Source organism: Eumetopias jubatus, unplaced genomic scaffold (genome assembly GCF_037043125.1).
Source record: "Eumetopias jubatus isolate StellerSeaLion01/CBP00866 unplaced genomic scaffold, mEumJub1_p1.0 scaffold_7, whole genome shotgun sequence".
NCBI lineage: Eukaryota > Metazoa > Chordata > Mammalia > Carnivora > Otariidae > Eumetopias > Eumetopias jubatus.
In genome coordinates this window covers 73,718,718-73,783,842 of record NW_028274813.1, presented here as the reverse complement: position 1 = coordinate 73,783,842, position 65,125 = coordinate 73,718,718, and the positions used below count along the sequence as shown (strand labels likewise).

The 65,125-nt window shown below is 43.1% G+C and overlaps 3 protein-coding genes and 1 pseudogene across 13 annotated transcripts; 3 read left to right on the top strand and 1 right to left on the bottom strand.

Annotated features, from left to right (window-relative positions):
• The first annotated feature begins 6,747 nt into the window (after positions 1-6,747).
• On the top strand, positions 6,748-24,539 carry LOC148163923 (epididymal secretory protein E3-beta-like). 10 transcript variants are annotated; one of them, XR_015768536.1, is made up of 8 exons: positions 6,750-6,837; positions 9,479-9,581; positions 13,697-13,811; positions 13,994-14,142; positions 16,699-16,776; positions 19,462-19,868; positions 22,097-24,325; positions 24,410-24,539. XR_015768536.1 is itself a non-coding variant. In XM_088024690.1 (7 exons), exons 6-7 carry the CDS (start codon positions 19,480-19,482, stop codon positions 24,483-24,485), a joined length of 465 nt encoding a protein of 154 aa, XP_087880816.1. In that variant the 5' UTR covers positions 6,748-6,837; positions 9,509-9,581; positions 13,697-13,811; positions 13,994-14,142; positions 16,699-16,776; positions 19,462-19,479; the 3' UTR covers positions 24,486-24,539. The 10 variants fall into 10 exon arrangements, 8 of the variants coding, with proteins under 8 accessions (XP_087880816.1, XP_087880818.1, XP_087880817.1 ...); XR_015768535.1 differs by having other exon boundaries at positions 21,760-24,325; XM_088024690.1 differs by lacking the exon at positions 22,097-24,325 and having other exon boundaries at positions 6,748-6,837; positions 9,509-9,581.
• On the top strand, positions 6,754-9,472 carry LOC148163924 (ribonuclease K3-like; annotated as a pseudogene). The gene is made up of 2 exons (XR_015768537.1): positions 6,754-6,837; positions 7,221-9,472. The product of XR_015768537.1 is annotated as a ribonuclease K3-like (transcript).
• Positions 24,332-25,705, top strand: LOC148163922 (ribonuclease K3-like). The gene is made up of 2 exons (XM_088024695.1): positions 24,332-24,539; positions 24,920-25,705. The coding sequence occupies exon 2, from the start codon at positions 24,925-24,927 to the stop codon at positions 25,378-25,380; it is 456 nt and encodes a 151-aa protein (XP_087880821.1). The 5' UTR covers positions 24,332-24,539; positions 24,920-24,924; the 3' UTR covers positions 25,381-25,705.
• Positions 25,706-39,625: 13,920 nt separating this feature from the next.
• Positions 39,626-41,505, bottom strand: RNASE1 (ribonuclease A family member 1, pancreatic). The gene is made up of 2 exons (XM_028095158.1): positions 41,425-41,505; positions 39,626-40,334 (listed from the first exon to the last, which is right to left on the bottom strand). Exon 2 carries the CDS (start codon positions 40,307-40,309, stop codon positions 39,854-39,856), a length of 456 nt encoding a protein of 151 aa, XP_027950959.1. The 5' UTR covers positions 40,310-40,334; positions 41,425-41,505; the 3' UTR covers positions 39,626-39,853.
• Between the last annotated feature and the right edge of the window lie 23,620 nt (positions 41,506-65,125).

Below are 65,125 nucleotides of genomic sequence, written 5' to 3'. Positions count from 1 at the left end.
ATTACTCCAAGATTCCTTCAAAACATCTCTACTCCATTCCTACCACCGTTTAAAAAATATTCCCCCTAGGGTACCTCAAATAGTGGTAGCTCAATTTGTGATGCTTGCAACGAAAAACATCTTTTTTTTTTGAAAGATTTTTATTTACTTATTAGAGATAGAGCGAGAGAGAGAGAGAGAGAGAGCACAAGCAGGGGGAGGAGCAGAGGGAGAGGAAGAAGCAAACTCCCCACTGAGCAGGGAGCCCGATATAGGACTCCATCCCAGGACCCTGGGATCATGATCTGAGCTGAAGGTGGACACTTAACCGACTGAGCCACCCAGGCACCCTCCCATCAGATTCTTATAATCAGTGTCCAAACAAGGGGTAGAGTGAACAAGGCAAAGTTAATGATTAATCATGCACAGGGCTAGAGAGGTACATAAAACATAATTAAGCAGGGACCAAAACAGAATGTGAAGGTAAGTTCATAATATAACCAATTTAAGTATAGTGCTGCTTATGCTTTCAAAACAGTCCAGGAACCAAGTGTCCTGCCTCACCATCAAAATTCAAAATTAAACAACAAAATTCAACTGAGCAAATTTCAAGATCTAATTCGCTTTATTCAATGATTCATGAGTGGGGCAGCATCCCACCTAACAGACTCTATCTTGAGCTTCTGGTGCTCTTTGTCACATTCCTAAGTTTCCATTCCAGACACAGGAGGCACACATTCTTATTTCCCCCAGTAGTCTGATTATAGGAAAGCTGTAAGTCCAAGGCTGGAGGTCAATTTGCCTAATGGAGGAATTCTAACCCAATTAGAAGGAAGGAGGGAATGCCACTGTGTGAATGTGTGGTTAGTAACATCCATACTGCCTCAAGGAGATGCAGTAAAGAACAGAGCAGCAAGACAGCGGATCTGAAGTTTTTGGGTTTGTATTTTTTTTTAAAGATTTATTTTATTTATTTTAGAGAGAGAGGATGAGCCGGAGATGCAGAAGGAAAGGGAGGGAGAATTCCAAGCAGACTCCACACTGAGCCCAGAGCCCCACTCAGGACTCCATCTCACAACCCTCAGATCAAGGCTTGAGCTGAAACCAAGAGTTAGTTGGTCATTTAACTGACTGTGCCACCCAGGCGTTCCAGATCTGAAGTTTTCTAACTGAATTTACCCTTCAATTATATTTCGGTATAATTATAATTTAAGAATTATAATAGAATGCAGTGGGTGCTAGTAAGTTCTGGAAAAATGAAGGCTGAAACAGTAGTTCTGTGCCATAGAGGGGAAAGCTCAGAGGAGTGGATATCTGAGCACAGCCTGGAAAGATGGCTAAATAACCAAGGAGATGAGGTTAGAAAGACTATTCCGGGCAAAGGAACCAACACCCGTGAAAGTGTGAAGTGTTAAGCTATATTTTTTTCTAAAAGGAAAAACATGGCTATCATGAAAGTTTATAAAATAAACCCATGTAAATGAATAAACTTATAAATAAATCCCTTTTATTTAGCTCATTAACTAGTAAGGAAATTGGGAACATGGTAAAAACAATTCAAATGTGATCTTGGTTTATAGAAATTTCAATTCTCTGCTGGACAAAATTCATTTGCACTGTAATGAAGAGGAAACATCCACGTTATCAGCAGTTTTGGACAATTTCATTTGTATTCTGCAAGTCAAACCAAGGTATACATGTGTGTCTGTTCATCCTCCGTGGATCTGCTGAATAACCCCTGCCAACCCAATGAAAGGACACACTGTAATCTCTTTGGTCCATTTCCAAGTCTTGGACAGTTTTCCCCTCAGCAGATATGGAAAACTTACTACTTATACAGAAAAATATATAGAGTTCCTTATGACTGGTGCAGAAAAAAGAAGGAAGTCATAAGATATAGTCTGACCTAGCAACTGGACAAAAAGAAAAAGGCATTACATGCCTGAATTAAGCAATGGGCTAAGAGTTGGGGGCCATTTTGACAGCCAGGCCTGTAGCTCTGCAGAAACAATAAAACTAAACCCCCCCAAAGGAATGTGGAGCTTATCAGGTAGCATCAGTCTCTGACTCACTGTTCTGACCACTCACATGTCAGATGCCTGACACAGAAAGACCTCAGCAACCATGGAAGAGAGAGTGCTCTAAGGAGTCTGAATATGGTTGATAGTTGTTGTCATAACTCTTGTTTGGGTAAAGATACTAATGTTTTGGGGGGGGGGATGGGTTTGCCCGGTGATGGGTATTAAGGAGGGCACGTACTGCATGGAGCACTGGGTGTTATACGAAAACAATGAATCATAGATCACTACATCAAAAACTAATGATGTATTGTATGGTGACTAACATAACATAGTAAAATAAAATAAAATTTTCAAAAGAAGATACTAATGTTCTGTTATTTCGGTGACATAACTTGGTACTACTCCTTTTGCAATCAGCAAGCACATAAAAGTCTAGAGAAAAGAACAGCCCAAATAGCAGGTCTTTGACCTAATCTGCTTCCAGCCAGGAAGGAGTGTGCAGAAGACACAGGCGTGTTTAAACAGAGACCCCACAATGGACACATCAAATGGCCTGAACTTGCTGTAAGATTGTGGGGCTGGAACAAGGGCCAAGCCAACCACGAGGGTCCATTACCAGCACAGGGAGCTTCTGACAGAGTTCAGGACATGCTACTCCAGAATATGGCAACCTGGCAAATTGAAACTTTTAAGTTGAAGAAATCTGAGAAAGGACAGGCTCAGGAAGGCCTTTCTGACCTTCTCCAGAAACAGGTCATAAAACTTTCTTGGGAAAGGGTTTCCTATACCCAGAGGAAAGGAGCAGCCTTATCTCCAAAGATGGAGAGACATCTGAACAAATGTCTTGCTAAGTTTCCCCCCATTTATTAAGTTAGCTCATACCCTTTGTTCTATCACATCTTTCCACCACTTCCCACCCTTCATCAATCCTAGCATACAAACACTCAAGTTTAATCACTTCTTTTGGGCTTCATATCCTAGGGAAGACTCCCATGTCACCTTAAACCTATATGAAATAAATGTGAATGCTTTTCTCCTGTTAATCTGTTCTTTTGTTATGGGGGCCCAGCTGAGAACTTAGAAGGGTAGAAGAAATGGATATTTTTCCTCCCCTACACTTGTAAGATTTGGGATAGTTTAAGAGAGGGAGGAGAGGTAGACTCTCCCAATTGTGTCCTCCCAGATCTGTCTTGCACTTTCCTTGGGGTAGCAAGACAGTCATTCACCTGCCTGAATTAAGACAAAGGGGAAACTGTTTCAGGAATCAGGCAGAAAACCAGTCTTGAGGGGTGCCTGGGGTTCAGTTGTTAAGCGTCTGCCTTCAGCTCAGGTCGTGGTCCCAGGGTCCTGGGATCAAGCCCCGCGTCAGTCTCCCTGCTTGTCAGGAAACCTGCTTCTCCCTCTCCCACTAGCCCTGGTTGTGTTCCCTCTCTTGCTGTGTCTCTCTCTGTCATATAAATAAATAAAATCTTTAAAAAAGAGAGAGAGAGAGAAGAAAAGAAAAGAAAACCAGTCTTGAGAACTTGGGCACTGGGTGAAAACCAGTGTCAGCCAAGAAAAATGGTTCTCCACCAGGAATGGGTATGAGAGTCACCGTGGAGCTCATCAAACACAGACATGCAACAGACCTGATTCCCAAAAATTCTATTTCAGGAGGCCTGGGATATTGGCATTCTTAAAAGTTTCTTAGGCACTTCTAATGTGAGGCAGGGTTGGGAACTCCAGATAGGCACAGGGGTAATCTGATACTGTTTTCCTCTGGTAGTGGGCTTGGAGTGTTATCAAGTTGTGGGACTGCAGAGAGAAGGGGGAGTGTCCTAACACGTGTGGCTGTAGAATAGGATAGATGAGTGCTAGGCAAACAGACAGCTTGATTGTTTTTTGTTTTTGTTTTTGTTTTAATTAGTAGGCTTATTTGTTCAGAGCAGTTTTAGGTTTACAGGAAAATTGAGTAGAAACCATAGGCAATTCTCAGGGTACCTGAGTGGCTCAGTTGGTTAAGCATATGCCTTCAGCTCTGGTCATGATCCCAGGGTCCTGGGATGGAGTCCTACATCGGGCTCCCTGCTCCACGGGGAGTTTGTTTCTCCTTCTCCCTCTCCTGCTCCCCCTTCTTGTGCTCCCCCTCTCTCAAATAAATAAATATCTTTTTTAAAAAAAGTATAGACAATTCTCATATGCTTCTCCCTTCCCCACTCTCCTACCACACAGCCCACAGTTTTCCTGTTATTAACATCTTGCATTAGTGTGGTACTTTTCCTATAATTGATGAACCAATATTGATTATTATTAACTTAAGTCCACAATTTAATTAGCATTAAATCGTCACATTATACAGTTCTAGGGGTTTTGAAAATGCATAATGTCATTGTAGGAGAGGAACACATTTTCCTCAGCTCTCTTATGGTCTCTGGCTGGTCTGAAAATTGAACTGACAGAGATAAGTAGAAGAAAAGCATACAAATTTGATTAAATTTTTACATGTACATGGGACCTTCGCAAGGGAATTAAGACCTGAAGAAGTGACCAGAGCGGGAAGCTTTTATTCCTTTTAGACAAAGAAACAATATATTTGTGAAGAATTGACAAGATAAAGGGTTTGGTCTATAGGTAGAAAGTAACTAGAAAGAAAAGGGTTAGTTTAACAATGTTTGTTTCCAGATTCCTCTGATGCCATCTCTGGCTGGTAAGAGATTGTCTCCAGGAAAAAAATTTATTTTCTGCTTTTAGGCAAAAAAGGGACAGACTTTTCTGCATTTACTGATTCTTCACTGCCTTTAGTGCAGACAAATTTTTGTCTCGAAGAGCCAATTTGAGGTGACATAGTCTGGTTTCCTTCAGCATGACAAGGAATATCTCCTCAGGTATTTAGAATTTCTTTGATTTCTTTCAGCAGAGTTTTGTAGTTTTCCTCATATTGACATTGTTCATTTTTTAGTAGACTCATATCTAAGTATTTCATTTTTCATTGGTGTTAATGTACTTTTTTCATATTTCAATTATTCATTGCTGGTATATAAGAAAGCATTTGATTTTTGTATGTTAACCTTGTATCTTGTAATTTTGCTCTAAAACGACATCATTTTTATCCTGTAGATAATTGAAGACCTTAAAAACAAGCCTTCCACTATTCTATTTATGCTCAAAGAGTATTTATCTGGAAGTGATATGTAGAACAGATTGGAAGGAAAAGAGGCTAGAGGCAGGGACCCTGTCCCTGTACGAGGCTTTTCAGTGAGCCCTCCAGGAGACAATAAGATTCCCAATAAGGGATTCCATCCAGCACTAATGGAAAAGTAAGAACAGATTGAAGAGGCAAATACGCTAACTTGGCCCTTCTTTTTCATGCCTATGAGTCTCTTTCTTACCAGACTCCAGCTTGTCCATGTACCCAATGTGCAGTAACTCAAATTCTGAGACACTGGATTTAAAGCAAGGAAAGCTTTATAGTCAAGAGGCAGCCCAAGGAGAAAGCAGGGGATCATTCCCAAAGCTGCCTTGCCCTGTTGATCTTAGGGACAACTTATATACATAAAAGGAAAGTAAGGGTTTTTTTTATCCTTGTTGGGAGTCCCTAAAACAATCTGGAGGTAAGCATTCTTGTGGACAATGAGGCATTATTTGGGACCTGGGATCAGACACATCAAAACAGATGTTACTGTCTGCTCCCGTTATGTTTCTACAATCAGTGGGTAAACAGGGAGTAGGAGTGAAAAGGCAAAGTTAATGATTGTGCATGAGGTTAAGAGGTAAGGAAAACAGGCACCTGGATGGCTCAGTCAGTTGAGCTCCCGATTCTTGGTTTCAGCTCAGGTCCTGATCTCTAGCTGTGGGATTGAGCCCTGCTCTTGGTGGGGAGCATGCTTGAGGATTCTCTCCCTTTGCCCCTCCACCCACTTATGAACTGTCTCTCTCTCAAATAAATAAATAAATAAATAAATAAATCTTTCAAAGAAAAAGAAGGAGTATATAAATAATTTAGTAGGGAACAAAACAATGAAGAGTAGCTTAATAATGCCACTAATACAACTGTTTTTGCTTATGTTTTCCAAGTGGGTCCAGGAGCCAAGGGTCCTGCCTTGTCTTCACACGCAGTTCCCTCTTTGGAATGACCTTACCATCCTCTTCACCTAACTTCTAATTAATCCTCAAAACTCAGTTCAAGGTGTTGTGGCCTTCTCTCTACAAGCTCCTCACAGCCCCCTGGTATGTCCTCCACCACAGCTGAAAGAGCTATTTACAGTTCTTAATATACAATGTATTTCTCTATTTATTTGACTGTACCTTTCATTAATGATCATGAGCTCCTAAATCCGAGTAGCCCAGTATCTGGCCCAAGAAAAGTACACATAAATGAATAATTCATCCAAGTCTGTTGTTGGAACTCAAAACATTACCAGATACATGGTCAACTATTATATCAAATTTACATGGTGTGTTTTCTCCTAAAGAACTGAAATCATAGAGCTTGAAACACTGAAGCTTCAGACTGTGAAGAAAGCACTCAACTGGTATCAGGAAGTCATCATTTCCTCACAGCTTCTTTGAGGAAGTTATCACTTCTCCTTTGTTCCTTTAAGTAGGTTTGCTCTTCCTGAACTGCAGTGATACTGGCTTTAAACAGTGAGTTGGAGAGTGTGGGTCTCATCCACACTGTGCACAAGAAGTGCATCTTCCAAGCCCTACATTCCCTTTCCTCTTTCCTAGGGCTCGGAACCCTCCCCTGCTGCACGCAGACCGCGCTGGCACACCTGGCAGAGGAACAGCTGGCAAAAGCCTCTGAGCCTGGGACTAACCACTGCCTCTGATCTCAGCGGGAGCCCCAGCACAGAGACTGGTAAGAGGAGAACCCCGGGGGCTGGGGAGAGTAGAGCCGTGAAGATGGCCAGAAGGTCCAGGTCACATAGATGGAGGAGAAACATTCCAGGAGGGAGGAGGGAAGAGACAAGGTTCTGGGCCAGTAAGTACAGGACAAAGAGAAGGATGGGATCTGCCAGTCAGAGGAAACGTCATCTTACTTCACATTCCTCCTCCCTGGTCTTCAGGTCCTTCATAGAATGTGAGACTCAAGTCAGAAGGAAGATGGTTTAAACAACAAGAAAAGGACCAATTAAATCTTAAAAGGCACACTAAAGATCTAAATGGTTGTGAATAATAATTTTGCTCTTATGGTTTCTACTACTGTCATTTTCTCACTTTCTTCCTCTTCCTACACGGAAGAGATGATGCTGGATCTTCTGGGACCCTTTCCTTTCCTCCTGTTGCTGCTGGGATCGTGCGGGCCAGTGCATCCACTGGATGACTGGGCTCAATCTTCCACCAGTGTTCAAACATTTGTACTTTGGCATCTAAGAGCAGGTTCTGTCCAATGCTACACAGAAATGCCTCGTGTCAATCATCTTGAACAGTACTGTAAGCCTGAGAACACTTTTTTTCCATGACTCCTTCCAGAATGTGTCAGATACCTGTCTTTTGCCAAACATGAACTGCAGTAGAGGCCAGAATAACTGCCACCAGAGTGCAAATTGTATTGGCATGACTTACTGCTGGACGGACATATCCTGACTGTAGATATAGCACTACACTCCAGAACCGGTTCTACATTGTTGCCATAACGACTCTCAGCCAGGCTACCCTCCCCATCTTCTGCTTCCTGTACACTTAGATTTTACCAACCCTCTGGTTCCTGTACACTTAGGTTAAGACCAAGGTTTCCATTACTTTCCCTCTCACTTGGTGCAAGTTCTTTATCGTCCCTTTTGTCTTCTGTTTCCTTTGTTGATTTCCATGATTCCTTTAGAAGAAAGAAAGCAGGGAGTGGGAGAATTACAGGGCCAAGATGCCAGACCAGACTTGTGGACAAAAACAAATAGAATTCTTTTCTGCTTTGGAGCTCTGTATGTCTTGATGGAAGGCAATAAGGAAAAGGGCCACGAAAGACCCAGGTCCCATATTTTTAAGCTTGGAACTTCTGCCAAGCTTTGGTGCATTGTGTTCACTGCAATTAAATCAATTTCTTTTGCACCCCAACTCCATGGACAGAGAAGCTCTTTTGCTAGGGACCCTTCCATACCTTACTCTAGCTATCTCTTTATCTGGCTATTCATCTCTTTCCTTATCATATCTTTTCATAAACTGGTAAAGCATAAGTGTTTCCTTAGGTTCTGTTAGTGGCTCTAGCAAATCAATCCAATAAACAAGGGGGTGGTGGGAAGCTCAGATTTATAGACAGGCAGTCAGAAGCACAGGAGACAAGTTGGACTTGGGATTGGCATTTGGACCGGGGGAGTCTTGTGAGACTGAGCCCTGATCCTGGGGGAGCTGATACTATCTCCAGGGAGGTAGTATCAGAATTGAGTTAAATCATAGAATATTCACCCAATGTCCCAGAGTGGCCTGGTGTAGGAAACTACCCCCCCAACACACACATGTGGTGTCAGAAGTGTTGTGAGTGTGTTATCAGTGTGACAGTAAAGGAGAGACACAGAAGTTGTCCCAACTGAATTCCTTTAAATGAAATTATGAACACTTAATAAACAACCAAATGAATTTGTGAGGATGGGGCCTGGGCTTGATGGAATGTTTTTTAAAGGTCCCGGCATGACTGTATTCAGGAACCACTGCCCATCTAGAGGTAGGAACACCTGGAAGGGGGGAGGGGAAGAGGAGGAGGGGAAGGGAAGAGAGAGACCACATGTAGCCCACAAAGGTGAAATAGTTACTGTCTGGTCCTGTATAGAAAAGGTCTGCTACTTCTGGTCAACGAAGGTATTCAAAAGATTTTGTCCTCTGGCTATGGCTGACCCAGGTGGCTAGAATTCAGTAGGAGGGAAGACACCCAACAGGCTGAGAATTTTTAACTGGTGCCTCAGGAAATTATGGACTCAGGACTGGAAAGATAGGGCCTCTTGGTATACCTCATCAATGTTCCTTTCTATGCATTCCCTCAGGCTGTCGGTAGCATATTCATTTCCTTGGCCCTTCTGTTTCACATGGCGAGCACATGTTCATCTCTCTTTCTATTTCATTGGTAAATATAATTTCCTGCTGAAGGATGTCTGATTGACCCACCTGCATCAGTCAGTCATATCTCTCAGACAGAGTTCAATTGCACAAATGTGCCTTCAGGAGGCTTCTTTTGTGGGCCATGCAGAATATAGGATTAGAGCTGGAACTGCCCTTACACGGAAAAGTGGAGTTTTGGGTCTGGCCCACAATTCAGGAATGCCCGCACACTTTGCAACACTTTTGAAGTCTCCCCTTTTAAGTTTTTATTTAACTTTTTTTTTTTAAGTAAACTACACTGAATGTGGGGATTGAACTCATGACCCTGAGATGAAATGTCTCATGCTGTACCGAATTTTTAAGATGCCCCCTAAAAGTCTGCCTGTAGTGGTGGGAATTGGCCAGAGCCAGCAGGGCCTGGACTGAGACCCACCTGAGCTCCCATTGCTCCCATCCTGTGTCTCCCCCTCCAGGTTATCCTGACCTTCTGCCTTTCCTCCCAGCACAGGGAGCTCTGAGGAGCTTCAGGATCCGTGGCTCCAGTGGCATCCCAAGGCCAGGCCTGGTTCCAAGACGGTGAGCCCTGGTTTAGAGATGCCTCAGTTCTCAGAGAAAATGAACTAAGGAGATAATGAAAACATGTCACCTACCCACGCTGTGTGGAAACAGAATTTGAGAATCAGATCAGATAACACTGTACTTTTAAGGAACAAAAGAAAATTTATATTGACTAGAAGATGTGGGGTCAGTAAAAACATGGTGCTGCTCTGACAGCTTGACCTACTGTCTTAGACGCCTTAGTTACTTCCATTGGAAAGGGTGGGGAGTAGACAATCTAAACCTGTTTCGATCGATTAATTTCCTAGTATGAATATTTTTTCTGTAAGTCATCTTTTCAACTTGTAAAGTTATTTTTGAAAATTCCAAACTATCTAGACAGTGCTAATAGAAACAGGGAAAGTGTTGTTTGTCTACATTTGAGACAAGTGTGCAGAGGACAGCCCAGTGTGAGGGTGGTAGAAGTGGAGCCGCAGAGTCTCACAGGAGAGGAGAAGCTAAACTCAGGGGCATGGGGATTCTTCTGGAGTTCCTCATACTTCTTGGTAGGTTTTATAAAGTCCTTCCCCTGCCCTCTCATGGGCTCATTTCATTTTTAAGGTGATTAAATGTAGATCAGTACAAGCTAATATATAGTACTCAACACTAATAAATATTGTTTTTCATTTGCTTAGAATTTTTTCAATAAAGAAAATATAAAAACCCTGGAGTCCCCTTTATTCCTCTCTCCATTCTCACTCCTCTTAACTCTTCTGAGATGAAAGCATAAATTTGGAGTGTATCCAGTCCTATTTTTACATTTATGCTTCATCTAGAACATATTCTGAAGTGGCATTAGCCTTTCAACTTTGCTCTTTTTAAAGTTGTTTTGGCTATTCTAGGGGTGCTAGCCTGGCTCAATGGGTAGAGCATTGGACTCTTGATCTTGGGGTTGTGATTATGAGTCCCACCTTGGATATAGAGATTACTTAAAAATAAAATCTTAAAACAAAAAATTCTGGGATGCCTGGGTGGCTCAGTCAGGTAAGCATCTGCCTTCGGCTCATGTCATGATCCCAGGGTCCTGGGGATCAAGTCCCGCATTGGGCTCCTTCCTCAGCGGGGAGTCTGTTGCTCCCCCAGCTTGTGTTTTCTCTCTCTTTCTCTCTAATAAATAAATACATTTTTTAAAAAGTTCTTTTGGCAGTTCTAGGTTGTTTGCCTTTCCATATGATTTTGGAATCAGCTTATCCTCCAGGGATTTTGATAAGAATTGAGTTGAATCTATAGATCAATTTGGGGAGAATCCACATCTTAATAATACTGAGTCTTTAGACCCATGCACATAGGATGGCTCTCTTCTTTTTTTTTTTTTTAAGATTTTATTTATTTATTTGAGAGAGAGAGAATGAGAGATAGAGAGCACGAGAGGGGGTAGGGTCAGAGGGAGAAGCAGACTCCCTGCTGAGCAGGGAGCCTGATGTGGGATTCGATCCCGGGACTCCAGGATCATGACCTGAGCCAAAGGCAGTCGCTTAACCAACTGAGCCACCCAGGCGCCCCAGGATGGCTCTCTTCTTTAAATTCTCTTGGTACATTTGTTGATTTTTAGTATTGAGGGAGTTCAGGATGTGCTATCCCAAACTATGGCACCTTGGCAGAATAAAAGTGAGCCTCCTTAATCTGTTCCCATTCCTGGGATGAAGAGGGAAAGCATGGAGCCTTCCCTTCTGCCCTCACTGACACCAAGCTCCAGGGCTCTAGTCCGGGATGTTGGATGGGATGAACTGTGTCATGGACCAAGGGATGTCACGGTGGCACACTGAGCACTGATCCAAGAAATAAAAGATGTAATTCAAGAGGACTGGAAGAATTGGTGACAGGGTGTATCAGTTTGCTAACACTGCTGTAACGATTACCACAGACCGAGTGGCTTAAGCAACAGAAATGTGTTTTCTCACAGTTCTGGAGGCCAGAAGTCCAAAATGACAGCTTTGGCAGGTTTGGTTTCTTCTGAGCCTCTTTCCATGGCCTGAAGAAGGCTCCTCTCCTGCAGTGTCCTTACAGGGTCTTTTCTCTGTGCATGTGCCCCTGAAACATCTCTGTGTGTTCTCATTTCCTCTTCTTATAAACACACCAGTCACATTGGATTCGAGCCCACCCTAAGGGCTTCATTTTAACTTAATCACTTCTTTAAGAGCCTGATCTTCAAATATAGTCACATTCTGAGATACACTCACATTTCTGAGAACCTGGGCTCCGACATATAAACTGTAGAAGAACACAATTCAGCACATTACACTGGGTATAAAGACATGGTTTATATGAACCCCAAGAAACCCAGCAATGGTATGAGGTATCCATCTATTTCAGTCTATAATGGTAGCTTGGCTACTTTTCTGAGGTAAGGATAACTTGAATACAGTTAACCTGTGCCCTCCTCTTATGTCAACTGTTTATTTGGTGCCTACCAAGGGTGTTGGGGATTTCACAGATAGCTCTATAAAGAAATGCATTGAGGGAGCAGCTGGGTGCCTTAGTTGGTTGAGCATCACTCTTGGTTTCAACTCAGGTCATGATCTCAGGGCTATATATATATAATATATTTTTATATATTTATTAAAATAAGTGAATATATCTTTTTTTTAAAAAGAAATGGCTTTCTTTAAAGATTTTATTTATTTATTTTACAGAGAGATACACAGCAAAAGAGGGAGAACAAGCAGGGGGAGTGGGAGAGGGAGAAGCAGGCATCCGACTGAGCAGGGAGCCCGATGCAGGGCTTGATCCCAGGACCCTGGGATCAGGGCCTGAGCTGAAGGCAGACGCTTAACAACTGAGCCACCCAGGCACCCCAGGAAATGACTTTAAAATAAATGGCAAAGAATTATGGTCAAGAGAATATTGGGAATAATTAGATATAGCCTCAGAGAGAATGAAACATATGTTACACACTTGTTGGCACATAAAAGACAACACAAAGGTCTCAAAATACAATAATGAGGTTGATGCATTGACGAGAAATATTAAGGCAATAAAAACAAAAGAAGGGTTGAAATTAAAATTAAAAAGGGATAAGGACAGATGGAGACACACATTGCCACTAATAATATTAAACAGAGAGGGATAGAAAATGGGAGGGACCTCAAGTACCACCATTGAAATGAAAAAAGCAGGGAAATCGATATCACAGAAATGAGGAACAACAGAAAGACTAATAACCCCACATACAATTATGGAAACACATAGAAAGGACATATAGGAACACATGCCTTAGATAAATGGTTCCCTGAAAGAAATCTTAAGGTCATTTGGCAGGAAATAAAAAGAGCATTCCAAGGATGCCTCCCATGTAAACAGATGACAGATAAATGCAGGTACACTGCACCAACAGACACAGACAAGCCCACCGCGTTTAATTTCACTATACAAATAAACTTCTGTGACCATTACATCACAGCTATCAACAGAAATATGCCACTAGCATGGTAGACGCAGATATACAGGATTAGGGATAGCTATGGCTGCCTCTAGTCCTTCAGCTCATGCAACAATTAGGAGCTCTAGAGTCATGGGCAGTTCACTTTGGAGCACCAGGAATAGAAGAACATGATCAGGGAACTCATTTTACAGCCACCTCAGTTGAAAAGCTCTGTGATCTATAGGACTTAAGATGAAATTACCATCTAGTTAACCACCTTACAGATGCTGGATATATAGAGAGATTCAACGGATCATTAGGAAGAGAATTACGATTGATAGAAAATCAAGGAAGTTTTCAACAGGCCCTGGATGTAGCTTACTTTTTGCTAAGTCAAAGAGACAGATTAGGAAAAGGTAGTCCTTGTAAGATGTTAAACACCCTATTAACTTATCTTCTTTCTTTTTGACTTGATTTACTTCTTAGTAGATATGACTTTGAGTTGGAGTCCTTTGACTTAAATCCTTACTTAAGTTTGCTTGATTCAGTTTAATGTACCCATCTTGTTTGGATATGATGTGATTTTTATCTCATATGGTTTGAATTTTATTGATTTTGCTTTATTTCTATTAAAAACTTGATTAAATAACCTAAATATGCCTTTTGTTATGTTACCAAACTAGTACTGCGATCCTGCTTTAAGATATATTTGATTCCTGCATGGCCCTTACAGAATTTGCCACGAGGAATCACGGGGTGAAATGTAGAGAACGAAATGGAGTCTCTCATGTCAAGTGGGACCCTGTGTGAAGCAGCGGCCTGTGTCAAGCCATGACAAGTAGTTAAAGGTACTGCAGCTAGGAGATATTCCCTGGGACCAGTGTCAGCAGACACCCCAGAACTGATAAGAAAAAGAACCAGAGGGTCTACAAGGGCTTGAGACTGATTCAATCCCTTTAGAAAGGGGAGGAATTGGCAGCACAATGTCACTCTTCAGACCTGACCCCTCTATGTCTGACCATTTAAAAAGGCAACTGCCCCTGAAGCTTCTGCCCCATTGACCTCCAAAGAGAACCTTCCTTCCCTGCTGGAACATAAGAAGAAGTGAGTGCCCAGAGCTGACCCAGACTGACAAAGGAATTATCTCAACTGTGTGCCCACAGACTGACTTCGAGTTTGGTTCGTTAACTTACTACATCCTTCTGTTATCTGCTTTGTTCTATGGTTTGTCTTGTGTCCTGCTCTGTGTGCTCCTAAGAAGCCAAGTTTAATCACATGGTGAAATGTTATCGAGTTTGGAGTCCTGAACCTGCTTTATAATTATGATTTAACTTTGCTTTATGATTGACTAAAGCTGACATTGTGGAAAGACACAACTAATGTGAGCGCCTTCATAGCGTGCTCATGACACAATCCCCATTCGGTCTATCAGCATATGATTCCCTGTTATTCAAGGAATGCTTGACTTGAGCTGGGTTTTGAGAGTTTTTGTATAGAAACACCACTGTGTTTCTATAAATGCCAGTATTTCTCTATCTAATCTTGATGACATATTTCCCATTCAAAGAGAGAATCAGGAGACTATACACCAGAGTGGCATAGTCACTAATATGTCTTGAAGAAAAGTTCTGGGTATAAACGATCATTATGACTAAAAAACAGAAAAGAAAAATTTCCCTCTACCCCCTGTGAATGGTGATGTAAAATAAAGTGATTTATGGGTTGTCTGGCTGCCTCAGTTGGTAGAGCATGTGACTCTTGATCTTTGGGTCATGAATTTGAGCCCCACATTGGGGGTAGAGTTTACTCCAAAATAAAAATAAATAAAGTCCTTATGTCAAGGGGGTTTAAAATGGAGCAGGGAGGTCATTGAGGAGGTGGCCTTTATGCACATGCTCACTGGGTGGAGTCATGAATTTTGAACTGGGCCAAACCGTAAAGACTCTAAAGACTGCAGAACACCTGCAACTTGCTACAGTATCTACTGGACTTTGCATAGTGTTTGCCTTATCAACCAATTATGTTTAGCCAAGATTAGTTTTCTGGCACCAGCACCAATCAAAATTCTTTGTGAACAATGTATAAAACCATTCCCCTTGGGGTGCCTGGGTGGTTTTTCAGTTAAGAGTCTGCCTTTGGATCTTGGGATGGAGCCCCCATTGGGGCTCCCTGCTCAGTGGTTTGTCTGCTTCTCCCTCTGTCCCTCCTCCATACAGACTGGCTTGCTCTCCCTCGCTCTCAAATAAATAAATACAATCTATTTTTTTTTAAAGATTTTATTTATTTATTCATGAGAGACAGAGGGAGAGAGAGAGAGAAGCAGAGGGAGAAGCAGACTCCCAAGGAGCAGGGAGCCCGCTGCGGGACTCGATCCCAGAACTCTGGGATCACGACCCGAGCCGAAGGCAGACGTTTAACCATCTGAGCCACCCAGGCGCCCAAATAAATACAATCTTAAAGAAAGAAAGAAAGGCATTCCTCCTTTATATTGAGAAACCCCTGTTCTTGGCTCTCTAGTGGGACTTGTGTAATTTGGCTTGTGTAATCTGTACACACCAAATTACAATTCTTGATCTCAAATAAACACTTTTCTTTAATTACTGTCTCCTTATACTTTTTGGTTGATATGGTCTAGGTGTTTTTATTATCTCTGTTATAAAAAAAGATTGAGAAAAGAGAAACAAAGATAAGTTTAAGAGCATATATCTCTCGTATATTGGATATACCCAGAAAAACTGAGTTAAATGCCCCAGAATGGCTCAAGCCACCACCTTGAATACCATCTTCAGCTCAGGACAAAAGAAAGATGTTGGAATGGGGGTGGGGAGGCCAATTATGGGAGGTTACCAGGAAAAGCCTAGCTACCAATGATGTTTGTTAGGCACATTTAAGTCAGTGCTTTCTCCATTAATAAAGGTTTCTTTTTCGTTCTTTTTTTTTTTTTACACTGATAGGAGTTTCTTGTGATTTCTAGAGTCACCCTCCTATTTCTGATACTAAGAGGGACATACACGTACAAATGGAAATTTCCTTTATAAATACAATGTTCTTTTAAAAAGGCTAACTTCCACTCTGGCTTCAGAGCTTCTCCTGCATCTGTGGTTTCCTAAAAATCACCAGCTCAAAATCATCCTTATGCCCAAGAGGTAACATTTGGAGTGGCAAATTCTGCTACCCTTCTTGACTATCTCATAATAAGGTGGTCCAGTGAGAAACTCAACCAAGGTGGCTTAGCTAGAAGCAGGCTTTAAAGAAATGCATTGATAGGAAACACATTCAAGGATCTCACTTTATCCATAAATTGCACCTTTGACAACATACTCTCCCCTCTCGATGAAGATTCCACAGTTCACAACACCAGAGGTGGTGGTGGTGGTGTTGTTTTTCCCACTGAACTTCTCATTGAATATAGCCTAGTCATCTGGGGATATGGACCCAGATGTTTTATCAGGAAGTGAATTTAGGAAATAGATTTCTGATTGTCCCCTGATAAGCTCAGATTACCCTTCTCCCATGTTACTCCTCCCCAGGCCCTTATCATTCCTCTGTACCCAGAAGCGAGTCTTTGTTATTGGTCCCCTTTGCTCCAGGCTATTCTCAGAGTGAACTTAAGTGTTCTAGATGAGAAGACACAGGAACAGGTTCACATTGGAAGGCTGTCCCCCACCCCTGCCAGGCTTCTAATCAGTTGGAGTGCTGTACCTCTCACTACCATTCCTTTCTTCACGGCTGCAGACTTCCTGGCTCTCTGCTCTTCAGATCCACGTATTGATTTCCTCGACCAGTGACACCTGAGTGTTGGATCTGAACAGGGTGAGTTTGAGTTAGGGTTGGTGCTGAGGACGCTTGCCGGGAAAGGCCTAGAAACACCGGAAAGGGCCTCACTGAATTCCTAGACCGAAGAGTTAAGATAGGAAAGTGATCGAATTTGTAAGAGGCAAAGACATGAATTCAACTCAGGATTAAGCCCAGCGATACTGTGTCTCCCCTCAACCCCCCCACCCCCACTCCCACTTCCTCCCCAATCTTCCCAAGCATAATGCATTGAAGCAGCTTGAATCCTGGTCTTCTATCCTCCTTAGGACCTTTGGGCCAGGTATAGGGTGGCCCAGATGTGAATGTGCCTACTCTGTCTTCTGTGCCTGATAGAGCACTTGACACGATAGAGGCCGAAAAAAATTTCCTTCTATCCTTCAAAATTCTGCTAGCTAGTTTAAGATTGAAGGTGACACAAGACAGATTCAATAGGAGAAAAGGAGCAAAGTTTTGTTATGTGCACACAGAGGCCCAAGAATGAAATTGAGATCTCAAAGAAATGACCGAGGCAGGTAGTTTTTATACATTTTAAACAATGAGACAATAGATTTGTGAGGAATTGATAGGACAGACAAAACAAATGTTTGGGAGTTTTAATTAGTAAGGAATTCCAAGCAGAATCTGGGCTGAGGTAGTAGATTAGCAAAAAGCAAGAAAGTTTGTTTATACAGCTTTCTTAGCTTTAAAATCCCTATCAGTGGCGGGGTGCCTGGCCAGCTCAGTTAGTGGCACATGTGACTCTTGATCTCAGGGTTATGAGTTCAAGCCCCATGTTGGGCATAGAACTTACTTAAAAAATACTAAAAAAATGAGTAAAAGCCCTATCTCTGGTGATAAGAATGTCTTCTTTTATTTCTTAACACAGGGAGGGAACCATATATAGGAGAGATTCCATTTCTGCTTTTACAGGGACAGAAGAGGATCTGAGTGTCCTTGCACTGGCTGTTTTCCAAGGAGCTTCAATTCAAAATAATCAATATGCCTGGGACACCTTCTGGGGTGGCCCGTCCTGGGTCCCTACAACATTCTCAGAAGTGCTTTCACTTACATATCACATTAGATTCTCCCAGGTCTCTGAGGCAGCTATTCTTTTTTTTTTTTAATTTTTTAATTGTTATGTTAATCACCATACATTACATCATTAGTTTTTGATGTAGTGTTCCATGATTCATTGTTTGTGCATAACACCCAGTGCTCCACGCAGAACGTGCCCCTCTTTAATACCCATCACCAGGCTAACCCATCCCCCCACCCCCTCCCCTCTAGAAACCTCAGTTTGTTTTTCAGAGTCCATCGTCTCTCATGGTTCGTCTCCCCCTCCGACTTACTCCCCTTCATTCTTCCCTTCCTGCTATCTTCCTCTTCTTTTTTTTTTCTTAACATATATTGCATTATTTGTTTCAGAAGTACAGATCTGTGATTCAACAGTCTTGCACAATTCACAGCGCTCACCATAGCACATACCCTCCCCCATGTCTACCATCCAGCCACCCCATCCCTCCCACCCCCCCACCACTCCAGCAACCCTCAGTTTGTTTCCTGAGGTTAAAAAGTCCTCATATCAGCGAGGTCATATGATACATGTCTTTCTCTGATTGTCTTATTTCACTCAGCATAACACCCTCCAGTTCCAACCATGTCGTTGTAAATGGCAAGATCTCATTCCTTTTGATGGCTGCATAATATTCCATTGTGTATACATACCACTTCTTCTTCATCCTTTCATCTGTCGATGGACATCTTGGCTCTTTCCACAGTTTGGCTATCGTGGACACTGAGGCAGCTATTCTTTAACCCCATTTGTGGACACAGTGCTCAGAGAGCTGAGAAGAGGTTAGAGATTCCAAAGGACCAGCTGTACTCCTAGCAGTGAATGAGGACGGAGAGCTGGTTTAAAGGGGAGACTTTTCCAAAGAACTCTATGCCCTAATTTTGACCAGAGTAGCTCCTGTGAGGGTAGTTTCAATCTGGTACTTGATTGATGAGAACAATCTTTCAAAACTGGAGTTCCTATATGATTGCATTCTGAACAACAAATCAAGATGGTTTATAACGATGATAATGAAGTAAATGGCCGCTGAGAGTATGTGGGTGGTCAGAAGTGATAACAGGTTTCACACAGGCTTTGGGGAAGTGTTCTAAGGAAACCGGGATTAGAAAAACACCATTTTGCAGAATCATTGCAACTGTAGCCTGGGGTTTGAGGGAACCAAAGCCTTCTTGCTTGGAAAGTATCACCCAAGTCTTCACCTAACTTCCTCATTCCCTTAGAGGGTGACAATCCTTTCCACTTCACAGTCATAAAGCTTAAAATACCATTTTCTTTTAGAACCATGCTCTTCAGTGAACTGATCTGGACTGTCAAACAAACAGAGTTAGCTAGAGGATGATGGGTTCCTCAGTTTGGGTAGAAGAGAGGGCAGACGGCAGGTGTTTGAAATTCTCAAAATAAACTTCACCTATTTTTGACCATCTTGTGTTAGTCTCAGTCAGGTCCTGGCATATTTTCAGTTCTTGTAAAGTTTACTACCTAATGAGATTTATCCTCTTCAAGCCTGGGAACAAAATGGTAAAGTTGGGCCCGAGGGCCTACTTTGGCAAGAAAGGTATTTTAAGGTGCAGGTCAACTCTTAAGGCAGTGCTGAGATAATGCTTTCCTCTCTCTTCCCTGTGGGCCCGCAGGTGGCTCTGGCGACTGAGATGGCATCCCCTCTAAAGGGCCTAGGCCCTCTCTTGGCCCTGCTGTTTTCCCTAGGCGGGCTGCTTGTACACAGCCAGAACCTCTCCTGGAGGGAATTCATGAAACAGCACTACCTGAGCACAAGCTGGAAATTGAGCGACTACAAATGCAATGATCTCATGAGGGAGAGAGAAGCTCCACAAGACAGGAACTATCACATCTTCATCTATACCTTTTGGCACAAAATCGAGCATATTTGCCTCAGGAAGTGGAGAGACCGTTACAGAAATGTATATATATGGGCCCAGCATCCCTTCAAAATACTCAAGTGCTACCAGGAGGGTAACCAAAAGAGCTACAGGGAGCACAGCAGCTACAGCTATATTGAATTCCACTGTGGTGCAAACGGGTATGTCGATGGCATAGAGGACATCCAGCTGTTAGACATCAAAAAATAGAAAGTCTACCCACACCCCCAGGTTCGAGTAGCGTGTCCAGCACTTCCCAAGTGGGAGCCCCTGCCTACGTCAACAGCCCTTGCTACTCCTTCCTTTGCATTTATGTGCCAATGTTTTCCAATTACTTAGAGTTATGCGTCATCCCATGCTTTCTTCCTATCAAAACCACCTGCACGGTTTCTGTGCCCAGAATACCCTTGTGCCCTCATTTATCTGACTTGCTCTTACAGTTTTTTAAGATTAAGCTCATACGGTTTCTCTGTTTTACTGAACCAGGGACGTTCCTGATAGTGACTCTCCTTATACTGACCCAAGCTGAACGGTCTTCCCTTCCCTAAATAGAGTATGTCATTCCAACGTGTGTGACATTTATATATGTTACGGGTTGTATGATTGGAGGAGTGATACAGATTATGCTTGGATATGATGTGTGCAGAGTGTAAGTTTAAGGTGTGTGTCATTGGACTCATCCCTTAAACAAGTCTCTAAGGAAATGCATGCATTTTAGATAGGTTAAGGCATTATGTTTCTTGAGGAATAATAAATCAAGTAGAAGATAATGGCAGAAATGAGGTTATCTGATAAAAATCATTTTCACTAGGCAGACATATAGAGTGGGATATGGGACTTTAAAATGTAACCTTCAAGAATGGGTCTCAAGACTTAAATTTTGTCGGAGGAAAGAGGAAGTAAATTGCAGAAGGAACTGTTGAAGACACAAGTAAGTAACGTCCATGAGAATTCTGTTTGCTAAATGGGGAAGAGAGACACAGAGAAAGATAAACCTTCACTTCATATAATTTTGCCTCGAACAGGTATGGGGAGGAGAAATGTGAAACATTAAAGTACTTTGTGATCTTTAGCCTCCTGCATTGTTGAATGAATGACTCTAGTCTTGAAACAATTGGAGAAAAGACCAAGGTCATAACATTTTCAGTTAGGTGGCTGCATTCCTAGTCCTAGACGTCTAGCCCCAGTGAGTAGCCAAGGAATCTAGGTTGGTCGTCATGTTCCAAGAGCAGCTCCTCAGCTTTGCAATTTTCCAGTGCACCTGGGGATGAGCAGACACTGGGGAGATGATGACCTATAGTAACCAAACTCACAAGAGATTAGTGTTAAACCAGTAGCTCTGTGCCAATAATCAATTTGCAGATGAGGAATACTGGCTGTTTCTCTCAGCTGATAAAAGCTGCTTCAAACTGTAGGGCGTGGGGCACCTGGATGGCTCAGTCTGTTAGGCGTCGACTCTGGATTTCGGCTCGGGTCATGACCTCAGGGTCATGAGATCCAGCCCCACATCCAGCTCTGTGCTGAGTTTGGAGCCTGCTTGGGACTCTCTCTCTCCCTCTCCCCCTCCCTCTGCCACCTGCCCTATACTCTCACAAGCCATCTCTCTCTAAAACAATGAAAACAAAAACAGACAAACAAATAAAACAAAAATAAAATGTAGTGGCATATTTTGTGGTAGCATATTCTGGTTGCCTATACTTATATTCCAGAGCGGTCTATTCTGGTCTCCCACAGTAAGTTTTCACAAATACCTCACTCTAAAAACTCTAAAACTTCCTTTTATTAAAGGGTTAAAAGATGGTGGTTGAAACCACATGGAAAGAAAGTGGCTTTAAGCACAATTAATATAATAGTTTTGTGTTGTTGCTTGGTTTTTCCCACATCCACTTTCCCCCATTTGGATAGCTGCATATTCATTTCCTTTCTGGAACTATCCCTCCCCTGCTTGTGTGCAGTATTGGTGGGGTTATCCGTCAGGGTTTTGAATCCCCTCTACTGAGTCAAGTGACGGTCATGAGATGCAAACTAGGCCAACCAGACTCTTTCTTATAGGAGACCAGAATGTACTACCCGAAAAGATGGCTCTTTGGCACAAAGATGATTTTGAGCTGATTATTCTGAGAAACAGAAGACAGAGGAGAAGCTCTGAAAGCAGCCTATAAATCACCCATTTACAAATAAGGGACATTTATCATCATAGAGAAAATCTCTATCCCTAAGGGTGTTGCCCTATGTCTAGTAACAAGATACAGATGACTCTAAATCACAAGAAACTCTTACCAATGGAGAAAGCACAGGCTTAACTCTGCAAAACAAACTTTGTTTACTATACTTTCCCTGCCAGCTTCCTGGAGCCTGCCTTCCCCACACTCTTCTTCCTTTGTTTTAGCTGAAGATGGTCTGTTAGCCCAAGGTCTCACCACCTCTTGGAATGACCTTTCCTGATGTGAAGAACAAAGGCAAAAGAAATGTAGAAAGAAAATTAAATTTCCTTACAACTTGCAGCCCATTGACGAGTACTTGGGACAGGCAGAGTGACCTTCTTCTAAGAGCACAGCTGCCTCAATGTTAATACTTTGTTAGAGGAAAAAGGTAACCCTAGCCTGACATTACCTCAACCCCCAGGATCCTGCAAGTCTCCTTTAACGTACAAAAATCCCTTTGGAGGGGCGCCTGGGTGGCTCAGTCGTTAAGCGTCTGCCTTCGGCTCAGGTCATGATCCCAGGGTCCTGGGATCGAGCCCCGCATCGGGCTCCCTGCTCGGCGGGAAACCTGCTTCTCCCTCTACCACTCCCCCTGCTTGTGTTCCCTCTCTCACCTTGTCTCTCTCTGTCAAATAAATAAATAAAATCTTTGAAAAAAAAAACCCTTTGGAAACTTCCTTTATCTCTACCGCACCCAGGTTATATGTTAGCAATAATTCTCCAAGCGTATGTCCCACCGATAGACGTCTGAAGGGTATCATGACTCATGTTGTACTGGACGATAATAAATGACCTCATCTTAACAGCAGCTAGCCCCTCAAGGTCCTAAAACCCTTGCTTCCAAATTCCTTAGAGACTTTGGCTATCCCTACCCCAAACCCGACGTAATAGAATCAGCCACTACTCACAACCCCAGTGCCACTCTTCCTGCCCACGGGTCCTGTCCCCGTACATTAATAAAACCACCATTTTTGCACCAAAGATGACTCAAGAATTCTTTCTTGACCATTTGCTCCTGGACCTTAACATCACCACATTTCACACCAATCCCTTCATTTCTCCCATGTATATATGACATATCCATGCTAATAAACTTCTGTTTGTTTTTCTTTTGTTAATCCGTCTTATGTTATAAAGGCCATAGCTGAGAAGGAAGGAGAGAAGAGAAAGATTGCTTTTTCCTCTACACTATCTTCTGACACTGAATCTCTAGTAGTGATGCAAGTAATGTGGGAAACAAAGGCAAAAGAAAAAGTTAAATTTCCTTACTTCCTACAGCCCATTGACTACTCCTTGAAACAGGTAGAGTTGATGAGGGAGCAGAAGGCTAGCTGAGGACAGGCAGAACCTGACACCTCACAACCACCGCCCCCCATGAGATATATGTGACATTCCTCAGGCACTTCTGGCCGCCCTAAAGGAAAAACAAATAGTTAACTTATAGAGATTACAATCCTGCAAGACATGAGTCTCCCTCAGTTTACAAAAGTCTTAGCAATTACAAGAACAAAGCGTTTCTATCAATGTCTAGTTTCCATTAGGGAATGTAGATACAATTAAATGTCCTTATAATCTGCAGTCCATTGACAGATACTTGAAGGGGGCAAAGTGTAATTTCCTCCAGGAAGTTCCCAACTATCCTACTGTCAATGCCTTACTAGAAGGAGAGACAATCTTAACAGGTAATGGCAAGGCCTCCGGTATCCTGTGAGTCTTCTTTCATATACAAAAATCCTTTTGAAACCTCCCTTTTCCATATCTCCCTCAATTCCCAAGTATATAATCAGCCACACCTCACAAACCCGGGGCAGCTTTTCCTACCCATGGGTCCTGTCGCCTGCTTTCATAAAACCACTTTTTGCACCAAAGGTGTCTCAAGAATTCTTTCTTGGCTGTTGGTTTCAAACCTTAACATCTTTCCTATATCATCTACACGGGGAGGGTGATGCACCCCAACTCCATGAAGAAAGAAGCTCCTTCACTAGGGACCCTCCCACCTTACCCTTGGTATCTCTTTATCTGGGTCTTCATCTGTCTCCTTTATCATATCCCTTAACAAACTGATAAACCATCACTGTTTCCTTGAGTTCTGTGAGCACCCCAAAAAAGTAGTGGAACAAATAAAGGGTTGGGGGAAGCTCAGATTTATAGCCAGGCAGTCAGAAGCACAGGTGACAAGCTGGACTTGCAATTGGCAACTGGACCGGGGGAGTCTTGTGTGTTTGTGGGGTGTTTTCTCCTAAAGAACTGAAATCAGGGAGCTCAAAACACTAAAGCTTCAGGGAAGGAAGCACTCGACGGATAACAGGAAGTCATCATTTCCTCACAACTTCTTTGAGGAAGTTATCACTTCTCCTTTGTTCCTTTAAGTAGGCTTGTTCTTCCTGTGTCTGCAGGGATACTGGCTTTAAACAGTGAGTTGGAGAGTGTGGGTCTCATCCACACTGTGCACAAGAAGTGCATCTTCCAAGCCCTACATTCCCTTTCCTCTTTCCTAGGGCTCGGAACCCTCCCCTGCTGCACGCAGACCGCGCTGGCACACCTGGCAGAGGAACAGCTGGCAAAAGCCTCTGAGCCTGGGACTAATCACTGCCTTTGATTTCAGCGGGAGCCCCAGCACAGAGACTGGTAAGAGGAGAACCCCGGGGGCTGGGGAGAGTAGAGCCGTGAAGATGGCCAGAAGGTCCAGGTCACATAGATGGAGGAGAAACATTCCAGGAGGGAGGAGGGAAGAGACAAGGTTCTGGGCCAGTAAGTACAGGACAAAGAGAAGAATGAGATCTGTCAGTCAGAGGAAACGTCATTTTACCTCACATTCCTCCTCCCTGCGCTTCAGGTCCTTCATAGAATGTGAGACTCTAGTCAGAAGGAAGATGGTTTAAAAAAATTTTTTTGATGAATGAAATCTTGAAAGGAGCAATAAAGATCTAAATGTTTGTGAATAATAATTTTGCTCTTATGGCTTCTAATACTGTCATTCTCTCATTTTCTTTCCTCTTCCTACACAGAAAAGATGATGCTGGATCTTCTGGGACTCTTTCCTCTCCTCCTGTTGCTACTGGGATCATGGGGGTCAGTGCATCCCCTTGGTGCTTGGGCTCAACCCCGCACCAGAGCTCAATGGTTTGAAATTCAGCATATAAGTGCGGGTCCTGTCCAATGCAACAATGCAATGCGTGCTGTCAATGTTTATAATCAGCGCTGTAAGCCTCAGAACACCTTTCTGCATGACACCTACCGCAACGTGGCTGGTACCTGTCTTTTGCCCAACAGGATCTGCAGGAATGGCCAGAATAACTGTCACCAGAGTGCTAATCCTATTATAATGACTTACTGCTATCACACTGGAGGGTCATATCCCAACTGCCGCTACAGTACTACTCTCCAGAACCAGCTCTACACTGTTGCCTGTAACCCCCCTCAGCCAGGCGACCCTCCCTATCCTCTGGTTCCTGTACACTTAGATTAAGACTAAGGTTTCCATTACTTTCCCTCTCACTTGTTGTAGGTTCTCTTATGATCTCTTCTGCTTTTTTTCCCCTTTGTTATTTTCTGTGGTTTCTGTAGAAGAAAGAAGGAGGGGAGTGGGAGAATTAGAGGGAGAAGATGCCAAACCAGAGTTGGGGACAAAAGCAAACAGGATTCTTTTTTGCTTTGGAGCTTTGTGTTTTGATGGAAGACAACAGGGAAAAGGGAAAAGAAAGACCCAGGCCCCCTATTTTTAATCTTGAACTTCTGCCCAGCTTTGTTGCATTGTGTTCATAGCAATAAAATCACTTTCTGTTCCATTGTAATGACCATGAGTGTGTGTGTTTGGGATGCCTTTCACATCATTGCCAGCCTGGGGCCATCTAGACTGCATTTGTAAACATTCTCAGGGGAACTATGTGGGCCCTAAGCGACTTTTGAGGTTATTCAGCAACCAAGGCTTCTTCTACCACTTCCGCCACCCCTGTGTCCCTGGGACTTTGAGCAAGAGTGTTCTCCATCCCTTCAACTCTGCTCATGGCTTTTACATATTTCCCTTGAAATCACGGTCTATGTTTATTTGGAGATGGCATGGATACCTCATAGAGTGTCCATAGTACTTTCACAAACAGGTTCTAACCCTGACAACCAATGCATCTTACATCTTTACTATTGGATCCCGTATTTCATCAGATGTTTTGAATATAAGTAGTAGTAGGGATAATCACTGTAGCCTTAGAGTACTTCTCCCATGGTTTATTGGAATGCATTAAGACAAAGCATAGATCAAGAAAAAAAAAAGCACTGGGGATATTGTAAATTTCTCCCTTTATGTCTGTTAATATTTACCTTATGTATTTAGATGCTCCAATGTTGAATGTATAGATATTTACAATTTAAAAAAAAAAAGCACTGAGGTACTAAAAACATTCTTGCCTTACCTAAATACTGAAATATCACAGAAGTAGTGGTGTTTTGGAAAAGGTAGAAGATTCAGAAATTGAAAGACTGGGATTAAGAATTTGGCTGGGGGTGCCTGGGTGGCTCAGATGGTTAAGCGTCTGCCTTCGGCTCAGGTCAAGATCCCAGGGTCCTGGGATCGAGTCCCACATTGGGCTCCCTGCTCCTTGGGAGCCTGCTTCTCCCTCTGCCTCTCTCTCTCTGTCTCTCATGAATAAATAAATAAAATATTTTTAAAAAAAAGAATTTGGCTGGGATTAAGAATTTAGGTCCTAATTGTAGGGGAGGAAAAATAATTTTTCCTCTACCATTTTAGGTTCTTGGCTGACAGCCCCTCAACTTCATTGTATTCCTGCTCTCTCTGCCTCTCTCTCTCTGTCAAATAAATAAATAAAATCTTAAAAAACAAAAGGCAACTTCATAGGACAAAAACTATTTTAATTATGTACATACATGCGGAGCCCCAGAAAAATATTAGACTTAAAAGCAACTAGCCAATTGAGTCTTATGGACCATCCTGACTATGGAAAGGATAGGGGTCTAGGTCTTTAAAAGGGGGGAAGACAATTCAGAGGAAGGTGAGAGGAGGCAATGTTTGGGAAAGGAAATTTGCCCTCCCATGCAGATGACTCTCTCAGATGAAAGTGATCCCTGTAATGGCTCACTTCCTGTTACAGGCCCCTTTCTAATGTAAATTTCCCCTACAAAAGGGTAACCTCCACTCTGCTTTCAGAATTTCTTCTGGTCAGCACTTTCTCAAAATAAACAGCTTAACATTATTCTTATGCCAAAAAGGCATATTTAAGGGTGGCATATTTTGCTAATCCTGCATACCTTTCCCTTTCCTTGTCAACTACTAGATTCACAGGGCTAGCAGGCCAGTGTAAGTCAAAGTGCTTTGTAGATTGATCTGTCTTTGAGTAGCAGCCAAACATAATGCCTATCAGAAAGGCCACCTACTGAAGAAGTTACTAGTGTGTCAATTATCTGCACTGCAGAATGGTTCTTTCCAAATCGAGCGAGTCCTTTAACAGGTGTGCTACTTGGACTCATCTTCCTTCATGCCACATATTTATGTCATGTCCTAGAAACAAAGACAGAAATATGAAGTTTCAGGTTTCAGGAGTCTGGATTCCAAGGGTGCTAAATACTGAAGGCCCCTCTCAGTGGGAAGACATAAGAAGGCCAGGACAACTTGGCACTTGAGAAAGTTGGTACCCAGTAGGGGAACTTATCTGGTGGGACTTGAGTCCTCCAATTTAGAGCAGCTTTCAATAGTATTCATCTTTGGGGCACCTGGATGGCTCAGTCATTAAGCGTCTGCCTTTGGCTCAGGTCATGATCCCAGGGTCCTGGGATTGAGTCCCACATCAGGCTCCTTGCTCAGCAGGGAGCCTGCTTCTCCCTCTGCCTGCTGCTCCCCCTGTTTGTGTTCCTTCTCTTGCTGTCTATTTCTCTGTCAAGTAAATAAATAAATAAATCTTTAAAAAAAAAAGTATTCATCTTTAAGCAGTGTGGCATTTACATCCTATAGTTTCAAAGTCTTCAAGCCAAGTCCAGAGGGAGTGGACACAAAGATCTGTGTTCACGTTTCGTGTGAACCAGTGTAGGAAAGTAGCATCATTCTCAGGGAAAGGGGTCTTGAGATGGCATGCGTCAACCTGATCAGTAATCACAATGGACTTATGTACTCTATAAACATTACCTGGACATTTCAGGAGATTCTTGGACACAGTAACCTAGTAAAAGGCTGAATTTCCTTTCATTCAACCACTAAGTTACTCACTCTTTCTCAACCACTATTCAACTATGGTTATTTATACATTAGGGAACTCATAGATTAAAGAAATTGTGGGAGGGAGTAAGAATGAAGATAACTTGGGGAAAATCTTTTATGCCCAGAGGTGTTTGTTCTAAATTAATGGACCAGACCAAGATGGCCTCTCTGTCAGATTTGTATTACTCCTGCGTGCAATCATGTATTGTGGGAAAGTCAAGATGACTGACTAAATCAGATATTCATTTAAGTATATCCCTAAATCAGCTTCAATGACCTGACATTCTTTATAGAATGATCCAAAGTGGCAAAGCTTAGAAAGAAATTTAGCAAATGTTCCAGCAGCTCTCAACTCTGGTTTCATATGAAATTCATCTGGGAGCTTAAAAAAAAAATCAATGACAGATCCCTGTGATATAGGAGAAAATATATATTGATTTCTGCCTCTGATTCCTGGCACAGAGCTCCTGAAACCCTTGTAAATTCCTAAGTGATAAGAGCACTGGGAACATCTTTGTTCTTTGCAGCCACCTGGGTGGTCCCTGGATAGGGCTGATCACCAAAAGATGGAGCCATGATTAAAAGCTTGGCAATTTTAGCCTAAACCCCATCCTCGAGGGAGGGGAGAGGGACTGGATATGGAAGTAATAATTGATCCTGCCTGTATGAGGTAGCCTCACAAATACATTTATGATGGGGGAAACAAATACAAAAGAAAAACTAAATTTCCTTACTACCTACAGCCCACTGACAAGTCCTTGACAGAGGAAGAATGACATTCTTCTAGGAACACAGCTGCCTCGATGTTACTACTTTGCCAAGGGCAGAGGACAATCTTAGCCTGAAACCCAGGATCCTCTAAGTCTACTATAACATACAAAAAGTCATTTGGAGGGGTGCCTGCGTGGCTCAGTCATTAAGCGTCTGCCTTCGGCTCAGGTCATAATCCCAGGGTCCTGGGATCGAGTCCTGCGTAGGGCTCCCTGCTCAGTGGGAAGCCTGCTTCTCCCCCTCCCACTCCTCCTGCTTGTGTTCCCTCTCTCCCCGTGTCTCCGTCAAATAAATAAATAAAATCTTTAAAAAATAAAAAATAAAAAAAAGTCATTTGGAAACCCCTTTATCTCTCCCCAACAGGATACATGTTGGCAAACATCCCCCAAACTTATGGTCCACTTATATAAATCCGAAAGGTCTCATGATTAAGGTTTTCCTAGAGAGTAATAAATGACCTTTTCCCAACAATAGCTGGTTCCCTCAAGGTCCTGGAAACCTTCCTTCCCAATTCTTTAGAGACTTATCCTATTCCTAACCCCCTCCCAACTTGAAAGTATGTAATGGGCCCTCTTCATGACCCCAGTGCATCTCTATCTGCCCTCAGGTCCTGTCCCCCTGCTTTAATAAAACCACCTTTTTGCACCAAAGATATCTCAAGAATTCTTTCTTGGCTGTTGGCTTCGAACCCTAAAATCTTTCCAACATCATCTACACTGGGAGGTTGATGCACCCCAACTCTACAGCGACAGAAGCTCCTTCATTAGGGACCCTCCCAGACCTTCCTCTAGCTATCTCTTTATCTGGCTGTTCATCTTTCTCCTTATCATATCCTTCCATAAACTCATAAAGCCTAAGTGTTTCCTTGAGTTCTGTGAGCGGCTCTAGCAAATCAATCCAATAAACAAGGGGGTGGTGGGAAGCTCAGATTTATAGCCAGGCAGTCAGAAGCACAGGAGACAAGTTGGACTTGGGATTGGCATCTGGACTAGGGGAGTCTTGTGGGACTGAGGCCTTATCAGCCCTAAATTGTAGACTATCCAGCCGGTGTGGCAGAGTAGCCTGCTGTAGGGAACCTCCCCCACATTCACATGTGGTGTCGGAAGTGTTGTGAGTGTGTTATCAGTATGACAGTAAAGGAGCGACACAGAAGTTGTCCCAACTCAATCCCATTAAATGAATTTCATGAACACTTAATAAACAACTAAATGAATTTATGAGGATGGGGCCTGGGCTTTATGGAATTTTTTTTTAAAGGTCCCTGCCTGACTGTAATGGGCAGTCTGATTTAGGAACCACTGTCCATCTAGAGGTAGGACCACTGGGCAAGGAGGGACGGGAAGAGGAGGAGGGGAGGTGAAGAGAGAGACCACATATAGCCCACAAAGGTGAAATAGTTACCACAATAGCCAAACTATGCAAAGAGCCCAGATGTCCATGGACAAGTGAATGTATAAAGAAGATGTGATATATATATATATATATATATATATATATATATATATATACAATGGAATATTAGCGATCAGAAAAAGAAATCTTGGCATTTGCAACGATGTGGATGGAACTAGAGGGAATTATGCTAAGTAAAATAAGTCAATCAGAGAAAGACAATTATTATGATTTCACTCATATGTGGAATTTAAGAAACAAAACAGAGGAGCATAGGGGAAAGGGGGGAAAAGAAAACAAGATGACCTCAGAGAGGGAAATAAATCAGGAGAGACTCTTAACCATTGGAAACAAACTGAGGGTTGCTGGAGGAGTTGGGGGTGGGGTGATGGGATAACTAGATGATGGGCATTAAGGAGGGCAGGTGATGTGATGAGCACTTGGTGTTATATACAACTGAACCCTACCTCTGAAACTAATAATACACTATATGTTAATTAATTGAATTTAAATAAAATAAATTTAAATTAAAAGGAATAAAATAAAATTTTGAGTTTTGAGATTTCTTTATGTGTTCTGGATACATATTTAAAAATCAGACATCTGATTTGCAAATATTCTCCTAATTAGTAGCTTGTCTACTCATTCTCCTGACGCTTCTTTTAAAGAACAGTAAGTTCCCAATGGTGTTTATAGCTTTATTGACATAGAGCTGAAACACAATACACTACGTATATGTAAAGAATACAATCTGGTAAGTTTTTACATATGTGTATACTCATGAAACCACCACCATAATCAAGATCATAAAGTTATCCATCCTTCCCCCAAATTTTCTTCATACTACTTTAGAATCCCTCCCTCCCGATTTACTGCCCTCAACCCACCCCAACTTCATAATAAGTTTCGAAATCAAGTGAGGTTAGCCTTTCAACTTCGCTCTTTTTAAAGTTGGTTTGGGTGGGGTTTTTTTGGCTATTCTAGGGGAGCTAGGCTTGCTCAGTGGGTCGAGTATGCAACTCTTGATCTCAGGGTTGTTAGTTTAACCCCTGCCTTAGGTGTAGAGATTACTTAAAAATATTATCTTAAAAAAAGTCTTTTGGCAGTTCTAGGTTGTTTGCATTTCTATATGATTTTAGAATCAGCTTATCCTCCAGGGATTTTGATTCGAATTGAGTTGAATATATAGATCAATTTGGGGAGAATCCACATCTTAATAATACTGAGTCTTTAGACCCATGCACATAGGATGGCTCTCTTCTTTAAATTCTCTTGGCATATTTGTTGATTTTTAGTATTGAGGGGGTTCAGGATGTGTTATCCTAAACTATGGCACTTTGGCAGAATAAAAGTGAGCCTCATCAATCTGTTCCCATTCCTGGGATAAAGAAGAAAAACATAGAGCCTTCCCTTCTGCCCTCACTGACACCAAGCTCCAAGGCTCCAGTCCGGGATATAGGATGGGATGAGCTGTGTCAGGGATCAAGGGATGTCACGGTGGCACACTGAGCACTGATCCAAGAAATAAAAGATGTAATTCAAGAGGACTGGAAGAATTGGTGACGGGGTGTATCAGTTTGCTAAGGCTGCTATAACAACTACCACAGACCAAGTGGCTTAAACAACAGAAATATGGGACGTCTCAGTGGCTCAATCAGTTAAGCATCTACCTTCAGCTCAGTTCATGATCCCAGGGTGCTGGGATCAAGCCCTGCATTGGGATCCTTGCTCAACAGGGATCCTGCTTCTCCCTCTGCTTGTGCTCTTTCTCTCTCTCAAATAAATAAATAAAATCCTAAAAAAAATAAATAAATAAACAACAGAAATGTATTTTCTCACAGTTCTGGAGGCCAGAAGTCCAAAATCATGGCTTTGGCAGGTTTGGTTTCTTCTGAGACTTTCTATGGCTTGAAGAAGGCTGCCCTCCTGCAGTGTCCTTACAGGGTCTTTTCTCTGTGCCTGTGCACCCCTGACACATGTCCATGTGTTCCCACTTCCTCTCTTATAAACACACCAGTCACATTGGATTAGAGTCCACCCTAAGGGACTCATTTTAACTTAATCACTTCTTTAAAAGCCATAGAGTGGACCCGCCATTCCTCAAAGCCCAAGAGAGGAAGGTAGAATTCTGGAAAAGTGAAGCTATATTTCCTGTAAGAAAAAAATAGATTTTCCTCCTACTCCTGAGTGTTTTGATCAGTGAACTTTCCAGAACAGGAAATCAACAGAACCAAGGGAACTATGCACCCAACTATGCCATCCTTTCTAATCTTGTTTTCTCATCCATTTTTTCCTCCAAGTCTCTCCAGACCTACTTCCCTCGTGCCATATCTATAATTCCCTCTACCTCACTTTTTTTAAAAGATTTATTTATTTTAGAGAGAGAGAAAGAGCACGTGCAAGTAGGGGGAGGGGCAGAGGGGGAGAGAGCAAGATTCCCAAGCAGGCTTTGTGCTGAGTACGGAGCCCAACACAGGGCTGGATCCCAGGACCCTGAGATCATGACCTGCACCAAAATCAAGAGTAGGCCGCTTAACCGACTGAGCCACCCAGGCACCCCCCCACCTTCCTTCTTCTAACTTCCTCTGCTTTCACTGCCTACCCTGTCTCAACCTCAAGGCTCCCACTTAATCACTCTCTGGATGAGAGCAGATCCAGCTGGTGCGTCCAGGACTAAGAAGCATATCATAAGTCTCTCCAGTGGTACAAAACTGCCTCTGTGGAGTGGTCAGGGAATCAAAAAGAATGAAATCTTGCCATTTGCATCGACATGGATGGAACTAAAGGGTATTATACGAAATGAAATAAGTCAGAGAAAGAAATACCATATGATTTCACTCATATGTGGAATTTAAGGAACAAAACAGATGAACATAGGGGAAGGGAAGGAAATAAGATAAAAATAGAGAGGGAGGCAACCATAAGAGACTGAAATATAGGGAAAAAACTGAGGATTGATGGAAGGAGGTGGGGGGGAGATGGGGTAACTGGGTGATGGGCATTAAGGAGGGCACTTGTTGTAATGAGCACTGGATGTTATATGCAACTGACAATCACTAAATTCTATCCCTGAAACTAATAATACACTATAGTTAACTAAATCGAATTTACAGAAATTTTTTAAAAAGTGGGCAAGGGAAGGAATATTTAGGGTTTGAAAGTTTGAAAGAAAGGGAGTTGCATGGGTTTTTTTGGATGTTCAATCACCAAAAAATTATCTTTTCTGCCTAGAATTGCTTTACACCTTTGTCAAAAAACTTTTGATCGGGGACTCCTGGGTGGCTCAGTCAGTTAAGTGTCTGCCTTCAGCTCAGGTGATGATCCCCAGGACCTGGAATCGAGTCCCACATCGGGCTCCTTGCTCAGCAGGGAGCCTGCTTCTCCCTCTACCTGCCACTCCCCCTGGTGGTGCTGGCTTGCTCTCTCTCCGACAAATAAATAAATATTTGTGTGAGCCTATTTCTGGGTTCCCAATGTTTTTCTATTGATCTGTGTGTCTATTCTTCCACCAATTCACACAAAAATATGTACACAGATGTTTAAAGTAGCTGTCTTCATAATCACCCAAAATGGAAACAACTCAAGTGTCCTTCAATGGGTGAATGGACAGACAAGCTATGGAACATCATGCAATAAAAAGGAATAAACTATGGATCACACAACAACTTGGATGACTTTCAAAGGCATTACATTGAGTAAAGAAGCCAGTCTTGGAAAGTTTCATACTGTGCAATTCTATTTGTACGATAGTTTGAAAAGACAGAACAATAGTGACAGAGAATAAATCAGTGGTTCCCAGGTGTTGGGGGGTGGGTAGTGTATGACTATAAAAGATTAGCACAAGGGGAAATGGGAGTGATAGAACTGTTGTGTGTCCTGGTTGTGATAATGGTTGTACAATTCTGTCAGTGAGCCTCTTGCTCAAGTAGGGAATCCAACAGTCATTTCTTATTGCACTTTCTTGAGGCATTGACGATGACCAGAACATTTCAACTTCCAGACCAGAAAAGCCCTGAAAGCAACAGAATGCCTGGAAAACCATCCCACACATCCCCTTCCCTGCTCCAGATCATGGGCTGAACACATCCCCACCCCACCTGTGATCCTTGTCTGCTCTCTTGCAGGTACCGCCCCCCCTCCTCCCGAACTTCTAGAGAACTCTAGGTGTCCATCTTGCAGGAAGAGAGATCAGTTGTTAAGGCTTGAGCCTGCCACCTCCCCCAGCTGCCGGCACTGGAAACAAATCTCTCCCTTTCTCTTTTCCAAACTCTTATCTCTTGTCTTATTAGCTTCTCTTGTGACAAGTTTATTTGAGTTTGTTTGGCAACACTGTGGGCAGATCCAGCCAGGAGCTATGCTATAGATTTGTCCAGCCCCCTCGGGTTCCTGGGATGGAACAGTTGACCCCTACAGGCCAAGGCTCCCTGTTCATTTCCCGAGGTAACGGCTGTGATAAATCATCTGGGAACAATTCTTTTTTTTAATTTATTATTTATTTTTTTATTAACATATAATGTATTATTTGTTTCAGGGGTACAGGTCTGTGATTCATCAGTCTTACACAATTCACATTGCTCACCATAGCACATGCCCCCCCAATGTCCATCACCCAGCCACCCATCCCTCCCACACCCCTCCACTCCAGCAACCCTCAGTTTGTTTCCCAAGATTAAGAGTCTCTTATGGTTTGTCTCCCTCTCTGGTTTCATCTTGTTTCATTTTTCCCTCCCTTCCCCCATGATCCCCTGCCTTGTTTCTCAAATTCCTCATATCAGTGAGATCATATGATACTTGTCTTTCTCTGATTGACTGATTTCACTTATCATAATACCCTCTAGTTCCATCCATGTCATTGCAAATGGCAAGATTTCATTTTTGATAGCTGCATAATATTCCATTGTATATATATACCACATCTTCTTTATCCATTCATCTGTTGATGGACCTCTAGGCTCTTTCCAGAATTTGGCTATATCCGGTAACAATTCTATATGTGTGTTAAAATTCAGAGAATTGTAGATCAAAAAGATATATTTTCCTATTCCGATCATTTTTAAAAATTAAAAAAAAAGAATTAAAATTTGCAGGCAAAGCATACAAGCACACACTCAAGGAATCCACAGACTTGGTTTTCTTCATTCCATTCTTGTTTTCATGCCTCAGTTTCTCCAACTTTAAGATGAAGGTCTTGGAGCCAGATCACAAATGGCCCTCCTTGCCCTGACACTCCTTAATTTCACAGGTCTATATACATGATCACATGTGTATCTAGCCATATGCACATACAGATTTTGTCTCTATGTTACAACATACAACATTATCAGACAGCCCTCCCCTTAAATAATTGTTCAGTGGTGTTTATGGGAGGGAAGGAGGAGTTTGAGGGAGGTGGGGAAGAGAGGCTGCCAAACATGCTGGCCTGAAGCAGGACCCAACTCTCAACCTCTATTTTTTTTTTAAAGGTTTTATTTTTAAGTAATCTCTACACCCAACGTGGCGCTTGAACTTACAACTCCCAAGATCAAGAGTCTCATGCTCTATGGACTGAGGCAGCCAAGCGCCCCCCAACCTCTATTAAGCATGTTTCTAATGACACTCAGAAAATTCCAGGTCCCACTCTTGCGTTCTCTTGTTTGCTGCCCTAATCTGCCTCGGCATTCATCTCTCCCCTCTGTGGCATCGGAGCCAAACGAAAATCTCCATGGGCTGTCAGGGTCCAGGAAGCCTAACATGCCCTGGCAGAAGCGAGCTGCAGCTTTGACTCTCAGAGGCTGTCTGAAGTTGCCTGAGAAGAGAATCTTCCCTAGAAGGGTGCTCCAAGTTGTCTGGATGACCCAGGGCTCGGAGGGAAGAAGTCTGAACTAAACCAGATCTCAATGAGGTGACTATTCTAGAGATGCCTACTCACGTGTAGCCAAAAACCACATGCCCCTGGCCAGCACCGCTAGAAAGAGAACGGATGCTCCTCTACATAGTTGTCAGTGTAAGGGGACTTGGAAATTACCAAACCCATCCCTCTCATTTTACAGATTAAGAAACTGTGCTCCAGAGAGGGCTGTGACTTGCCTTGGGGCACAGGGAGCTGGTAATGGAGCTGGGGTTCAATCAGTGCCCTGGCCCCATTATCCACCCAGCTGCAGACTCACGGAGGGTGGAAAAGGAAGGAAAATGATCCCGGGTGTAGGTCCTGCCCAGACTTGTCTCTAGAAGAAACTAGAAAATGGCAGATAGCAGTGATGACCTTTAAAGTACAGTCACCCTACTCTTTAGTAGAACATGCCCAGTGATACTCTGTGCCTTCAGATGAACAACTCCTTCTTTATTGTTAATTAAGAAGACAGTAAGAGAGTGAGAAGGTAGATAAGCTTGGAGGGAGAAGGCCGAGAAGACCTCTTCCTACCCACACTTAGGTAAGCCCTGAAGCAACTCAACGTATCCGTGGATTTGCAGAGGTATTATGCGACTTGTCCCCTAGGAAGTGACTCCCGGCAATGTTTTGAGATGCTTCCAAGTGTGCCCCTGTCTCATCCTCAGGAGGTAGGTTTTCATTCTGTGCCTTCTGTGTAGGACCCTCCATCATGAACCATGAATCATGCAGGTGGAGGGCCGTCCCACATTTATGATCGAGTCCCAAAAGCAATAGGGAAGTGTTTTCCATGATGGCGGATAGATTCAGCACCCTCTTAGTGTTCCCACTTGCTCTGTGAGGGCTGAATCAGTCTAAGAAGGCAAGAGTGGGGATTGGGAGCGGCCTTTCCTTTCAGTTAGAGAGAAAGCTCGAAGTGCAAACGCTGATGAGGTAGCACTTGGAAAGAAAGAACTGGGGTGATTCTCAGGTACTCTATTCAGTGAAGGACTCCTTTAGGTGTGGAGGACAAATCTGTTTTGACGTGGGGTAGTACTGGGCCGGGGGTGCTATCGGCTTCAAGATTGAAGGAAGAATTTACCCCTGAGAGAGGCAGGAGAGGATCAACAAGGCAGAAGACACTATGATTTTGAGGGGACACTTGCAGCTGTAGGAGTAAGGAGAAGCTGGGACATGGAGATGGGCTTACCTGTCCACTGAGAATGCAGAATTCCTGAAGCCTGTTTGTTTTGAAGAATTTTCTGGAAATTAGCATTATCCTCCTTAAAAGAATCACTGGATATGGCCATTTCTGCCTTCAAGCAGATATTCACCTTAATATGTTAGCACCTCAAATTTAAAATTAATCTGCCCGGATTAGTTTCCTCAAAGGGGTTAGTAGTCCTTTCTTTGTGGGGTAGAAATAGTCTCCCCCTGAACAGACACCTCCAATTTGTTGCCAGATTATTTGAGGTGTTTCTCTCCTTGATTGCGCCTGACCCTCTCCAGGACAGGACTCTACCTTTCCTCTCTTGGTGTCCTCCTATTCAGAGCACTTTCCCTCCCCACCTGCTCCCTGGCTGTGCTGGTCTGGACCATTGTCACCACCTATCGCTTTCTTCCCCAGATGGAAGCCCCCAGCAGTCCCAGGCCCAGAATGTGCAGGGAGTCAGAGGCCAGAGCTGGTGAATGTGCAGATATAAGGGCAGCAAAACCCAAGTGAGTGTTCTTAAAACCTCCAGGAAAGTGTTCTCTTAGCACCAGCAGGAGGGAAATGAGGAGCTTTGGATTTGGGAATAAGGGTGAGATGAACTTAAGACAAATTCTGGCTCAAGGAACCTATCGAGAAACTCCAAGTTTCCTTCTCCATCCTCACTACTAGTAAGGAGTGAGACGCCTTCCCATCACCACAGAAATGCAGGGATGTCTGGCCCCTGTCACCCACAGCATTTCCCCCTCTACAGAAGCAAAAGGTTCACTTTACTTAAGAGAAAGTCTTAAGTCTCTTCCAACATTTATGAATGTCGTACATAAGGACAATGACAGAACTGGTCAGACTGGTTGGAAGTAGGGACTTTCTCTAGTTCTAGGAGCCAGATGCAACTGTAAACAGGGAGTCAAAAGAGATGATAAAGTGGTGACAGAAGCTGAGTCTAAGCATTTTCAAGGGCTGTATAGAAGTGGTGCCAGACACAGAGCGCTCACAGACCCAGGGCCCTGGAAACCCGAGATAGAGCCACCAGCGAGCTCAGGGAGAGAGCCATAGCTCTATCCACAGCACTTAGGGGTGTTTTGTTTGTCTGTTAATTGGTTGTTTTTTTTTTTTAAAGTAGGCTCCATGCCTCCAGTGGAGCCTAACTAGGGGCTGGTACTCAGGACCCTAAGATGCTGAGATGGAGACCTAAGCTGAAATCAAGAGTAGGCCCCTTAACCAACTGAGCAACCCAGGTGCCCTCCTTCACCGCACTTAGGAAAAGGGAGACTGCAGGATTTTCTTCCTGAGTCCACTCTGGTAGCAGAAAGAACAGGACTGGAAGCCAGGAGACCTGGGGTCCAGTCCCAGCTGTGCCACTAACGAGCAGCGGCCATGAGCAAGTCATTTACCGTTTCTGAGTTTAAGGCTGTTCCTCTGTAAAAATGGGAATTACATTAGGTCAGGGATGGCAAGTGGCACACACACCTTTACCTCCATCCTGCCTTCAATAGAGGCTACTGTTCAACCACATCATTTATTAGAATTTTTTTCTACAGCATTCTAAGACCCTTCCCATTAAAGTGGATACACAAGCCAAAATCTACTTATTCTCCTTCAATTTAATAATTTCTACAGTCCCCTCTAGCTCCTAAATTGAAGGTTCTGACTTTCCAACTGAGAGATGGCCATTTTTCTGATCTGGTAATAGCTCACTCAATAAAAGGAAAATGAAAATTTAGGATCATAGTTTCATCCACTCCTCCTCCCCAGCCAGGGGCTGAGCAGGGTCTTCTTGAGGTTACCCTGTCCTTCCTTCTGTGCCAGAGATTTTGGTATTTGAGCTTTGCCCTTTATCAGCTCACCCAGCAGAATAGTCCCAAACTGGAGCTCCCTTTTATCTCAAATAACCCATACTTTTTTTCTTAAAGATTTTATTTATTTGACAGAGAGAGAGGGAACACAAGCAAGGGAGTGGCAGAGGGAGAAGCAGTCTTCCCACTGCGCAGGGAGCCCAATCCAGGGCTCGATCTCAGGACCCTGAGTTCATGACCTGAGCCGAAGGCAGACGCTTAACGACTGAGCCACCCAGGCGCCCCTCAAATAGCCCGTACTTAACAGCTTAACATTTGGCAGCATGGAATCTCCAAGGAAAGGAATGATCTCAGGTGACTGAAAACCAAGAGTCAGAAGCAGAGGCATGTAATGATTCTATTCCATGCTTACCCAAGCTAACCAGATTTACAGTTCTCACTCCCAGCAGGAAAGCAATCACACAGACAGTATCAGGAGAGCAAGAGCTTCAGAAATCCAGGTGGTTGCAACTGTGTTTTATTGAAAGAAGCAGTGAAGTGGTTCACAAGGGGCCCACCTCACCCCCCAAACCACGCAGGGGCAAGCCCTGGGCAGGGAAGCATGTGTTTTGGATAGGAGCTCTGACTGGAGTTCTTTCCCTCAGAACAAGGAAGGGAGAGGAGAGAAGCAGGTGCTACCATAGGGAGGTGGGGCATCTCGCTGCTCTGGCCTCAGGTGGAGACCTACACAGAAGCGTCAAAGTGGACTGGCACATACGGGTCCCCTTCACAGGCCACGATGATGGATTTCTCTTCCTGCGTGGTCTGATATTTGCAATTGGGGTATTTGGAGCCATTCCTCAGGCGGCAGTTGGTGATGTGCATCCTGGAGCTGCTTTGGTGGCAGTTGGGCTGCCCGTTCTTGCAGACGACATTTCCCTGGAGGCAGACGGCCTGGACATCTGGCAGAGGCTCGTGGACAAAGGTGTTCACCGGCTTGCACCATCCATCTGTCATATTCCGGTACTTCATCATTTGGTTGCAGTAGCTGGAGTTGATGGCAGAGGTGTCCGAGTCCATGTGCTGCCGCTGGAACTTCTTGGCCCTTGATTCCTTGCCCAGAGAAGGCTGGACACGGCCTAGCACCAGCAGCACCAGGACCAGTAGTGGGAACAGGCTGAAGAACTTCTCCTGAGCCATGGTGGTCTCACTCCTCTGGAAGAGCCTAGCCGGGAAAGGGAGAGAAGAGAAAAAGCATTGCCTTAGAAAAAACCCCAGCTCCTACGTGTGGTCTCCCTGGCTCACAGTCTCCCTTTGAGTCAGCCAGAAATATATCCCTCCTCCTGTGCAATTTTCCAAGTAATGAGATACTCACATACACTCTTCTCCAAGAGCATTTAGCTCCTGCTAGCTAGAGAGAGGTGATCTTTGCCTCTGGGTGGTGACCTTGACAGTGAACTAAAAACTTGCAGTCCTGTGTCTGAATACTAGAGATTTTTTAAATTTAAAATACATTTGAGGGCGCCTGGGTGGCTCAGTTGGTTAAGCGACTGCCTTCGGCTCAGGTCATGATCCTGGAGTCCCAGGATCAAGTCCCGCATCGGGCTCCCTGCTCAGCAGGGATTCTGCTTCTCCCTCTGACCCTCCCCCCTCTCATGTACTCTCTCTCTCATTCTCACTCTCTCAAAATAAATAATAAATAAATCTTAAAAAAAATACATTTGAGGGGGTGCCTGGGTGGCTCAGTCTGTCAAGTGTCTGGCTTGGACTCAGGTCATGATCCCAGGGTCCTGGGATAGAGCCCCGCATGGGCTCCCTGCATCAGGGTCCCTGCTCAGCGGGGAGCCTGCTTCTCCCTCTCCCACTGCTGCTCCCCCTGCTTGTGCTCTCTCTCGCTCTCTGTCAAATGAATAAACAAATTCTTTAAAACAATAAATAAATAAAATACATTTGAAAAATAAATACATTTATACCCAGTGCTCAAGCGGCTCATTAGAAAATCCTTTTGAATAAACCATGAGCTGAACTGCATCCCTGAAATACCACCATGACCTCCAGGATCATGACAGACAGAGGCCTGTTGTCCTCCAACACAAGAGAAACAGCCCAGTGCCTAACACTAGCATCATAAAGGGATGCCATTGTATTCCCAAGAGAGATGCTTCCCTCCCCCAGCACCACTGGTTCCCTGCAGCCCACATGCTCCATCCCCATATTGGCCCAGCCCCAGCTTTCTCAGGTGCTAACCTCACCCACTCTGGTTCCCCCCAGTCCAATGCATACGAGGCTGAAGAGGTGTCTCTTCAGCCACTGACCTGGGTCTCTAGCTTGGTCTCTAGGACAGAGCAGAAGGCCAGTTCCCGTGATCCCTGGATCCCTGGGGAGGGAATCTTATACAGATTACAAAGGGGCTTGGCTTCCAAGAACAGATAGGTGGGAGGAGTCACTTCAGAGGGAACCAAGGACCTTGTGAGGAAGGGACATTGTAGAGAATCATCCATGCCACTCTTTTCAGGACTGCTGGGAAGGGTAAGTTTTGGCCTATAGGAACCGTACCAGGTGAATCTCATCCGTCTGGTGGTTCACAAGGAGCAGCAGAGAAAGCCACTATAGTGCTGATGCCTGAAGCCCAGCAAAGCCCTCATCATCTCAAGGGGCCATTTTCACCAAATATGCTTGGAGGTTTGCAAAGGACACATAAACGTGTGATCACCAGAGCAGCAGGGAAAGGGAGGTCTTCTCTCTCTCCCCAGGAGTCTTGGTGTGACTGGAATTCCAACAGCACCTCTTCTGTGGGGAGGGGGGGTGAGGCCTGGAAGGCAGCGCAGATCTGGGGTCCGGTGGGGCAGTACCCAGGCAGGGAGGAGGAGGAGACCTGCGACCTCGCCCAGTGCTGACCACTTCAGCTGTCCTGGGTCTGGAAGGTGAGTGTGTAGCAGTTCTTGGCCACAGCAACTGCTCCTGGAAGGTGAGAGTTGAAGAGAGGAACTAAAGCCAAATCAAACCCCCAAGGGATGTCAGGATGGCTCAGTCACTAGAGCATGGGACTCTTGATCTCACGGTTGCAGGTTTGAGCCCCATGTTGGGATTGAAACCTACTTAAAAACAAAACAAAACAAAAACACCCAAATCCCTTTTGGAGAAAAAATGGAGAACACGAGATTTCTTAGTGGCAGAATTCCCTCTGTTTACTGAGAAACAGAGGCAAAACTGAAAAAGAACAAAAGCCTTTACTGGGGAGTCTCGGGATTGCATTTTTTTTTTTTTTTTTTTTGGAGCACAGATTCCAGAATGCCCAGAAAAGTGTCTTCCTACACAGGAAAAGCAGGGTGTTTGGGAAAAAGATGGACAGGGGGGTAAGTACCTGACCCAAATCTGGGAGGAGAAGGCACTGACAGATTGAGGCCTGCTGATGTACACTTGCATTGACTAATGTATTGGTGTTATTATACCACACGATTCCTGATCTGCATGAATTAATTATCTGTCATCAGAGGCCACACTGGCAGTTTTATGACCCAGATGCCAGGTGTTCCGTTGACTTTATATGCAACAGCTTGTAAAACAATTACTGTGCCTGGCCCAGTTCAAAGGTCTTTTTGCCCAGTTCAAAAGTTCATTAGAAGGGGAAATGGAACTTCAAGTGGAGTCTGTCATGTCCAGAAATTTTATACAATTTTACACCTCCTACAAAGAGACCTGTCTTTGCTGGGTGACAATTTCAATTCCTCTGGAGTGAGAATAATCACAATTTCCTCCATGCTCTGGATTTAGATGGTCTCAGTCCAAATTTTGATCTAGCATCTGAAGAGCTGGGCAAGTTATAGAACTGAATTTCTTTCCGTGTTCCTCAGTTTCCTCATCCCTGAAATGAGAGTGATGATATGTACGTCTTAGATTTATTATGAGGACAAAATAAGGTAAGATGTGCAGAGGGCTTGGAGAGGTCCTTGGAAAGTATGATAAATAAATAGAGATAAAACTATCTCTAGTGATGGCTCACATAGGGTAGTGCTGAGATCCTCCATGAAGAATCTGTTTCACTGACACTGAGCCATCTCTGACTTCCTAAAAAAGTAGGGGTGAAGTAAAGGACTTCCCAGGCTTTTGTTTTGCAAAAAACCTGAACTGAAAAAGTAGGCAGTTTTGAAACCCTGAGGAGGGGAAGAAAGGGGAAGAGGAGAGAAGAGAGGGACCTTAGTGGAAAGAACAGAATTCTTTAAAAGGAAGTGTTTTTATTATGTTGTCACATGATATCCAAGAAATCTTTAGTCAAGTCAGCATGATTTGCTAACGCATATGAATTGCAAAGTGCAAGTGGGACTGAGGAAGATGTGGTTCGGTGTGAGCTTTTACTTTCATGTTCCTATAATTTGTCCAACACCCTACCCTCCATCCAGGTTTGGTCTGTCTCTTAGTCCTTACATAGCACTCATATCATCTGGAGTGGCGTTGGGAGGAGAACTTTTCGTAACCACTTAGATTCATGTCAGAGAGCCTGCAAAGTCACTGACCAAAAGAAGACAGATTAACAAGAAAATATACAATGTTTATTCATATGCCTGTGTTGGAGCAAAAAAGAAGTGGCTCCCTGAACAGCAAGGGATAAGGGTTTCCATATTAACTTCACAGGGGAAGGAAGGGAGGGAAAGGGTCTCTGTAGGAAATAAATGGGGTCTTGTTTTTGTGTTTTTGGGAGAGATAAACAAGCTTTTAGGGAACAAGTATGAAGTAAGACAGTTTGTGATAATGTTTGTTTATGCAGGTGTGAGTGGTCTGTCTTCTTCCAGGCTATAAAACTCCCCCAGTGGGGATTTAGGGCAGCTTCACTCTCAGAAGAATCTGCCTTTATTCAGGTAAGAGAAATCTCTGAGGGATGCCTGGGTGACTCAGTGGTTTTGGCATCCAGCTCTTGATTTCAGCTCAGGTCATGATCTCAGGGTCTTGGGATCCAGCCCAGCATCAGGCTCCTCGCTTAGCGGGGAGTCTGCTTAAGATTCTCTGTCTCCCTCCCTCTGCCCCTCCCCCTCACCTCTCAAAAATAAAATAACATAAAATAGCCACTTAGAGCTGAGCCGGTGAAAAGTTAGTGACCTCCACACCAACCACCTTTTAAGGGATAGGTACTTGTTACCTTGCTCTCTATCTCCTGCCTGCTCCTGACCAGGGACAGAGGACTGCCCCTTCCCCTGGTTCATTGTGCCATTGACCCATCCTCTCCCAGCAACTCTCCATTTCCCCATTTCTGGGAATGTAAGTAAAAAATCTTCTGACTTTGCTTCTATGTACATGTCCTGAAACTGCACCCTGGGCTTTTCATTCCTCCAGAGTGGCAGCTGGAATGTTGAGGGAGTAACCTGGTCATGTGGATGGCTTGTGTCTCCCCCTCAGCAGGTCATAATCTTAATTGAATACACTAGCTCTGATTTCTCAACACACCGACCTAGAATTATTTATCCTGTCACTTAAAAATGAAGGTAAAATAAAGCATTTGCAGACAAAACAATAAAATAAAACAAAACCTACTGGAGTTTACAACTAGCAGTCCTTCATTAAAAAAATTTCTAAGCATGCATTTCAGGTGAGAGAGAAAAGCTGAAGTCTGAAATTCAGGAAGGAATTTTTAAAAAGGTGATGATAAATATGTGAGCAAATAAAAAATGTTTTGAGTCTATAAAGCAATAATGTCTTATTGAATTAAGAAGATAAAATTAAACTATACATCAGGAACATAATTTGGAAGTGATGTGAATTGCCAAGTGTTCAAGAGATGACTAAAAGGTATTGATTAAACTTTTCTATGTTTACTATGCATTTGAGAATTTCTAGGGTAAACAATGAAAAGAATGGAAACAAAGGGTATGGATTCCAAACTAGCAGAGAGAATAAGTAGACTGTGGATCAGGTAGGATAGTCTAGGTTGTGCTGCAGTAACAAACAAACTCAAAATTTCAGTAGTTTAAAGTTTCTTTCTCATTTCTCCTACATTTCTATCCTGGTCCAGCCAAGGGGCTCTGCCCACTGTAGTCACTTGGGAAAACAGGCTGACACAGACTTCATCTTCACACACACTGTCATAATCACAGAAGCAGAGGAAAAACAACAGGGCACTGGGATGCCCAGGTGGCTCAGTCAGTTAAGCATCCCACTCTTGATTTTGGCTCAGGTCATGATCTCTGGTTGTGAGTTCAAACCCTGAATGGGGCTCTGGGAATGTCTGCATCATCTCTGTTGTCCTCTATGTCATGGAGACAGTTACCCAGTGTAGAATGAGTCTGTGACCCATTACTGAGAGACCTCATTTCCTATACATTAAATCACAGTTGCAGCATTTATCTTCATTATACATATTAAAATGTGATGCCAATCTCTCAAAATTTTTCTCAAGTAGTTTGATACACATCACAGCTGTCATTTCTTTATGCACATACAATGTGATACTCATTTCCATAAACTGCTCTTGAGAATTTGAATAGAGCCAGTAGAGTGAAGAGACCATATGTATTAGTTGCAGCTTCAAGATCCGTATGCTATGTTCAGGAAAATTTTTTCACCTCTCTGGACCTCAATTTCATCATCTATAAAACGCACAGGCTGGATGATTGGCAAAGCACTAATAAAAGAGAATTTTAAATGCATAGGTACTGGAGTGTATTTGGACGGGGCTGTGGAATCAGTTCACCTTTTTAATTATTCCTGCAACACTGACTGGCATTTTTCTGGAGGAATACAAATGAATACACAAAAGTCCTGCATTATGATTTTAAAGATCAGTAGTATATCAACTTCTGTAATTTGTTTCCTTATCTGTAAGTTAGGAATAATTAAATCCCTTACTCTAAGATGCTATAGATTGAATGCTTGTTTCCCCACCCCCACCCCCAATTTGTATATTAAAACCTAATTCTCAATGGGATGGTATTTGGGGGTGAGGCCTTTGAGAGGTGATTAGGTCATGAGGGTGGAGCACTCGTGAATGGGATTAGTGCCCTTACAAGAGAGACCACAGAGAGCTCCCTTAGCCCTCTGTCATGTGAGGTAATAGTGAGAAATTGGTTCGTAGCTTTGAAACCATATGTTGGGCGCCTGGGTGGCTCAGTTGGTTAAGCAACTGCCTTTGGCTCAGGTCATGATCCTGGACTCCCAGGATCGAGTCCCGCATCGGGCTCCCTCCTCAGCAGGGAGTCTGCTTCTTCCTCTGACCCTCTTCCCTCTCGTGCTCTCTCTCTATCTCATTCTCTCTCTCAAATAAATAAAATCTTAAAAAAAAAAAAAAAGAAACCATATGTTTGCCCAGGACCATCACTATTTATGCCCGCTCTCTTGGCATAATAAATAATAATTTCACTCTCAAAAGTGTCCCAATTCAGACAGTAAATTATATGGTTACCCCATTCAAAGCACATACTGAGCCCTCATAGAATTGTAATATTATTATTATTACCACTGTTGATATTGTTTCTTCCAGAGTCAAAAGTTCAGTTTTAATTTTAATTCTGATTTAGTAGAAGTGACAGTGATTGAAGTTTCTGATTGGGAGGGAGAGAGAGATGGACGATCTCTAAATTCTATATTTTTTTAAAAGATTTTATTTATTTATTTGCCATAGAGAGACAGAGTGAGCCCAAACAGGGGGAGTAGCAAGGAGAGGGAGAAGTAGTCTCCTCGTTAAGCAAGGAGACCAAAGCAAGACTCAATCCCAGGACCCTGGGATCATTGACCTGAGCGGAAGGCAGGTGCTTAACAACTGAGCCACCCAGGCACCCTAACTTCTATCTTTGTAGAGAATTGGAGAGCAGCAAAAAGGGAATGGGTGTATCAGGAAAATCCAGGCAGATCTGAGCTTGGGCATCATTGTAGACACACTGAGATTTACGTTGGGGTAACCTGCATAAGTCACTGACACATTCAAAGCAGTGCTTCCAAGAGAGCCTTGGGATAACCATGTACAACTGAGCATAACTCCACAGGGGTGATCGTGGAAGCCGTGAGTCTCCCAGGGGAAAAATGGGACAGACAAGCTTGTAAATAGGAAGCAAAGGGAGTGAATGAAGGCTGGAGGAAGAGGTGTCTAAACAATGCAGCTCATCTTGCACCTAAAGGTTGCCTTTGGCTACTACCTTTTGTGTGGTAGACAGTAGAGTCGCCAGAAAGAGGAAGGGAGCAGATCCAGAGCAGGAGGTGTCTTATCTGCAGTCCCCTGTCTTGCCCTACCTCCGAACTCCCTCTCAAGAGCTCTTGATTCCTGTTAGGCTCCTGGAGGAAGTTGCCTCAAGACAGCTTCAAATCTCCCAGATACATCCGCCTCAGAAAGACAAAGCATTGCATATAGCATTTCAGAACTGGAACTTGGTCAGCCGGCTCAGATGACTGGAGTTACAGCTGAAGAATGAAATCATTATTGACTTAAGTTCTCAGTGAACAGTGTAGTTTTTGTTTAACAATTCTGAGTGCTTGCTGATTGTTCAAGTTTCAGAAAATACTCTCTTGCAGTGAAAAGTATTTAGACTGGGTGTGGGGAGTAAGGCAGGGAGGTCTGGGGTTTGTCCTAAACTTTCAATGACCTTCCAGCCCCTTGAGTGGGTGCTCCTTGTAATCAGTTCATCATGGCCAATGACTAGTATAAGGAAAGAAAAGAGGACTCTCTCTGGGATGGCCAAATATATATGCCTGCTTATCTGCATGTTATCTTCTCAGTCTTAAAAACACTTTCTGCTCCTGGCTCTACACCCACTTAACTTCGTTTATGACTTTGTGGAACACCATGTAATGAAAAAAAGCATGGGCCTGAACTGGAGCCCCAGTGCCACAGTATAACCTAAGGCTAACAACATGGTGTTGGTTATGCATTGCTGTATAGCACACTTATTAAACAACAATACTTTTATTATCTCTGATTTTATGGTTTAGGTGTAAAACATTAGTCTTCAGCAGGGTAGAGTAGAGATAAGAGAAAAACTGCAAACACATCCTAAACCTTTTGAGTAGTCTTGTTTATTATAGTGGTATGGGCAAAGCAATTCTCAGACTGTTAGATGATTACAAGAGTGAGCAAATGAGCACAAAAGTTAATGTTGTGAAGAGCCGGGGTTTACTCTGGACACGTGATCACGGAATGGGTGGAGGAAACAGAGGGGAAGAAGAAACTTTTCCCTCTACCGTCTTAGGTTCAGTGACTGGGGATGTACAAATTTAACTGATAAAAGATAGACTAACAAGAGAAAAAAAATGAGTTACATATATCTATACAACACCAAGAGTGAATCCTAATGGATTCTATGGACTTTGGGTGATGTGTCAATGTAGGTCCATCAGTTGTAACAAAATGTACTGCTCTAGTGTAGGATGTTGATAGTGGGGGAGGCTATGCATGGGGGGTATGGGGAGAGAGGGTATATGAGACCTCTGTGCTTTCTGCTTATTTTTTCTATGAATCTAAAACTGTTCTAAAAAAAAAAGATGTCTATTTAGAAGGAAAAACGAAAAAGAGATGTTGATTTCTTCCAAAACCTCAAAGACCTAAGACACAGAGACTATGGAAATGTTACAGATTAAAGGTGGCTAAAGAGACGTGGCACCTAACTGTGACACCTGACACTGGACTGGAACCCGAACTAGGGGGGAAGCACACAGCTGAGAGAGCATATGTGACGCAGGAACGGCTTCTGCATAACCTCCAAGTCTGTACTTCCAGGGCCTCGGCGTGACAGCCACAAGCCCTGTCCTACACCATCCCTACTGCTCAAATGCACATGACAGGGAGGTGGAGATGAGTGACCTTGGAGATTAAAGCCATTGCTCTACACAGGAGGACCTAGAGTGGGGCAGGTGCAGTTTCAAGATTTGCCATAAGCAGAAAGACAAGAAGCAAGCCTTGATCTTAATCAAGAATGTGTAGACAGATCATGTGGTTGAGCAGATTCAATGAAACCCTCCTGAGAATAAACTTTCAGGCACTTGAGCAGGCTGCACACAGCAGCCTGTGCCCAGAAAGGATAGACTGTGTGCACTCTGTGTAGACATACTGACCAGACCACGATAAATAATGCCAATAAAGGAGGAAATTAGACCACTGAGAAAGGAGGGAACAATCAGAGAGAAGATCTTTATTCCATCAGTGGTCTTTCATGATCACTGATGTGTGGGAATGCCTGATTCTTTCAAAGACCAGCCCAAGGATTCCACTTTTTTTGGCAGAAAGAAAACTAATATAGAGAGAACCAATAGATGGAGAGTCCACATTTATTTTCTATAATCCAGTGGGGCATCTCCCAGCCTTCTGTGCAGCTCTGTAATAATAGTTCTAAATCTCTGTATTTGCATTTTGAATGCAATTAATTTTTCTCTTTTCTCAGTATTTACAGTAAGTCAACATCTGTACAGAATTTGTCATTACTTAACATAGTTTGTTGTTGCCACCACCACTGTCATTTCAATGCCTACTTCTCCTACTTACTGCTGCCAATGGCCAGACGCTTAGCATGGCTCCTCCAGGGAAAGTATCACTCAGCTCCTCTCTGTCTAGTACCGAGGCTCATTACATCCTTCTGTCCTCTGCAAAGGGACCTCAGAACCTCTCAGATGCACCGCCTCCACTTTCAGGGTCACACTGGAGAGAGATTGTTGACCTGGGATTTGACTGCTGGCCCTCAGTTTGGATCTCTCTTAAGTCCTTGTGGTGAGCTGATCCAAATTTGCTTTAAATGAAAGCCTACAGTCAATGTCATCTTTTCCTTTAAGAAATCTGGGCTTTCCTGGGGTACCTGGGTGGCTCAGTTGGTTAAGGCCTCGACTCTTGATTTCGGCTCATGTCACGATCTCAGGGTCATGGGATCGAGCTCCATGTTGGGCTCTGGGCTCAGTATGGAATCTGCTTGAGATTCTCTCCCGCTCTCCCTCTGCCTCTCCCCCTTCCCCTGCTCCCACTCACTCTTTCTCTCTAAAATAAATAAATAAAATCTTAAAAAAAATCTGCACTTTCCTTTTCCCATTTTCCTGAGGCCATGCCATCTCTATGATGAGAAATCCAAGAGCTGCTGACTCTTCAACTGGATACCTTCTATTAGGTATTTTATTTCTTCTCCTTCTGCCTCTTCACCATTGTCTCGTATCCCCTTGCCTCTCCCCAGCCACACCAGCCTCTTTAGGGACAGAGAATATGCCAAGCTTTTGCCTGCCTCAGGGCTTTTGCCCTTGCTATTTTTTCTGCCTGAAATGTTCTTTTATATGACTGTCTCCTCATTTGACAGGTTTCCATTTAAATATCCCCTCATCAGAGTTCTTCCCTGACCACCCTGTCTGTGGTCCTTGTCTTAGTCTGTTCAGGATGCTACAGCAAGTTCCATATACTGGAGGGCTTATAAACAACAAAAATCTGTTTCTCACAGTTTAGGGGACTAAAAGTCCACGATCAAGGCACCAGCAGATTTGGTGTCTGCTGATAATCCACCTCCTGGTTTATAGATGACTATCTTTCTGCTGTGTCCTCATATTGTGACAAGGCAGGGAATTCTGGGTGATCTCTTTTATAAGGGCACGATTCCCACTCCCAAGGGCTCCACCTTCATGTCTAATCACCTCTCAAGGGCTTGACCTCCTAATACCATCATACTGGGGATTAGGATTTCAACATTTCAAACATTCTGTCTATAGCAATTCTGTTCTTTTACTCAATTCTTCTATTAGATCACCTTATTTTTTCTTTCATAGCCCTTATTAAAATCTGCATTCTTTATTTTGTTATTTGTTTAATATTCTCTGCCTCCACTAGAATGTATGTGTCAAAAAGTAGGGGCTTTCATTTTTCATAGAACTAGAACAAACAACCCAAAATTTGTGTGAAACCACAAAAGAGCCCAAAGAGCCAAAGTAATCTTGTAAAAGAAAAACAAAACTGAAAGTTTACAATTTCCAGACTTCGAGTTATATTACAAAGCTATAGAAATCAAAACAGTATGGTACTGGCACAAAAACAGATGCATAGATCCATGGAACAGAATAGAAAACCCAGAAATAAACCCACAATTATATGGTCAATTAATCTTCAAAAAAGCAGAAAAGACTATCCAAAGGCAAAAAGACAGTCCCTTCAACAAATGGTTGGGAAAACTGAACAGCTGCATACCAAAGAAAGAAATTGGACCACTTTCTTTTACCAAGCACAAAAACAAACCCAAAATGGATTAAGGACCTAAATGTGAGACCTAAAACCATAAAAATCCTCGAAGAGAGCACAGGCAGTAATTTCTCTGACATCAGCCATAGCAAAATATTTCTAGATACATCTCCTGAGACAAGGCAGTAAAAGCAAAAATAAGCTATTGGAATTACATCAAAAGATAAAGCTTCTGCACAGTGAAGGAAATCATCAATAAAACTAAAGGGCAACTTACTGAATGGGAGAAGATAGTTGCAAGTGATGTATCTGATAAAGGGTTAGTGTACAAAATATATCAAGAACTTCTACAACTCAACACCCAAAAAAACAAATAATCCGTTTTAAAAATGGAAAGAAGACACGAACAGACATTTCTCCAAAGGAGACACACAGATGGCCAAGAAACACATGCAAAGATGCTTATCATCACTTGCCATCAGGGAAATGCAAATCAAAACCATAATGAGATATCACCTCACACCTGTCAGAATGGCTAAAATCAAAAACATAAGACACAACAAGTGTTGACAAGAATGTCAAGAAAAAGGAACCTGCTTGTACTGTTGGTGGGAATGCAAACTGTGGCAGCCCCTGTGGAAAACAGTCTGGAGGTTCCTCAAACACTTAAAAATAGAACTACCCTATGATCCAGTAACCTCATTACTGGGTATTTATCCAAAAACACAAACACTAATTCAAAGGGATACATGCACCTCGATGTTTATGGCAGCACTGTTTACAATAGCCAAATTATGGAAGCAGCTCAAAATCCATCATCTGATGAATGATTATAGAAGATGTGGTGCATAGATATACAATGGAATATTATTCAGCCACAGGGAAGAATGAAATCTTGCCATTTGCAACAACATGGATGGAACCAGAGAGTATTATGCTAAGCAAAATAAGTCAGTCAGAGAAACACAAATACCATATGATTTTACTCATATGTGGAATTCAAGAAACAAAACAAATTAGCAAAGAAAAAGAGAGATAGAGATAGAGTAAGAGAGAGAGAGAGAGAGAAACCAAGAAACAGACTCTTAACTATAGAGAAAACACAGATTATTACCAGAAGGGAGATGGGTGGGGAAATAGGTGAAATAGGTGATGGAGATTAAAAAGTGCACTTTTCATGGTATTAAAAAAATAATTGGGCCTTTGTCTGTCTTTTTCACAACTGAGTCATAATGCCTAGCACATTTCCCACATTTTCTGGCAAATAGTAGGCTTTTGAGTAATAGTTAATGAATGAACAAATGAATGATGAAAATTAGCCTCCATTAACTCCTGGGAAGTGATTTTGCAGTTAGTTTTTAGCAGATTTATGGAGTCAACGTAATCCTTGATCAGAACTTTATCAAATCTTCTGATTATACAGGATAAGAACACTTTGATGTTCTCTTATTAAACCAGAGGCAGGCACTTAAAAAGAAGGAATCACATCTAAATTCACACAATCATAATGCAGCCTACATGAATCTCACAATTATAAAGATTAAAATCATTCAATAATAGTTGGAAATAATAGAGGTTTTTTTCATTTACCCACGGGCCTCCTGAAGTATGATGCCCTTAGAAGTTTTTCTCTCTTTTCCTTATATTTTTATGATCTACCCCCCACTACCACCAACACACACACATGCTTTAATGTGTTGATTCATAGGGATGCCTGGGTGGCTCAGTTGGTTAAGCATCTACCTTGGGCTCAGGTCATGATCCCAGGGTCCTGGGATGGAGCCCTGCATCCAGCTCCCTGCTCAGCGGGATGTCTGCTTCTCCCTCTCCCTCTGCCCCTCCTCCCTTCTTGTGTTCTCTCTCTCTCTCAAATAAATAAATAAAATTTTTAAGAAAAAAAAAATAATGTGCTGTTTCATTCTTTATCCTAACAGAAGTTAGATCAGCATGCATTTTCTAGGAGGAAATATCCTTATCTTTTATTAGTTCCGAAGGAAAGGAAGACACAGAAACTCCACTAGAAAAAGTGAGGATTATACACCCACTCTTCACCTAAGACTGTATCTGGGACAAGCACCTTATTCTAGAACTTTCCTTGGAAGAGACATGCTAAAGGAAAGAACAGGAGTGGATATCTGTGGGCAGTTCCCTTTCTTCCGATGAAAAGAAGGACCCCTGGTTCCAGTGCCTAAGAAGTTGCCTTTTCTGCCAGGTGGCTCAGTTGCAGTGACCTCAGGATATGTGGGCTACACTGTATGGCATGGTTACTACCTTTGTGTTTGCTAAGTTTCCTTTAGGTCTTTGTTTTTCCTTTGTCCTATTATAAGGACACTTCCCAAAATGCCAGATGGATTTTCCATCCACGCTGGGCTCTGCGGGGGTTAATGTGGGAAAGAGAAAATGAGACAGATAAATGGAAACCTAGGGCAGAGTTCACGGGCCTCAAACTTGATCTGATTAAACCTGAAAGAATTTTTCAAGGAAATGATTCTTTCCTACCTCTAATAATAAGTATGTTTAAGATTTTACTAAATTAGAATTATGTTTCAAATTATTAGGTTCTAAGGAACTGATCAACATTCTAAAATCTTATTTGTTTCACAATTTTTATGAATCAAGCTCCATTATTCAGAGAAAGCCATCCCTTCATCCTCCCTGCATGTAGAGACCCATACAGCTATGGAACCTTAAGAGGAGGCTCTCTGGACCTGGAATGCTCACTGGCATCAGAGAATAGATGTACATCAAGGAAGAAAGGAATCACAAAATTTCCCATGGGCTAGCTTCCTTTTGCAACCTCATTCACAAGCCTTTCTCTGTTCAGACTACTCTCCTCATTCCAATAATCCACCTCTCAGAAGAAGCACGGAGAAGAGTGGGAATAAGCTTTCATGCTTATCCTGGAGAAGGAGGACTAGAGGAATTTCTTCATGTTACTTTTGTAGGCCCTTGTGCCGTCAAGGTAAATGGCATGACCTTTCCATCAGTAATTGAAAGCTTCTCTCTGACAAGGCTCCTGTAACTGACTGGCACCATAAATTCTGTTCAGAACTGTGTGCCCTTCCTACTGTTCCAGTTCCCTGCCTAGTGTCACACCAAGATTACCTGTTACTGAAGAGCAAACATGGGAAGATAAAGAATCCCAGTACCCAAAGGGGATTATGAAATAAGTCAAAAGCATTTCCCAAAGTTTATCAGGAATCATGGGGCAAAGGCGTTCCAGGGCCTAAACGGCTGGGGACAAAGAACAAAATAAAGTTAGATCGAATTTATAACAGAGTGTTTCATGTTCTAACATGATAGTAAATATCTTACAACCAACTACAATAAGCAGATTTTTTTAAAACTTTCCTTCACACATAAGAACTACTCTTTCTCCTCAACAGAGCACCCAGTTCTCCTAGTGTTCCTGCAATACTGCTCCTCTAAGATATAAGAGGATTAGTGATCCTTAAAAGTCATTATGAGGAAAACAAAAAGGAAAAGAAATGAAAGTCCAAGGGACAAAAGGCTTTATTCACTTTTACTTCATCTGAATGGCCTTAGTGCTGGTTTTAATTATTCCTTTTAAAGCCTTAACCCGTAACTATCTGAATTAGTAAACTTACTTGACCCTTCGGTCTCCCTGGAGGGCACCTGGTGGAATCTTCTGTTCCCATAGCACTAATCTTCTAAGATAACAGGGCATTAAGGACCTTTGAAACTCACTTTGCAGGGGAAGAAAAGAAACGCAAACCACATGGGTTGCTACGGGTCCATTTTAACTCTCCTGGACGGTTCCACTGCCTGTTTAGAGGGCTTTTGTAAAGCCTTCTGAATCACAGTAGCCGTGTATTAGTGTGCGGTAGAATCCAGTATTCCAGCACACCACCAGTTTTCAGAGGACAAATTAGGAACCTCAGATACTCACGAATGCATTTTCCAACTTCCCCTCAATCATGCCCCCACTCTTGACTATTGGTCACATGAAACCCCTATGATGGGTCACTGATTAATAGAAGAAGCCGGTTCTTATCAGGATATGCTGAATTGTCTAAAGAGCTGGCTCCCAAGGAGAGTGACCAGAGTCCAAAGTAAATGCCCAGTGGATTCGGGCTGATGTCGGAATTCTAGAAGAAGCTGCCCAGTGGGAGGACAGGCACTTCTGGTGGTTTCAAGCACTGCTTGGCACTATCAGTCAGGTGGGAACCGTGGTGATGTTTGCTGTGAATAGTCTGTGGGAAGAAGGCTCCTGCCAACAGCTGGAGGGTCTGGAAAACAGGAAACAACCCTCGACAGGAGAGCACTGGTGAAAGATTGGAATCGTTAGGATTCTGATCATGGCACCAGTCCTCGGGGACAGCTAGCATTTAAAACAGGAAACCTAGACAGAGATGATCACTGAGATTCAGAAGATAAAGTAGTCCCACATATAATTAGTAGAATATTCTGATTTATGTACTTAAGGATGTTCAGCAAACTTTGTGTACGGGGTCAGATGTAAACATGTCCCGCCATCCATCCATCCAACATTTCTGACCATGGACTCTATACCAGGTAAAAGGGACTCAAAGACACACCCCAGTCCCAGGGAACCTCCAGTCCTGTGGACTCAGTGGATATGGCCTCTACACAAGGCCAGACCACAGGCATCAGGGGAAGAAGAGTGTCCATCACACTTGGAGGTTTCTCTTTTCATGGATCTTCGTTCATACCCCCTTATATCCCCCCTCCCTCTTTCTTTCATTTACTTGACTCCTTCTCTTCCTTTCAGATGTTCTATATCCCCCGGGCCATTTCATTGCATGGCTCACTCACAATTTAGTACAGCACATGTGTGTCTCCATTATCAACAATATGTGCTCACCTGGGACATCCTAGAGACAATTTTCTGGGCATAATCTGGCTTGGATATTATTAGAGGACCTTCACACATTTTCATACTTTTATTTAAAAAACATTCAGACTAGTGGAGAATGTCCACGGAGGAGATCCTGATTGATGTTAGAGTCTCTAGATCCCTATCTCAGAGAAATCTGGGAGCATCTGAATTCATGATCATGCACAAAGATTGAGAGCAGAAAGATACATTCTAAGGGTGTTCGCTTTCAAAATGATTCCATATTTTCATTGAACTATCTTCCCAACTGTTAACAAAGGTCTGTGTAGCACAATAACTTCTCATTTCAGGCAATAAAGTGGCTCTCAGGAATGTTGCCACTCAGTAGAAACTTCCCCAACCCCACTTCTTTGAGACTAAGGAAGAGATGCTCAATCATCAAGCAAACAGCTTCCTTTCCCGGCTCACCTCTCCTGTAAAACACACACACACACACACACACACACACACACACACACACACACACCCCAAAAGGCCCTCTTTAAGTTAGGAGAGAGCAGCTGAAGGGCACAATGCATGGACCCCTCTACCTTTACAGAAACTGCCACAGGTCTGTTGCAGCTGGATCTCACATTGGGACTTGAGGAAAATTGGATATTACAGACTGAGTATACAATACCTTCCGGTTCTCCCTATTCTGAGTCCTGAGGTGGGAAGAGCACAGTGCTCAGAAATTTTTCAATAAGAAAATGAAAGGATATACGTAAGGCAGGATATTTTGTGGAGAGCTTACTTTTTCTTTCTTCTCTTGTATTTTCCTCATTCCCCTCGTTCCAAGCAGGAAGCCAGATCCTTCCCATTTCCTTGGCTCAGGAATATCTGCAGTCTTCGAAGGCTGGACATGTTTGAAGTCAAACTTAATGTTTTTTGAGAAGCCCGAATTCAGTGAAAAGAAATAGTCTCTTAGAAAGTGTGATAATGTTGAGCTTGGAGAGAGACCTCAAGGGTAAAGTTGGAGAGGAAAAATGATCGCCAGGGTGAGGCAGCCTGGGTGAACCTAGGAAGGCTGACCCCAGGCACAGATAATCCTCACTGTCATGAAAACTCCTGTGTCCTCCAACTATTATGGGCCTCCTCTGGGCTGAGGAAGGGGAGCCAGGAACAGGTCCAGCTGGACAAGCAGCAACATGGAGCCCCGGCCACCATCATGCTGGCCATTTCCTGCACAGACCTGGAGAAAAAGGCAAGAGCCTAGGGGCTGATCTCATTGTACTCTGCAGAGGGGTGCTCTCTTCCCTATTCTTACATTTTCTTTTCCGAGTTGAGATCAAGACTCAGTGTGCAAACTATTCTCATCAAAGATACAAATTCAAGTGTGGTTGTTTGTTTTTTTGTGTTGGGTTTTGTTTTTTTTTTTTAATGTTCATCTCCACAACCACAGACTACACTTGAACTCCTGCTTTCTCAGGGTTCCACTCCCCACATTCTCTCCATGACATTAGATCTCTTTGGTTTTCTCTTCCTTTAAGGGTCAAGTTCTCTCCAGCCCCAGCTCGTGACTGCACTTGGTCTGGCCATGTGAATCACCAGCCATCTCTGGAAGGCAAATTCTCCCTGTGACACTGACTTACACCTGTCTCTTCTTATCCAAAGTCCTTGGTACCAGGGCTTCCCTTAGGAAATAAGCACATCTTTTATTTCCTCCTTTTGGAGGCCTGATGCCAACACAATCAGATTTTCCCCATTCCTACCCTATAAGAACTCTCACAAATTGTTTACGTACAAAGGTTTGAAATTAAGTATAGGTTATCGTTGTAGACATTCTCATTTTACTTGACATCAAATTATACTTCTCAAGATATCTTTTTGATGGTTTGTGTTTGTTTTCCTTATTGGGATGTTAAATATGATTCAGAGGAGGCAAGAGGTAACCAGTGGTTCTGCCAACCTTCCAAGTCCAAGGGATATAAAAAATCAGAAGAATAGGGTGCCTGGGTGGCTCAGTTGTTTGGGCGACTGCCTTTGGCTCAGGTCATGATCCTGGAGTCCCGGGGTCGAGTCCCACATCGGGCTCTCTGCTCGGCGATGAGTCCACTTCTCCCTCGGACCCTCCCCCCTCTCATGCTCTCTCTATCTCATTCTCTCTCTCTCAAATAATAAATAAAACAAAATCTAAAAAAAATCAGAAGAATAAAGAGGAGGTGGTTTTCACACCTTTAGAAATTGTCTGGAGAAAGTAAATTCTCTAGAAACTCCCTGGGTCTGTCCATTTTATGTTCAGTGCATCTCTTCTCCTTCTGTCTATCATGAAGATCTCTTGACCTAAATGCTATGCTCCAGACACTATCCCTCTCAGTCTTCATGATTTATTCCTGTTCATTCCATTATATTTCACAATCAGAATTAGCAGCAGGATAAGAACAATTGATTTTTTCCAGCTTGATTGAGGTATAATTGACATATAAAAACCTGCACATAATTGAAACATATAATTTGGTAAGTTTGGACACACATATACACTCATGTTACCATCACCACAATCAAGGTAATAAACATATTTATCAGCACTTGCAAATGTTTCTTTGTTCTCTTTGTTGTTGTTGTTGTTTTGTGGTAAAAATTAACCTGAGATCTATCCTCCTAACAAAATGTTAAGTGCGCTATACCTTATTGTTGACTATATGCACTATGTTGTACAGCAAACTTCTGAATTTCCGCATCTTCTATAACTAACTTCATAGAGATTGAACAAATCTCCCCATTTCTTTCTCCCATCTACCGCTCTGTTGTTTACTTCTATACATTTGACTATTTTAGATACTGCATATATGAGGAGACATGCAGGATTCACCCTTCTGTGACTTACTTATTTCACTTATAATGTTTTAAATGTCCATCCACAGTGTCGTAAATGGTAGGATTTCCTTTCAAGGCTGAATAATATTCCCCTACATGTATATGCCAGGTTTTGTTTTGTTTTTAATCCATTCATCTGTTGATAGACATTTGGGTTGTTTCCATATCTTGGCTATTGTGAATAAATGCTGCAACGAACATGGGAGTGCAGATCTCTCTCCAGGATCTTGACTCCAATTCTTTTGGATATATATCCAGAAGTGGAATTGCTGGATCAGATGGTAATTCCATTTTTAATTTTTCGAAGAACCTCAATAGTGTTTTTCACAGTGACTGTAGCAATTTGCATTCCTACTGCCAGCGCAGAAGAGTTCTCTTTTCTTCACACCCTCACCACAATGGTTATCTCTTATCTTTTTGATAAGAGCCATTCTAAGAGGTGTGAAGTTATATCTCAATATCTGAAGCAGTTTTGTTTGCTTTTCCTGATGATTAATAATGTTGAGCATCTCTTCATATACTTGTTGGCCATCTGTCTGTCTTCTTTGGAGAGATGTCTATTCAAGTCTGTTGCCCATTTTAAAATTGGATTAGTTATTTTTTTGCTATTGAGTTCTAGTTCCTTATATATTTTGGAAATTACCCTCTTATTAGACATATGAAAAGGAAAAGGGAAATTACCTCTGTTTGCAGATGACATGATCTTTTATGCAGAAAATCCTAAAGAACACACACACACAACTGATACAACTAATAAGCAAATTCATTAGAATGCAGGATATGGTGTGCCTGGGTGGCTCAGTCGGTTAAGCGTCTGCCTTCTGCCCAGGTCATGATCCCAGAGTCCTGGGACCAAGGCCCACATCACACCCCACATCGCATCATGCTCCCCGTTCAGTGGGGAGTCTACTTCTCCCTCTACCCTGCGGCTCAGAAGTGTCATTCAATTGAACAAGAGAAAAGATCAGCTCAAAAGACTAGAGGATGATCTCAAACCTCTAAGACCCTCTAGCTTAGAGGACCAGTGAATACACTGGAGATGCCTCTCATTCAACAGACATGAGTGCCGGAGTTGCCGTCTTCAGCTGTCTCTGATAAAGTTTCTTCCCTTCATCTACCTTTGGTCTAATGGGCAATCAAGAGACCCGGAACATAACACCCAGGAGGAAACTTTGACGGGTGCTGGATATCCTAACATACCTTGGCTTCACTCATCATATATATACATCATAATTCTCCACTGAGCATTGGAAATGAAGGAGCCTGACACTACGTGGATGTACCGATTGTGTTCTAGACATTTGTATTAAGCCATAACAATGTTGTCCCTATCGATAACCCCCTCTTCCACTTCCCTAGAGAAGATATTGACTCTTAACCTGTGCTCAGAATTCAGGGTGACCTACCATCAAACTGATTATGTCCATATCATAGAGAATTTTACCGTAGATAAGAGTGAGCTCCTTGTCTGAGGCTCAGTGGGGATGGCTTGTGTGGCCTCCATCTCGTATCAGCTGGGCTTGCTACTGCAACTCTAACTCAGGCTACAGAATTCTGGGCGACATCACTCTCTTGTCTAGTCCATCGTTTGGGTCAGCTGGGACACAGGGCTTCTCTCTCCTCATGGCCATCCACCCTCCAGGTCCTCTCCCCCACAACCACCACCATGAACTCGACAGCAGGGGAGCTGCTCTTTCCAGGATGCTCAGGTTTCCAAGACGGTGAAAACAGAGACAGCAAGGCCTAGACACAGCACCTCATGCAGTGACTCCTGCCACACTCTGTCTGTCCAAGTCAGGCACAAACCCACCCCAGAGTCACCGTTGGGGGAGGGGGGAAGACACTGCACAAGGGGGTGAATGCAGGGAAGGGTTATAGATTGGGGCCATTCTATCATGATCTCCTAGAGAGGGAACGGGCAATGCCCTAGCCAGGCCCCATTTTGAGATTACTGGTCCCTTCCAACACAGGGGCCCTTGTCCCCCTCTCGTCCCTGCAGGCCCCACTGCACTTCTCTGAATCCCAGTCAGGCAGGTTATTGAGCTCCTATAGACAGCCTCTCTGGACCTCCTGATATTTCAAGTTATAACAGGGTTGACTCATCATGGAGGAGAAATGTTGATGCTTAGACCACCAGAACAAAGGCTTCATAAAGGTGCTCCCTAGGGATTCTTATTGAGGCCAGGCAACAACAGAACATCCTTCCACAGGCCTGAAACTCTGCTGTTGTCTAAATGCCACAAAGGCACAGGCAAGATTCACGTTGTGGCCGAGCCGAATGCAAGGACTTCACAACAGTGACCACCACACAGGCTTAGTATCTACTAAGGTATCTTAATAGATACCACAGAAAAGCCTCACTGAATGCAACTCTTTCTTTTTTTTTTTTTTTTTGAGAGAGAGAGCAAGCATGCTGGGGGGGGTGGCGGCGGCGGGGTAGCTCACAGGGAGAGGGAGAGAATGTTAAGCAGACTCTGCGCTGAGCACAGAACCCAACATGGGGCTCGATCTCCCCACCCTGAGATCATGACCTGAGCTGAAATCAAGAGTCAGAGGCTTAACCGACTAAGCCACCCTGGGCACCCCACTTTTTTTTTAACCTTCTTCCAATTCTGAGTACAATCCTGCCACCCCCCCCATCTGGGGAAGTCACTGATGAGTGACAAAATACAGTTGTTTTGCTATGACAGATGAGCGCCTACCAACATCCTCCTCCACTGCCTAGGATAACAATCTGCTACTGGGTAAACCATGTTCAGATATTTAGGCTCACACAATGTTAAAACAGATCATCAGCTATAGTGTCAATATGAATGCATGTTTCCGTGTACCAGCCCTGCCTCATTCACTTGCTCCAAGCCTCTCTGCTGGATATTCTACAGCAGCAGGACTCAAACTTTTTGCTCCTGATTCACCTTTATAGTCCTAAAAATTAGTGAGGATTCCAAAAGGGGATTTGGGGCTTATCTATTCATATATACCATATTATAAATTTAACATGCAGAAAATTTCCTAAGATTTACTCATTAACTCATTTCAAAATAACAATACTGAATCCATCATATGACATTGATATATTTTTATGAAAAATAATTCTATTTTCCAAAACAAAAAATTAATACGAACAATGGCATTGCTTCACATTTCTGAATATTCCTTTAATGCCTGGCTTAAAAGTAGACAGCTGGATTGTCATATCTGCTTTTCCATTCAATCTATGGCACAGTGTTGTTTTGTCGGAATTATACAAAGAAAATCCAGCCTCCCACAGATAGATAGTTATATGGGTTAGGACCTCACAGACACCTCAACAGAGTTTGGGGGACCATCAAGGTCCTTGGACCACACTTTGACAACTGCTTTACCAGAGTACCAGCAGCTTACTACATAATATTGCAAACACCCAAAGGGAAACACATATTTATCTATATTAACGATCAATGCAGGGGGGCTAACAAAAGAGCTGAATACCAAGTGTCTCTGCTGTGGTGAAACCATTTAACTCAGAGACCAAAAAGCATCACATAACAATTATATATATATAATATATATTATATACGTGCATGTATGATCAATTAAAAGAGCAAACATAATTATGTTACTTGTGTTCACAAACACAGCTTGCGGGACGCCTGGGTGGCTCTGTCGGTTAAGCGTCTGCCTTTGGCTCAGGTCATGATCCCAGGGTTCTGAGATCGAGCCCCTCATTGGGCTCCCCGCTCAGCGGGGAGTCTGCTTCTCCCTCTCCCTCTGCCTGCCGCTCCCGCTGCTTTGTGCTCTCTCTCTCTCTCTGACAAATAAATAAAATCTTAAAAAATAAAATATAGAAAGAAAAATAAACACAGCTTGCACCTGGAGAATGACAGGGGTGTGAAAGGTGAGAAAACCATTGAAACGGAGACTAGTTCCATCTGTCACATTTTACAAATACATTTTATTAAGGAAACATGACTACCTAGGAAACAAAACCCTGACAAGGCAGGTATTTCAGTCTGGTTGATAGGTCCTTCTTAGAGATGAGAATCAGAGGCAGCCTGAATGGGCAGAACTGACCTTAACCCTACCGCGCACCCTTCCTCCCTCTGAGAAGCAGCACAAGGAAGAACACTCAAGCTCGGAGGTAGACACTCAGGATTCTGCTGCTCCCTGCTATTACCTTCCTGTTTGGGCCTCAGGACAATCTCTAACATGGGGACAGTCAGACCTACCTTGTAGTCTATTATGAGGGTTCAATGAGGCAATTTAGATAAATTGTCCTACAAATGGGAACTCTCAATTTGCTCCAGAATATGCTCCAAGTGAATGTAAAAATAAGTTAGTTGTCCATCCTAGTATCTTAGTTTGTCTGCCCTATATTAAAATGGCTATTATTTTAACTCTCTCCTGCATTAAAAGACCAAAGTTTAATCCAATTGATACTGACTTCTCAGATACCCATTACAATAAATAAATAAATAAATAAATAAATAAATAAATAAATGTCGTAATAAAGCTAATAACTCAGTTATGCCCAGAATGTTCACTTTTCCTAGGCTTCATTAGGTCCGGTAACAGCAAGTGCATCTGGAAGGGTTTTCTGTTGTCAACCCACAGCTCCCAGACCCCACACCCAGGCAGGAGCTTCAGAACTTATCTCCAGGGAAGACCTGTAGTACACGGAGGGACTTGTGGACCGCACCTGCGCTACAAATAAATACATGGGGCTTCATGTTGCTGTTTTGTTCCAGTATATTCGTCCTAAGTGGTTTATACTAGTAAAAGTTGGGAAACAAACAGAACGTCCTGAACACGGGACTGGTTAAAATAGGCTGTATATCCTTACAACAGAATACTATGCGGCTCCTGCTCCCTGCTGGCGGAAAGGCGCATTTACACCTGCGGTCTTTGAGGGTTGGCGAGGGCGGCCAGTGCCTTTGTGGTCAAGGGCCTCAGCCTCTGGAGAGGCTATGAGAAAGTCGGCGGGCGGGGGGGTCAGTGAGGGGTGCGGATTTAGGAGAGGAATCATTAGAAAGAAGGACTGAGGTTCCCACAGATAAAGAGGGGTTGGATCACCTGAACTCGCCACATAGGGAAAGGGGGTGTCTACGCCAGGCCCCCTGCCCCCCTCGTTAGGCTTCATGGATGGCCAGAGTGGAGATTCAGTTGAGCTAGCAAATAAGTCCGTGACCTTGACATCTCAGGAATATTGTGTAGTGGCAATTGGGCCTTTCGTTTGGAGAGCCTTATTCAGCAATCATTTCTTGAGTACTGATGTGCTAGACACTCCTAGAGGAATGTGGGACTCATCAGAGAATATAGCAGACCAAAAAAAAAAAAAAAAAAAAAAAAAAGAAAGAAAGAAAAAGAGAGACTAAAAGTATAATAAATGTGTAAATTATATAGACAGTTAAGGTGTTAAGGTCTATGGGAAAAATATCACAGGAAGGAGAATGGGGGGAAGCTAAGAATAGCATTTTTAAATGGGGTAGTTAAGCATCCTTGATAAGGTGACATTTAAGCAAAGGCTCAAAGGTGGTATGGTCGTTAGCCTTGCAGAATATCTAGGGGAGGGGAGATGATTTCCTAAAGTGAGTATGCCTGTCTTTTAGGAACAGCAAAGAGACCAGACATTAGGAAGAGTGAGTAAGAGGGAAGATAAACAGTAGGGGATTTGTTCTGTAAGGTAAGGGTGTGAGAGGACAGATGACTTCAGAGCATAAGGACTTTTGTAAAGATTTTAATTTTTACTCGGAGTAAAATGAGGCGTTACAGGATTCTGAGCAGAGCTGTATGATCTGAGTTATATTTAGAAAGGATTTACTCGAGCTGCTGTGTGAAGTTAAGGGTAGAAGCAGGGAGTCCAGGTCCCAGACTTTTATAACGATCCTGGTGGGGAGAAATGGTCTCTCAGACTAGGTGGTAGCAGTGGAGGCAGTGAGAGATGGCTGGATGTTAGATGCTGGATGAGTTTTGAAGGTGAAAACAACGGACTTTGCTGACAGGTTGGAAGGGGGACAAAAGAAAAAGAAAAGAAGCAAGAACACCACCAAAGTTGTTGGCCTCAAAATGGAAAGGGTGACATTACCTTCCACTGAGGAGGGGAATATTAATGGAGGAGCAGTTTTAGGGGAGGAGGGGAAGAGAGGACCAGTCTTTCCATTTGGGACGTGGTAAGTTTGACATGTCTATTAAACATCCACTGAAGATGTCAAGTGGACACTTGGATATATGAGTCTGAAGTTCAGGA

Excerpts from the sequence above, each read along its gene's own strand:
- LOC148163923 (XM_088024692.1), top strand. The coding sequence starts at position 19,480 with ATGGCATCCCCTCTAAAGGGCCTAGGCCCTCTCTTGGCCCTGCTGTTT. Across the intron at positions 19,869-24,409 it reads TTCCACTGTGGTGCAAACGG|GGCTCGGAACCCTCCCCTGC; the intron begins GTATGTCGATGG and ends CCTCTTTCCTAG.
- LOC148163922 (XM_088024695.1), top strand. The coding sequence starts at position 24,925 with ATGATGCTGGATCTTCTGGGACTCTTTCCTCTCCTCCTGTTGCTACTG.
- RNASE1 (XM_028095158.1), bottom strand. The coding sequence starts at position 40,309 with ATGGCTCAGGAGAAGTTCTTCAGCCTGTTCCCACTACTGGTCCTGGTG.